The following is a 72,089-nucleotide window of genomic DNA, read 5'->3' on the forward strand; positions in this document are numbered from 1 at the left end:
TACAAGACACAACAAAAGATATTATATGATGATTAAAAGATCAATTAATCAAGAAGATATAATAATTACATATACGTACCTAACAACAAAGGTTTAAAATATACAAATTCAAAACTGACAGAATTGAAGGGAGAAATAGAGTTCTAGGATAATAGTTGCAGACTTCCATGACCACTTTTAATAATGGGTAGAACAACTAGTTAAAAGACCAACAAGGAAACAGAGGACTTAAACAATCCTATAAACTTACTAGACCTAACAGACATAAAACACTTCACCCAACAACAGAATACACATTCATCTCAAGTGCATGTAAAACATACTCCAGAATAGAGCACATGTTAGTCCACAAGTCTAAATAAATTTAAAAACAATAAAATCATACATACTCTGACCACAACAGAAGCAAGTTAAAAATAAGCAACAGAGGATATGTATTGAAAAATTTAATATTGTTAAGATGACAATAATAACCAAAATCATCTACAGATTCAATGAAATCGCTATCAAATTTCTAACAGCTTTTTTTACATAAATGGAAAGGTGATCCTAAAATTCATATGGAATTGCAAGGCATCCTGAATAAACAAAGCAGTCTTGAGAAAGAACCAAATAGGAGGAATCACACTTACTGACATCAAAGCAATGGTAATGTGGTACTGGCACAATGCTAAACACAGATTAATGGAAAATAATTGAGAGTACATAAACTCGCATTTTATGGTCAAATAATTTTTGACAATTGTGCCAAAACAATTCAATGGGGGAAAGAATAGTCTGCTACAAAGATGCTGGGACAACTGGATTAATACATGCAAAAGAATGAAGCTGACAATTTCTCCTAAGCCATATAAAAATTAACTCAAAACAGATAAAAGATTTCATTGAAAAGGTAAAACTATAAAATTTTTGGAGGAAAACATAGAGGTAAATTTTCAGGACCTTGGTGGCAATAACTAAGTATGATACCAAATGCACAAGAAAAAAAAGGGAAAAGTACATAAATTGGACTTTGTCAAAATTAAAACTTGTGTATCAAAGGACACTATCAAGAAAATGAAAAGATAGCATACAATGGAAGAAATCATTTGCAAATAGGATCCAGTATTCAGAATATAATAAACCTCTAAAACCCAAAAACAAAAAAGATAACCCAATTAAAAAATTGGCAAAGAACTTGAATAGACATTTCTCCAAAAATGATATACAAACAGCCAACAATTACATGAAAAAAATGTTCAGTGTCATTAGTAATTAGGGAAATGCAAATCAAAACAACAGTGAGATACCACTTCATACCCAAGAGGATGGCTATATTCAAAAAAGCGAATGTTGGGGAAGATATGGAGAAACTGGAACGCTCATATATTGGTGCAGCTGCTGTAAAAGACAGGTTGGCAGCTCCTCAAAAAGCTAAACATAGTCATCTATAACCCAGAATTCCACTCCTAGATACATAGTGGAGAGAACTGAAAATTGGTGTTTGAACAAAGACTTGTACACAAATATTCAAAGCAGCATTATTTACAATAGCCAGTAAGTGGAAACCACCCAAATCTTTATCAACCAAATGAACAGATAAACAAAATGTGGTATATCCATAAAAGAGCATATTATTCAGTCATAAAAAGGAATAAAGGAACTACACATGCTACAACATAGCTAAACCTTTAAACATTAAGTTGCCTGAAAGAAATGAGACATAAGGATCACACATTTTATGATTCCATTGATATGAACTGCTCTGAATAGGCAAATCCATAGAGACAGAAAGCAAATTAGTGGTTGCCAGTAGTGGGGAGTGGGGAAGGTAACAGGTATTGGCCACTTAATGGGTACAGGTTTTAGAGGTGATACACAACACTGTGAATTTATCAAAAGCCACTGTACAACTGATTCACTTTGTTATAAAGCAGAAACTAACACACCATTGTAAAGCAGTTATACTCCAATAAATATGTAAAAAAAAAAGCCACTGAACTGCGTACTTTAAAATGATTAAAATGGTGAATTTTATGTTATGTGAATGATACCTCAATTTTAAAAAAGTCTTGTTACCTGAGTCATTAAATAAATGCAGGAATGATGTCAGGCTTACCAAGTGAAGCCAGGTTCCTGCAGTTCTCCAGCATCACATCTCTGTACAGTGTTCGCTGAGAAGGGTCCAGCAGTGCCCACTCTTCCTGGGTGAACTCCACAGTCACATCCTCAAAAGTCACCAAGTCCTAAACCACCACAAACATCATGGCTTAGCCAAGGACCAACCCCACCAATGTGGACAGGGAAAGAGCCAAGGATGTGAAAGGAGTAGGAAGAGGGAATCCAAAGCAGAAGCTGTATGGGCAGGGTTCTGATCTCTGCTCTCAACTGCTCCTAGGGTCAGCCCTGAACTCTCTTCTCCTGTCTATTCATGCCCATGCCCAATGTTAAATGTACCTCTAACACACAGGTGATTTTCTTTCCCAGTGAGACTGTGACATCCTACAATCGAACTCCCTGCTATCTCAAAGGATGAGCATAGGCCTAGGACATTGCAGAAATCAGAGAAGTACTTGGTAAATGGATGAATGATGCCCTAACGGCCATCACCAATTGCCTGAGTTTAGGACACAGTCATGTCTTTCCTTAGCTTCCCCTTAAAACTCTCAGCAAAGCGGGAGGAGAGTAGGGAGGGAAGGATTGGGAGTTTGGGATTAGCCGATGCAAACTATTATATATAGGATGGATAAACAGCAAGGTCCTACTGCATAGTACAGGGAACTATATTCAATATCCTGTGATAAACCATAATGGAAAAGAATATGAAAAAAAATACACACACACACACACACACACACACACACATATATATTCTGTCACTTTGCTACACAGAAGAAATTAACATGACATTGAAAATCAACTATACTTCAATAAAATTAAAAAAACAACAACAAAAAACAAAAAACCCTCTCAGCAGAACATGGTGTAGACAGTGACCCTGGAGGAGGCTCTACATTGCAGTCAATGCTGACATATGCTGACACTGTTTGGGTTGCCCCAAACCCTCCATCAGATGCCTGAAGACCTGATTTGGCTCTGATGCTGCAGGTCACTGAAGGATAATAAGTCCAACTTCTGGTCAAAGGAATAATGATTTGGAAACAGGAATATCTGACTCACCTGTAACCAGTCTGTCAGGAAGCCATTAGCCAACCCTTCCTCCTCCGTGCATCCTTTCTGATGAGAGGCTGGGTATGGGGAAGACTGAGCTGGAGAAGAAGAAATGTCCCAAGAATCCAGGCTTGCCCCCTGTTCTCACACTCACAAATCTGGAGGCACCCCCATCTACTTGTCATTGACTGTATCCCCAACAGACACAAATGACTATTCGCACACACAGCACATACCGACACCCAAACACCCACACCCAGCTTCCACAGGAAAACCGAACAGAGGGCCTCACTCAGGGCCTCACAGAGGGCCGAACAGGGTCTCACTCAGGGCCAGAAAATAGGGCCAAGCGCCCTACCACGCTGGAGGAAAAGACTACTATTTCCATTTTGCAGATGAAGAAACTGAAGTCCCAAAGGACACCACTGTTATTATTTTTTTTAAGTTTATAGAAAGAATTAGAAGTATAATTCAAAAGCTCCCACACATTCGCCACACAGGTGACACCTCCAGAGACACTCAAACCAGCTAAGTCCCAAATCCCAAGAACCAAAGAGTCAGGCACCAATGACCTCCAGGTTCCTGGGGTAACACACCCACCTCAACTTCTCAGTCCCTTCCCTCTACCTGCTCTGTGGTGCAGGGGCCTTTAACACCTGGGCTCTGAGGGCTGACCCCCAAACTCACCACAAATGGGGGACAGAACCATGGTCGCCATCCTGTGATTCAGACAGTAAGTTTTCCTGAACAACAGGGAGCAGAAGAACGAGGATGCTCCTCCTCTTATCCCCACAGTGCACTCAGGACAGGGCTCTGGAATAAACGGGAAAGCACAAAGTGTTCACAACCAATTTCCCTCTCCAGGCTACTGAGGACAAAGCTTTCTTCGTCTGTCCACCATTTCCTCCTTCAAAATGCGTCTGCCTCTGCCCACAAGGGTGGCTACTTCTCCATCCACCTTAAAACCTCAGCTTCACTGAGTCTCAGGGCACATTCTTCCCATCCACGTGGTTGTCACAAACACATTCCCAGCTACAATCCCTCATTCACTGGAGACTCTGGTCCCTGACTCCCAATATTCTTTCAACCTCCCATCCTACCGCACTTGAATGACATCAGAGCCCAGGAGGGTGGCCCTCACAGTACTACGAGTCTGTCCTCACTCCACCTTGGCCATGCACTTCCCCAGGCACCACCCTAGGCTTTGTCATCACCGGACATTATTCTACACCTACAACAATAGTTTAGAAATTTCTCTCTCTGAAGCCAATCTCCCAAACTTTGACCTTGCTCATTCATGTTTTTCTTTCACTATATGTGTTCTCCCACGCAAAGGGCTCAGTCCACACACTCTCCCACCCTCCTGCTAGAGCCACCTCCTCTCCTCATTTTTTACTTTCCCAGCTTGGGTCTCACCATCCTTCATTTCAACAAATTTCCTCACCCCTACCTCCTAACTTCACTCTGGCCCAGCAGAACTCCAACCAGGCATGGTTCCAATCATCTGCCTGTTCCATGGCAACATCTGGGCAGACCAACCTGCACAATAGTGGTGATGTTGCCACCTCTAGAAAAACACACTCAGCAACGTGAAAAGAGCCCTCAACACCGCAGGGCAATTCTATAAGTCAATGTAACTTCCTACTCGTGAACCCTTCTCTTATCTCTTTAAATCTCACACAGCCTCACCTTTTCCCTCTATGGTTATCAGCTTCCCGAATAGCTTGAATGATCCAAGCTCCCTGGTATTCACAGCCACACTGAATCAGGGCTGACCTGTGTGACCAATAGAAAATTGTGGAGATGACTTCTGAGGGTAGACCCCTACAAGGCACTGTAGCTTCTGCTTAGTCTTCTGAACTGCTTGCTCTAAGGGAAGGCAACTGCCATGTTTCAAAGACACTCAAGCAACCCTGTGGAGAGACCTACTTGGAAAGGAACTGTCCCCTCCAACAGTCAGCACTGATGTGCCAGAATGTGAAGGAACCTCCTTGGAAGTGAACCCTTCGGCACCAGTCAAGCCTTCAGATGACTGCAGCCCCAGCTGATAACCTCCTGCAGCCTCATGAAAGTCCCAAGCCAGAACCTTCCAGCTAAGCTGCTCCTGAATTCCGGAACGACAAAAACTGTGAGAGATGGCAAATGATTATTGTTTTAGTCACTAAGGTTAGGGATGCTCTGTCATGCAGCAATACATAACAAATACACCCTCACTTTCAGCAGATGGTCCTGCACCTTACTTCTCAAAGTCATCTTCATGAGAAGGAATCTACCTTCATACCTTGCCACCAAGACTATATTCTGCACCATGGCTTCCTCCCTCTCTCGTTATAAACCAGGACCTGCCTTCTCTATAACACTTGGCTCTGCAGTTCTGTTCTGTGTTCCACTCCATCTGCCTTTTTAGGAGCTGGACACCATCGATTCTTTCTCCTTTACCCTTCCCTTCAAGCTCTCCCACTCTACCAGACTCCCTCACACCATTTAAACTCAATGAAGTGTTTTTGGTAGTAAGACAAATTTATCCTAAGGGCATAGTTTTCTTTCTAGTTACCAGCCAGTCTGTCTCCCTCATCATTTTTTTTTTCTCTCTGTCTCATTTCCTCATGTCCCACCCACTGTGAGACACAGTTTAATTTGGTTTCCACCACTACCAATTCAATCAGTAGAATCACCATTGATCTTATTCACAGGACGAAGATGTAGATTGCAACTACACTGATACCATTTCTTATCTGTCAGATCAACAAAGACACGGGGGACCACATCTTTCATTGGCAAGGCTGTAGAAAAAAGCACTCTCATATACTGTTGGGGTAGAATTCCTGTGGAAGGAAATTTGTTATCCTCAAGCAAAATGCAAAAACATTGATCATTTCCCTGTCAATCACACTACAAGGAATCTATTTGAAAGATACACAAATACTAAAAGACATGAGTGAGGTTATTCACTGTAGCATTATTTATAATATCAAAGGATTGGAAACAACACAAATTGCTATATATAGGAAATTGGTTCAGTAAACTACGGAATATCCACATAATGAAGAAGCATGAAGCCAAAAAAAGAAAGACACGATCTCTAGGTATTGATGGAGAGATTTATCTCCAATAAATTTAAATGAAAAACAAAAACAAGAACAACAAACTCAAGGTACAAAGCAATAGAAATGGTATGTTTCCTTTCTATAAGGGAACGCCTCCTCTCCCTGGAGTTACAGAATATAACGTAACTCCGTAAAACCAGTTTCTCAAGGTCTCTGTGTCCTTCCTGCATCCAAAAGATAAAAGCAATAAAGTGAGTGTGTGCAGGGAGGGGAACACTGGACACTACGGTTGAGTGTCCAGGTGAAAAACTGTTGCAGTCTTTGACTCCTGGGCCTGTGGGGTAGACAGATTAATGCCTCTGCCCCAAAGATGTCCATGCTCTACCCCTCAGAATCTGTGAATATGTGACCTTACATGGCAAAAGGGATTTTGCAGATGTAAGTAAGGTTAGGATCTGGAGATGGAAAAAATTATTCTGGAATATACATGTTGACCCAATGAAATCACAAGGGTTCTTCTTTATAAGAGGGAGGCAGGAAGGTCAGTGTCAGAGGAGATGTGAGGATGGAAGCAGAGGTCAGAGAAAAAGAGAGAGAGAGAGAGAGATTTAAAGATGTTCTCACTGGCTTTAAAGATGGAGGAAGGAGCCACAAGCCAAGGAATACAGGTGGTCTCTACAAGATGGAAAAGGAATGCAGCCCTGCCAACCCATTTAGGATTTCTAACCTCCAGAGCAAGAAAATAAATGTGTGTTACTGTAAGCCACTAAGTTTATGGTAGTTTGTTACAGCAGCCATAGGCAACTTGAACAGCCTCTCATACCAAATCTTCCCTGAGGTCTTAGTGTGAGTCCAGCAGACCCAGATAATTGCTGAAGAACTTCTCCACTCTCTGCAGGTGGAAGAAGTCTACATTCTTCCCACCAGGAACCCAATTTGCCTTTAGGAATAGTTACAGTCATGAGCTGAGGAGTGACAGGAGGGGTGGGATCCAGACACCCCCAAAGCCCCAAGAGGAAAGCAGGCTGGTAAGGTGCCCAGGACAGGTCCTGAGTACCCTCTCCAGGTCTTTTGGCAGCTGAAGTCTCCTATTAGGGGAGGCAGGGTCTCTGTTCATTTTACAGATTCAGTGACTCCTGCACCTGGAGTCAGTGTTGAGAGAGGGTCAGAGGATGGGCCACTCTATACCAGTGTTGCTCAACAGAACTTTCAGGTATGATGGAAATGTTCTATACTTCTGCTCTGTCCAACATGGCAGTTCATATTTTCTATTTCTCTGATGAAACAGAAAATCTAAACAGACTGATCACTGATTCAGGAGACTGAATCAGTATTCAAAAACCTCCCAACAAACCAAAGTCCAGGACCAAGCAGCTTCGCAGATAAATTTTACCAAACATTCCAAGAAGAGCTAATACCAATCCTTCTCAAACTCTTGCCAAAAACAGAAGACGGGGGAGTTCTTCCAAACACAGTTTACAAGGAAAGTATTACCCCGATACTGAAAACCAGACAAGGATGCCACAAAAAAAAATTACAGGTCAACATCCCTGATGAATACAGATGCAAAAACCCTCACCAAAATATTAACAAACCAAATTCAACAATAAATTAAATCATACACCATGGTGTAATCATACACCATGACCAAGTGGGATTTATTCCAGGGATACAAGGATGGTTCAAATCAATCAATGTGATATACCACATAAATAAAATAAAGAAAAAATATGATCATCTCAATAGATGCAGAAAAAGTATTTAACAAAATTCAACATCCATTTATGATAAAAACTCTCCACAAAGCAGGTACAGAGGAAACACACCTGAACATAATAAAGGCCATATATGATACGCCCACAGCTAACAACATACTCAATGCTGAAAAGCTGAAAGCTTTTCCTCTAAGATCAGGAACGAGACAAGGATGCCCACACTCTTGCCACTTTTATTCAACATAGTATTGGAAGTCTTCACCAGAGCAATTAGGCAAGAAAAAGAAATGAAAGGCATCTAAATTGGAAAGAAAAAAGTAAAACTTTTTCACTATTTGCAGATGGCATGATTTTACATATGGAAAACCCTAAAGATTTCATTAAAAAACTGTTAGAACTAATAAACGAATCCAGTAAAGTTGGAGGGTACAAAATCAATACATAAAAATCTGTTGTTTCTTTGCACTAATAATGATCTATCAGAAAAATATATTAAGAAAACAATCCATTCACAATTGCATCAAAAAGAATAAAATACCTAGGAATTTAACCAAGGGTGTGAAAGACCTATATATTGAAAACTACAAGACATGAATGAAAGAAATTGAAGAAGATACAAATAAATGGAAAGATATTCTGTGCTCATGGATTGAGAATGAATGTTGTTAAAATGTCCATACTACCGAAAGCAGTATGTAATCCCTATCAAAATTCCAATGGTATTTCTCACAGAAATAGAACAATCCTAAATTTTGTATGGAACCACAAAAACAATCCTGAGGAAGAACAAGGCTAGAGGCATCACACGCCCTGATTTATACTATATAACAAAGTTATAGTAATTAAAACAGTATGGTATTAGCACATAGCTCAATGGAACAGAACAGAGAACCCAGAAACAAACCCACTCATATACAGCCAATTAATTTATGACAAAAGAGCCAAGAATATACAATGAGGAAAGGGCAGTCTCTTCAAAGAATGCTGTTGGGAAAATTGGAGAGCCAAATGCAAATGAGTGAAACTGGACCACTATCTCACACCATACACAAAAATTAACTCAAACTGGATTAAAGACTTGAACATAAAACCTGAAACCATAAAACTCCTAGAGGAAAACAAAAGTGGTAAGCTCCTTGACATAGGTCTTGGTGATGATTTTTTGAATGTGACACCAAAAGCAATAAAAGCAAAAATAAGCAAGTGAGACTACATAAAACTAAAAAACTTCTGCACAGCAAAGGAAACCATCAACAAAATGAAAAGGCAACCTACTGAATGGGAGAAAACAATTGCAAATCACATATCTGATAAGGGATTAATGACCAAAATATACAAAGAACTCATATAACTCAATAGCAAAACAACAATCAGATTTAAAAAATGGGCAAAAGACATTTTTTCACAGATGACATACAGATGACCAACAGGTACATGAAAAGATGCTCAACATCATTAATCATCAGGGAAATGCAAATCAAAACTGCAATGAGATATCATCTCACTCCTGTTAGAATGACTACTATGAAAAAGACAAGAAATAGTGTTGGTGAGGATGTGGAGAAAAGAGAACCATTGTGCACTGTGAGGAATATAAACCAGTGCAAACACTCAGGAAAACAGTATGGAGGTTCCTCAAAATTTTAAAATAGACCTGCTATATGATCCAGCAATTCTACTTCTGGGTATTTATCAGAAGAAAACAAAAACACTATTCAAAAAGATCTCTCTCTCTCCATGTTCACTGCAGCATTATTTACAACAGCAAGATATGGGGAAACAACCTAAGGATCCATCAATGAATGAATGGATAAAGAAATTGTGGTGTATATACACTGGAATATTACTCAGCCATAAAAAAGAATGAAATCTTGTCATCTGCCACACATGGATGGACCCCGAGGGCATTATGCTAAATGAAATTAATCAGACAGAGAAAGATAAATGCCATATGATCTCTCTTATACGTACAATCTAAAGAACAACAACAACAAAAACAAGCTCATAGAGATAAAGAATAGACTGGTGGCTGCAAGAGGTGGGGGATGGGGGAAGGAGAAATGGGTGAACTGTTTTTTTTCTTTTATTAAATTTTAAATTGAATAAAAAATTTTTTAAAAAAGAAAGAAATGTTCTATACTGCTCTGTCCAACATGGTAGCTACTAGTCACACGTGGCTCCTTGAAATGTGGCTTGTAGGATTGAGAAAATGAATTTTTAATAGCATTTTTCATTGGTTTAACTGAAATTGCTACATGTGGCTAATGGCTACATGTAGCCATTAGTAGACAGTCCAGCCCTAGACATACTCAGGTCTGCCCTTCTTCTAGCATGTGGAGAAGGGGCCCTGTGAGAGGCAAAGTGAGGTGAAAAGGGGCCTGAGTGAGGGGAATGCCTGCAAGATTGCATAGCCAGCAGCTGGGAACACAGAAAGAGTTCTGTGCCACCTAACAAATGCATAAATGAATGGAAACACCAGGACATTCTCTCAGTTCTAAACTCCAAGCTCTCTTCTTTCCAACTCCACAGCCATCATCCAGGCTTAGGGAATAATCATCTCATTCCCTAAACTTCCCTAATACCTTGCCTCTTAAGTCTTCATTCGTAATCCTGAAGTCCATTTTAATCCACGTGCACAGTCCAATCATTCTTCTGCTCACACCTCTTCGGTGTCTTCCCCCTGGTCTTAGAACAGAGTCCACAATGATGTCTGACCTGACCCTGCCCGCTCACCATTTCAGTCTGGCTCACGCCCCTTATCCCTTGACCGGCTTGCCTCAGCCATCCCGTCCTATCGGGTCAGGAAGCACACCAGGCTCTCTGCTTTGGAGGCTGTCCACATGCAGCTCCCTCCACCTGGACTGCTCTGTTGAGCCCTATGACTAGCTAAATCCAGTCCCAACTTTAGCTCTTTTATAAATATCAGTTCTTCTCAGGAGGGCTTCCCTGTTAACCTCAGGTTGAGTTCTCTTGTGCCAAGCTCTCCCATCACTCTTGTCATTAATTGTTTAAAATCCAGACTCCCTATTAGAATATAAATCTCACAGAGGCAGGACAAAGTCTGTTTGGTTCTCCAGGGTCCCTATACATCTGGCCCTAGGCCTGACTCATGGAGAGGATGAGCCATCCTGGTTTGCCTAGAGTTCTAATCCTAATTTGAACCCAAAATATCCTGTGTCCTGGCAAACCTCTCAGTCCTGAATAGAAGAGCATGGTTGGTCACCATAAATTGTGCACCTCAAGAATATCTATTGCATGACAAGCAAGCATTCCCCTTAAGAGTGTCACAGGAAAGACAGAATGAAAAAGGCGCACACACACACACACACACACAATTGATAAAACCCAACAGTATAAAATTACTCAAAATGGTTCTCTGCAATATGAATCACCAGACTGTTACTTCATAAAAGTTTAGAGAAACAAAGTTAATTCTTATAGAAGCCAAGTTGTAGAGTACAATCTTTGGAAACTATTGCTCTACGCTTCAATCTGCAAGTTGTTGCTTAGTACTCCTCCAAGTGATTTTAAATATCATGAAGAAAAAAATAAAACAAACAAAAAACAAAACAAGAAACAAAACCAAACAGAAAACACTTGCAAACAGAAAATACATCTGGTTGCTGGTCAATTCAATTTTAAATTTCTGTTGCCAATATAAAGAAGTTCAAATTATTTTTCCCCCATGTACCCCTATATTTTGAATCTTTGTGAAAGATTTATAGGGTTTTAGAAGTCAAACCGAACTGGGCCTGAGGAATGTTGTTGAGTAATCCTGATATACACATAAAAAATTTACATATTTATACTTATATATAAAATTTTTAGTATTATGGAATGCAAGTAAATCTATATTTCTGTTACTTATTTATAGTTATTTACATGCTTGTTTAATGTGTATTTATTTGCACATAACTGTATTTACTTATTTACACTCACATCACCACACACCTTACTATCTTTCCCTTGCACATAATCCATCAAAGATAAATCATTTTTTTTAAGATGTCCTCACTCTTAGTGACTCCTTGTGTTTACACCTGAGCACAGGGAAGGCCTAGTAGCAGTTCTGCCAGCTGAGGCTGCTGGCACCTGTTGTTACAAGTTCCACATGGTACTCACCTGGTCACACAGAAATCCACGGGTCAGTGAGGACAGGTGAAACTTGAGGCTGGTTTCAATTCAAACTTGAACTCCAGAGATAACTTGTCTGTAGGAAAAAAAAAAGAAGAAGTGTACAAAGATTTCTTTTGAGGCCTTTTATAGGGCATAATACAGCTGCTGGATGGAAAGGCCACACCACTCACTTTTCTTTTTTGTATTTATTGTACTGACTGAACGTGTAATTGTTGGCTATGACTGGATTTTCCTGATTCCTATCCAGCCATCTGCTCTCCAAGTGGGAGAAAGCGGCTTCATGCGGTGTGCATTCATTCGCCTTGCTGAACTCATCTGGCTGGATAGTGATTTTTTTGTGACTCCAGACGCTTTTAATACGGCTTGTCACTCAGGGGCGCTAAAAGTGACTCAGCTAACCTTTAAGTTTATTCAGGGCTTTGAAGATTGTAAGACCCTAGAGCAGGGTTTCCAAACCTCGGCACTACTGATAATGCTTTGTCACGGGTGCTGTTCAGTGCGTTGTAGGATGTCCAGCAGCACCCGTGGCCTCCACACACTAGATGCCAGTAGCAGCCCTTCCCATTTGTAACAACCAAAACAATGCCTCCACACACTAATGCCAGTAGCAGCCCCTCCCATTTGTAACAACCAAAACAATGCCTCCATACGTGACTAAAAGTCCCCTAGGGGGCAAAGTCACACCGGGGAAAGGTGATGGGGAGAGGGGGAGCTCTGAGGAGGGGACGGCGGCGCCCAGAGCTAGGAGGAAACGGAGGCTATGGGTCAACCAGAGGGATAAGCCTGAGGCCCCAGGGGTCGAAACGCGGCTCGCGGGAAAGGGGGAGGAACGCCGGAGCCTGTGACGGGGGTGCCCCAGACCCATGTCCCTCCCTAGACTCCTACAGGAGCCCCGGGACTGCCCGCCGCTCACAGAGTCCTGACCCTCGCACTAAGGCCGAACGTACCACGTGAACCCAGTCCCCCGCGGAGAAAACTTTACACACAGCGCAGTGAGCCACCCCGCGACTCCTTCTTCGGCACCCCCCCGGCGCTTCCGCTTCCGGTCTCGGGCAGTAGCCAGGGGCTTCAGTTTCCGGTGCCTAGCAGCCGCGGACAGCGGGGCATTGCGGGGCTCTGGGTTAAGGCGGCGGGCGGGGCGGCGGCCTCGCACCCAAGCCTCCGACGAGGTGTTCTCGTTCGCTTAGTGAGTGCAAGGCTGGGCCGTGGGCTGGGTCAGCGCCAGCGACTGAGACCCACTCTAGGGGCGGGGCTGTGGAATGGTACCAGCTTGTGGGCGGAACCAAACTCAGAGGGCAGGGTTGTGGGCGGACACCCGTTTCTTGACGGGACTGAGGGCGGGGCTGTGGCTGGGTACCGGATCTGGGGGGCGGTGCTAGAGTCTCAGCCTGAAGGTGGGCAGAGACTAGGCCCAGGGGCGGGGATAAGGCGGGGGTGGGGCTTGGGTAGGCGGGCAGGAGAGTGGGAGAAAATCAGCTCCAGGGACGTGGATGAAGACGGGGCTTTCCGTGGATTCCCCAGGCTGTACAGGTAGACGGATGCTAAACAAACAACTCTTCTTCAAGGCTTTCCCCATGCTCGCGGAGCCTCACACAGCCCAGTTAAGCGATATGCTCATATTTAGGATTTTTTTTTTCTTGTTTTTACTGATGTTCTTAAATTTTTTTAAAAAATTGGATCATATATTCACCTTTCTCTTTAACTTGCTGTCACAAGCCGGTAGATAGGGATCTAACGCTATTTTTTAAAAATGTTTTTTTGTGGGGGAGGGGGCTAGGTCATAGATACACATATAGGGAATCTTCAAACAGTGGTAGTCAGTAGAATATTCTCACTCCCATACCGTCTCCCGGTCCTTTCTCCCAAAGATAAACATCGTTTTCTCCTCAGTCCTTCCAGGTACAGTGTGTATATGTATGTATGTGTGTATGTACGTACAGGCCCAAGAGGGATGCCCCCCAGCAGAAAATGAAGCTGGTAAATTGTCTCATTCATTTGGATCTACTGAAAAGAGATTTAAATTTATGCTGGAGAGGATGAACCAGTGATGAATTGATAGAAATAAAACAAAGAAACAAGAGAATTTTACCATTTAAAAAATCCAAAGAAAAAAGTGAGAAAGAGAATGTATTTATAAAATCTGGATCAAAAATAAAATAAAATAAAATAAAATCTGGACCAGACTCATTATGTCATAAAATGGTAAACATCTATGTAATAAAGCAATAGACACTGACTTTCGATTTATCCTAATTTATTATATAATTATATTGGGGGAGGGGAATTATGTTTTAAAATAGCAAGAGAACTACATGCTAATTTTTTCAGAGAAGAAGGTAATTAGAAAATATCAAAAGCTGAAAAATGAAAAAGCTGTATAAGGAGCTAATTTAGAAATACAGAATTACAACCAGAAAAACAAATAAGTTGTTTGTGGGAGTCAGAATAAAGACTAGGGGATGTAGCTTTTCATAAGGCTTAAGATATTATTTGAGATATATGTGTATAGACACACATACACACACAGAAACCTGAATTTTTATTCCAAAGGGATCATCAAACTCTAGGAAGAATTTATTTTAAAAAAAGTTCACTTTGCAAAAATAGATTTTAAGAACCGCAGACTTCAAGCATTAAAAAAAAAAAAAAAAAAAAGCTATAATCACCCTGGTGGAAAAAGGAATAGGCATTACATTCCACAATACATGACCAGCATTTTATGTACATTACTCCTGAGTATTTTCACGGAAACCCATAAGGAAATGCTATTATCTATCTCCATTTTACAGACGAAGAAATCAATGGAAGCATATTGCTAAAATGTTCATATTTCATTGAAATTTTCAACATATCATTTTATTTCAAAATCATTTATTGAACTTTATTTTCATTAATAAAATATCTCATTCTAGCAAATAATCAAACAGTAAGTAGAAAACAGTTTAATAAAACTACAGTTTTCTTTTGATATAGTTAAATATATCAATCACTTTATTATTTTTTTGGCTTTCTGCCTCACATCTAGGAAGGTACTTCCTATCCTAGAGGTTTACTAGAAAACTTTACTAAATATTTAAGAATCAGAAACCATGTAATGCAAGCTTCCTGAACATACACACAAAAAATCCATTATAACAAAATATTTGATGCAAAAATATTAAATTATTAATGAACTAATATCAATACAAATCATAATTAGGCAAGATTTTTCTATAGAGTAACAAATATTTACACTTTAGAAGTTTAGAAAGGTAATCTATGACACTAGTTAATGTATGTAAGAAGAATTTTTCCAGTCTCACTAAGTGCCAGGAAATCATTTGAGAAAATGCATTGCAGCATTATTAAAAATAACAGAGATGGAAACAACCTAAATGCACATTAATGGATGAAAGAATAAGGAAAATGGGGCATATACATACAATGGAATATTATTTAGCCTTAAGAAGGAAGGAAGGACTTCCCTGGCAGCCAATGGTTAAGACTCCATGCTTCCAATGGAGGGGGTGTGGGTTCGATCCCTAGTTGGGGAACTAAGATCCCACGTGCTGCACAGCGCAGCCATAAATAAATAAATAAACCGGAAGGAAATCCTGTTATATGCTACAACATGCATGAACCTTGAGGACGTAATGCTAAGTGAAGTAAGTCAATACAGAAAAACAAATATTGCATGATTCCACTTAAATGAGGTACCTAAAGTAGTCAAACATAAAAACAAATTAGAAAGGTGATTTCCAAGAGATGAGGTAAGGGGAGCTGGGGAATTATTTGGTGGGTGTACAGTTTCAGTCATGCACAATGGAGGGTGGGCAGTTTTCTGAGGATCTGTTGCACAATAGTGTGCATGTGGTTGAAAATATTGTAAAAACACTTGTAAATTGTTAGCAGGGTGAATTTTATGTTGTGTTTTTTTGTCTGCCACAATAAAATAAATTTGAGAAAATATAATACCCATCCTAATATGTAACTCAAAGAATGGAATGATCTTACTCAATCAATATGGAAAATATTAAAAGGGCATTAAACACCTAAAGAAAAAAAAGGAATAAACCCCACTTGATCATGGTGTATGATCCTTTTAATGTGCTGTTGGATTCTGTTTGCTAGTATTTTGTTGAGGATTTTTGCATCTATGTTCATCAGTGATATTGGCCTGTAGTTTTCTTTCTTAGTGACATCTTTGTCTGGTTTTAGTATCAAGGTGATGGTGGCCTCGTAGAATGAGTTTGGGAGTGTTCCTCCCTCTGCTATATTTTGGAAGAGTTTGGGAAGGATAGGTGTTAGCTCTTCTCTAAATGTTTGATAGAATTCGCCTGTGAAGCCATCTGGTCCTGGGCTTTTGTTTGTTGGAAGATTTTTAATCACAGTTTCAATTTCAGTGCTTGTGATTGGTCTGTTCATATTTTCTATTTCTTCCTGGTTCAGTCTCGGCAGGTTGTGCATTTCTAAGAATTTGTCCATTTCTTCCAGGTTGTCCATTTTATTGGCATAGAGGAGAGTGGGAGGGACAAGTTAGGAGTATGGGATTAACAGATACAAACTACTATACATAAAATAGATAAGCAACAAGGATTTACTATATAGCACAGGTAACTGTATTCAGTATTTTTAATAACCTGTAACAGAATATAATCTGCAAAAAATCCCTGAATTACTATGCTGTATGCCCCAAACTAACATAATATTTTAAATCAATTATACTTCATTGAACAAATTAAAAAATCATTTAGTATATGCTTTGTGTCTTTGGTTTTGGTGGACTTCAAATTTTGGTAAATATGGTTTAGTTAAGTGCACATAATCATACAGCACTGATAACTATAAAGAAGGTGTTAGTGTACAGAGCATCTGTCAATGTTTAAACAATAATGAAACTGAAGAAACACTCTTGAAACAGTTTTTTAAAATTTTATACATGGTTAATTTTGTCAACCTCATACAATCTCAGTAAAATGTCTGGTGTGTGACACTTCTCTTTGCTTTTTTTAGACTCTATTCTGTAGTGGTGTGATAACACTGCTTCATTTTTTCCTTTTTTTTCCCCCGGCTTTACCGAGGTATGATTGAAAAATAAAAATTAAACATATTTAGGTTGCACAGCATGAAGGTTTTTTTTTATGATGTACAAAAATGCTGATTTAATATACTTATTAAGTGACTACCACAATCATGTTAACACATCCATCCCTTCACATAATTTCCATTTGAGTGTGTGTGTGTGTGTTTGTGTGTGGTGAGAACACTTAAGATCTACTCTCTTAGCAGATTTCAAGTATGTAGTAAAATATTGTTAAATATAGTCACCATGCCATACATGAGATCCCCAGAACTTATTCTTACAGCTCTCACAACTGAGAGCTATCTTACAACTGACAGGTTGTACTGTTTGACCAACATCTCACCACTTCCACCACCCCAGCCCCTATAAGCACAGTTCTATTCCCTGGTTCTATGAATTTGATTTTCTTAGCTTCCATGCATAAGTGAGATCATACAGTATTTGACTTTCTATGTTTGGCATACTTCAATAAGCATAATGTCCTTCAGGTCCATCCTTGTGGTCACAAATAGCAGGATCTCTTGCTTTTTATGGCTGAAGAATATTCCTTTTTGTGTGTGCATATTATAAATATTTTGTAAGTATATACATACACCACATTTTCTGTATTCTTTCATCTGTTGACAGGCACTTTAGTTGTTCCCGTACCTTTTCTATTGTGAATAATACTGCAATAAACGTGTGTATGTATATACCTAATCAAGATGTTGATTTCACTAACTTTGTGTATATACCCAGAGATGGAACTACCGGATCATATGGTAATTCTATTTTAATCACTATTAGTATTAACTTTTTGAGGATACTCCATACCATTTCCATCATGGCTGTACCAATATTCATTAGCATCAAGCATGTACAAAGGTTCCCTTTTCTCCGCATCCTCATCTACGCTTGATGGCTTTTGTTTTTTGATAATAGTTGTCCTAACAAACATGTAGTGATAGCTCGTGGTTTTGATTTGTTGATGATTACTGATGTTGAGCATCTTTCATATACCTGGTGGTCTTGTTCTCCTGATCATAAACTCTCTTATTTACAGTTGAGAAGTTTATCACCAGGGGAGGTTCCACACCAGTTCAAGATACAGCCTCTTATGTCTAGTTAACAGTTTTTCATGTCAATCCTTCCTGATTAAGGGATTGCAATTCTCTTACTTCTGCTATAAGAAGGTAATTCAGGTTCATTATTTTGGCATGCCACACTTGATTTAATTGAGAAAAATGTGATATAAAGTAATTAAATGCCTCTGGGACTTTTCTTATATGTAAATTGGGATAATAATTGATCCTACCTAACAGGACTATTCTAAGAAAGTTTTTTTTTAAATTATTTGAATTGCTTAAATCAGTGGATCTCAGTTCCAGTTGATCAATACATTTACGCGTGGTTATTCTAAAACACATGGATACCCTGGACTCAACTGAGAACCAATTTCAGGATCTTTACACATAAGTTTCTAGCCGCTCCGTGGCATGTGGGATCTTCCCGGACCGGGGCACGAATCCGTGTTCCCTGCATCGGCAAGCGGACTCTCAACCACTGCGCCACCAGGGAAGCCCTGAGGTGTATTTTTTAAAAATGTTTTCATTTTCCTGAGTACGAATGAACACCAAGACTCTAACTTTATGTCCTCTTTTGTGATTGAGTAGGCTGATTATAAGTATGGATGAGGAAGTGAACAGTTAAAGTCAAATCCAGGAATACGGTGAACAGAGAGATCTACCCTGAAGTGTAATGTGTCACTTCTCTCTCTGACCTTTGCCTGTGATCTCAGCCACCTACCCTTCCTATGATCGATTCAGCAAATGCTACCTACTGCCCTCCCCTGTGTCTTCCAGAAAACTCTAAAGGGAAGGGCATGGCAAGCAGGGAGTCTCTGCCAGGACTAACCAGGAGCTGACATGACTGTTTGGGGTGGCAGGGGGAGGGCTGCCCAGATCCTCTGTGTCTGGAGTCAATCTGTCCAGACTGACTGGCTGCAAATCTGACTTCAACACCTTCCAACTCATGTCCTGGTACAAGTTACAGAAAATGCTGTGCTTCTTTCCTCTTATTTGAATAATAATGATGTGTGTCCACTTAAAATTTGGGAGAGATTATGCAGATGAAATCAAACAAGATACATAAAACTAATACCTAGAGCCTGGCACTTAGGAAGCCCTCAATAACAGGACATGATGTAATAGTTAATATCAACCTCTTCCTCCTCATCCTCATCACTGCTTCCATGATCATTTGAAGTGCTTAGGGGGAAATTTAGGGACACATTTGCTGCTACTGTTGGGGAGATGCCAGCCAGAGCCATAACCAGTGACAGGGGAAGCACAACACTGAATGAGAGTTCTCACACCCCAACCAGAACCAAATACATAAACTTCCTAGGGCTCTATTTCAAAATTTTGCATATTGGTGCCCTCTTGTCTTTCTATCCCAAATGTCATGTTTGAATTCTGAGTAAGAAATAATGCTCCCAATGGTCTTCTTCAGTCACCATCTCCCCTCAGCACTTACTGGGCTGGGCTGCATCTCTGCTGGAGCATGACCAAGGAGCACAGAGATTCACTGCCCCTCTCCTGCCTGCTGTGTGATGAAGTCTCAGGGTCCGTCCTCAGGTCTGGCAGGAAGACAAGCTCAGGCTGGGACCTTCTGATGCCAGTGCCCACAAATGGAGGAGACACAGGTGTGGAGCCACAGTGTTAGAACTGGCAAACTGAAGGGCAGGAGGCACTGGCCAGTTATTTACAATGGTATGACCTTAGGGCTCAATGCACCAAGTTCATAATTAGCCAGATCGTCCATGTTGCCCCAATCTCTGGAGACTTGCTAATATTAATGGAACAAGAAAAGGAGGAAAGTGAATATCCTGGGAAGGATCTGTGTCTCTCTTCTCCTCAGGAGGAAGTTCTCCTGTACTCTTTGTTTCTTACTTCCAAGTGTAAGATCTTAACATAAAATTCAGACTTTTTTTTCAAATTTAACCACTCAATGTGTGATTTTTATATATGTAAATCCCCTGTATTAATCATGAAATCTATGCAGCATTAGGTTTTCTATACCAAGAATGAGATACCCTTTCTATTTTCTCAGTTAATATTTGTTTCTTATTTTCATTTCCTTGGCCCTTGCTTGGGTTGCCATTTAATATGGTGGAGATTTACAGGTTTCTTCTGCTAATTTGTGTTTTCATTTCTAAGCTTTTTGTCTAATTGAATTACATTGGCATATTAGAAAACTATCAATATTTACTTATTATTTGGTAACTGATACTTTACTTAAATACTGAGAAGGCCTCCCAGAAGTGACTTCCCAACATTTCTTCCACATTCTCGTTACTGGAAGTGAGTCTTTATGTATATCTCATACTCAGTGGGAGGGAAATACACAAAGCAATAAAAACCAGGAGTTGGGATCAGTGAGAGCATCTCAGATACTGCCCACCACACAGGCCTCATCCTCTATAAGGATTTTGTGCTCCAAGCAATTCAGGACTCAAGTCCTGCCCATCTGCATTCATGCATATCCCCAACCACCATGATCTCAACAAAAATTCCCTGGACACAAACTAGAATATAGGTAGAACTTCCTCTCCACTGGGTACTTCTGCACATCCCACTCTACTGCTTCAGGTCATGCAGTCTCAAGTAGACCTCCTGGTTTCTGATGCACTAGGAGAGCCCCTCCATCAACATCAGGACAATCTGCAGCCATTCCATGGACAAATTTAACATAAGTTCCCAGTATTTCTGACTTTTTCTAACTAGAGGGGAATCAACTCACTCAAGAATATATTTCCTTCAGATTTCTTTGTGTTCTCAGATCTTGAAGACTTTAATAACATATTAGACACCTCAGTGTGGGATCTGACACCATGAAGACAATTCTCCCACCTTACACCTGTTAGACTGGCTATTACCCAAAAGCCAAAGAAAACAAATGCTGGCAATGATGTGTAGAAAAGGTGAATCCAGAGGCACTGTTGATGGGAATGTATATCCACTGTGGACAACCGTATGGAAATTCCTCAAAAATTTTAAATAGAACTGACATATGATACAGCAATTGAACTTCTGGGTATGTATGTTGAAAGGCGATGACAAAACTATCTCGAAGAGATAACTGCATTGCATGTTCATTACAGCATCTTCCACAACAGAAAAAGATGGAAACAACCTAGTGGCCATTGATGAATGAAGGGATAAAGAAATGTGATATACTAATAGTACATACAATGCAATATTATTCAGCCGGGGGAAAGAAGGAAATCCTGCCATTTGCTACAATATGGATGAAACTTGAAGGCATTATACTAAGTGAAATAAATCAGACAAACAAGTACTGTGTTATCTCTCTTACATGAGGAATCTAAAAATATTGAACTCATCAAAGCAGAGTAGATGGTGGTTGCCTGGGGCTGAGGGGTGATGGGAATGGGGAGATGTTGGTTAGAGTTGTAAGATGAAACAGATTCCAACGATGTAATGTACATCATGGTGGCAATAGGTAACACCATGGTGTTTTGTACTTGAAACTTACTGTGGGAGTGAAGTTAATGTTCACACCCTAACAACAACAAAAACAAAATGCTAGTTATGTGAGGTGAAGGATGGGTAACTAACCTTCTTTTGGTAAACATGTCACAATAGATACATGTATCAGAACAGCACATTGTACACCTTAAACTTACACAATGTTATATGTCAATTATGTCTCAATAACGCTGGGAAAAAACACAAAAAACGCTACTCTATTTTTTTTTTTTTTTTTTTTTTTTTTTTTTTTTTTTTGTGGTATGCGGGCCTCTCACTGTTGTGGCCTCTCCCGTTGCGGAGCACAGGCTCCGGACGCGCAGGCTCAGCAGCCATGGCTCACGGGCCCAGCCGCTCCGCGGCATATGGGATCCTCCCAGACCGGGGCACGAACCCGTATCCCCTGCATCGGCAGGCGGACTCTCAACCACTGCGCCACCAGGGAGGCCCAACGCTACTCTATTTTTGTTGGGAAACAGGTGCATCTACCTCTAGAAGAATGTCTGTAGTTATATTCACCACTGTTCCAGAAGAATTAATGGAATGGGATAACAGCCAGAAAAGAGGACATGAAATGGTTTGTTCGGAAAAAGCTGTCCTGAATGACAAGGTGAAATGTAAGTCTAAATTATCCCATTTTATAGTCATTAGGCAACATTTTAAAACTAAATCATTTTCACATTGTTTTTTAATCATTTAAATTCACCCAATCTTGTCTTGCAAGTGCATTTATTACCATTTTACCAATAGTGAACATATGGAAAGGCATTTCATGAATTCGTAGAAAATCTAAGATTAATACTCAAGTGTGTATATTCTATTATAATATTTTCAGATTTAAAAATCCCTATGTTCATTTATCTTTGAAATTTTTATTTATTTTTATTTTTATTTTTTTAGCCTCTGCACATATCTTTCTTTTTTTTGTAACATCTTTATTGGAGTATAATTGCTTTACATTGTTGTGTTAGTTTCTGCTGTTTAACAAAGTGAATCAGCTATACATATACATATATCCCAATATCCTCTGTCTCTTGCATCTCCCTCCCACCCTCCCTATCTCACCCCTCTAGGTGGTCACAAAGCACCGAACTGATCTCCCTGTGCTATGCGGCTGCTTCCCACTAGCTATCTATTTTACATTTGGTAGTGTATATATGTCCATGCCACTCTCTCACTTCGTCCCAGCTTACACTTCCCCCTCCCTGTGTCCTCAGAAAGAGAATTACCATATGACCCAGCAATGCCGCTTACTGGGCATATACCCTGAGAAAGCCGTAATTCAAAAAGACTCATGTACCACAATGTTCATTGCAGCACTATTTACAATAGCCAGGACGTGGAAGCAATCTTTGAAAAATTTAAGAAGGTGCTATGTGAAAATAAGAGCTAGTAAATTCAGCAGAACATACTGGAAATTAAACCATGCACACAGAAAAAAGCAACATTCCTTTGGCCCTTTCCAAGGTTTCTTGGCTATATTTTAAGCTGGCATAAATGGATATAAAATATAATATTTTAAGATATATATTTATATAATATTTTAGAAATATTAATAATTTTAATGAGCAATATCTTTTCCCACTAAATAATTGTAATTCTCTTCTATCACGTGCATTCCCTTCTTTAATATCTAAGTTTGCCATAAATGCAGTACTTGTTTATCCTCAGTTGGAAAATGCAAAGCAATAAAGCTAGTTATGGAAAGCTTTCAGAAAGCCAAGATAACTATCACAAAAATGATGTGTGACATCTCTAAGGAATATTGGAAAACCATCTTGTAGAAAACAAAAGGAGCCCAAAGACTGAGTTACCCTAACTGAAGACAGTGAAGCATGGTGAAGTGCTAATAACCAGGCTGATACTAGTTAAAGGAAAGACCTCCCCATTCTGACAACATGATCCTTTGCAATCCTATAGTAATGTAAAAGAAGATAAATTTATTGTGATGCTTGGGTGATTTAATGGTCCTCAGGCATCATTAGATCCACAATGCAATAGGAAAAATAATACCAATGCCTATTTTCCAGTTGCATACCCATGCCTAAGACGTATTATTGACAACCACCCATCTTACCTGTGCACATTTTGTAATCATGCAATTGCAGGCACCTCACAACATACTTTTATAACTTGTGCTACAGTATCAGTCAAGATTCAGTCAAAAAAAAAAAGAAGCCAATTAGTTATTTTAATGAAGAACATTTAATATAGAGAGTTAGTTAAAGCATTATTGAGAGGCTGAAAGGCAAGAAAGAACAAAGTGGTAACATAGTAATCATAACTGAAGAAAGAAGCTACTCCACCAAGGGCTTGAGGGGTATAAAGGGATCAGTTGAGCTTTTACGGCACTAAGGCTTTTACAGACCACTGTTGAAAATATGTACGATGACCACAAGATGGAACATAGAGCAGTGATTTCAAGCACTCCACCCCAAAGCAAAGCCCATGCGTATGATGTAGAGAAGCTATGTGAAGAAAATAATCAGAAATAATGGGGAAGGGCTTCCCTGGTGGTGCAGTGGTTGAGAGTCCGCCTGCCGATGCAGGGGACATGGGTTCGTGCCCCGGTCCGGGAAGATCACACATGCCGCGGAGCGGCTAGGCCCGTGAGCCATGGCTGCTGAGCCTGCGCATCCGGAGCCTGTGCTCCGCAACGGGAGAGGCCACAGCAGTGAGAGGCCCGCGTACCGTAAAAAAAGAAAAAAAAAAAAGAAAGAAATAATGGGGAAAACACATTGCCTGTTACTATAGTAGGCTCTTCATATCTTCCCCCTTTGACCTCTGATCTCTTTCAGATCTTGGGCGTTTGTCCATGAGCAGTTAGGACACAAGGCATGCAGGTCACCTTTGAGTGAAAGATCTAACTGGGATCAGTAGTTCTCAACCTTGGCCACACACTAGAACCACCTGAGTGGTTTTTTAAATCCTCATGCTCAGACCACACCCAAGTCCAGTTAGATCAGAATATCTGGTGGTGAGACCCAGTGGTCAGTATTTTTAAGCTTCCCAGATGATTTCGATAAAAGCCAAGGTTGAGAAGCAGTGATATGCATCCTCACACATAGCTGTATTCACAGATTGAAAAATAGAATTTATTATGGAGAATACATAAGAGCTGTGGAAAACTTGTAAATTTTCAATATATTAAAGGGAAATTAGTCATTTTTGAGGATGCTGGGGCTACCAAAGATAAACTATAGAATTTCCATAGATGTAACGAAATTCAGTCAAGGAGTAATTATGACACCCAAAGGATCCTAGAATTCTCCCCCAGTCACATTAAACCATAAAGAGAAGCAATATCCAGGTGTTAAGCTAGGAGAGGCATGAAGGTCATAAGAGCTACAAAAATGATGTGATGAGAGAGGTAGAATTTTCAGGTCTAGATGTTAATTTTGCTACATTTGCTAACCCACACTCCAAATGGATGACACAGATACTAAGATTAGAAAGTTTTGCTGAGGAACCTCCACATGGCCTTTTTGATGTCTCTGTTCCTCAGACTGTAGATGAAGGGGTTCAGCATGGGAGTGACCACAGTGTACACTACCGAGGCCACTGTATCCTTCCTGGGAGATTGTGAGATGGCTGAGCTGAGGTACACACCAAGGCTTGTTCCATAAAATATGCAAACAACTGCCAGGTGAGAGCCACAGGTGGAGAAGGCTTTATACATTCGACCTGATGAGGGGACTCTTAGAATGGACAAAAGAATTTTATAGTAAGAGAAAAAGATCCCTGAGAAAAGGAGAAAAGCATAGGTGGCACCAAAAAAATACAGGACTATGTTATTGGTGAGAGTGTCAGAACAGGCAAGCTTGAGGAGTTGAGAAGGGTCACAGAAGAAATTAGAAATTTCCAGATTCTTAAAGCAGGCAACTTGTAACACAATCAAATTGTGCACCTGGGAGTCCAAAAAGCTAACAAAAAATGACACCAAAACTAAAAAGCAACAGAGGCGTGGGTTCATGATGATCTGGTAGCGCAGTGGGTGACAGATGGCCACAAACCTGTCATAAGCCATTGCAGTCAGAAGCATACCATCCATACACACAAAAAGGATAAAAAAAGACATCTGTGTCAGGCAGGCTTCATAGGAGATGACTCTGCTATGAGTTTGGATGTTCACAATCACCTTGGGGACAGTGGTGGAGATGAAACTGATGTCAACCAAGGACAGGTTGGAGAGGAAGAAGTACATGGGGGTGTGAAGGTGGGGGTCAGAGGTAACAGCCAGGATGATGAGCAGGTTCCCCAATATGGTGACCAGGTACAAGGACAGGAACAGGATAAAGAGCAAAGGCTGCAGTTCTGGATCATCTGAGAGGCCTGTGAGGAAGAATTCTGAAACACCTGTTACATTTCCAGTTCTCTGTAGCTTGGACACCTTTGGAAAAAGAAAAGACGGCTGGAAAAAAAAGGAAACAAGTAAATGGGCATGCGGCACTGTGTCCATATTTTGGATTCAAGCAATTCATTTCTAAGATCATACACCTCAGCACCTTCAGCAATATTTCTCAGTGTGACAAATTCTATCTGCTTAGAACTGTTTCCTCATCGGTTTCTGTGTTTTTCACCTCTGTCTGTTCACTCTTTCTTTATAAAACTTCACTGAAAAGTGAACGGGAACAAGAACATTAGAGGTAATACATTCATGATCTCAGTTAAATACAACCTACTTTAGAAATAATACAGAATGCGAAATTCCCTTCCCTCTTTATGAAAAAATATAATTTGAATTTAAGAAATTAAGCCATAAAAAGAAATTAAGCCATAGATATATAAATCTTATTTTACTCAAATAAAATTCTAGATATTTCTTTTATTTAGAATATTTATAAGTCTCTATGAAATGAGGGAGTGTGTCATCTGGATTCTAAATTTAAAATGAAGGTCCATAATCAGAAAACATTTTTATGTGATATTCAGAGTTTTATCATTGGTTTCTCTGTCTTCCTTCCTTCATGAAATAAGTAATTACTCAAATGTCAGGGTTGTGTTTTAAAAGTTATTAAGTATATACTTCATATCTTTGACTTTGGTGGACTTCAAATTTTGATCAGTGTGGTTTATTTAAGTACACATGATCAATCATACAGCATTGGTGACTTGGAATGTGGTGTTACTGTATAGAGCATTGTGAATGATTAAACGGTAATGAAATTTAAGAAACCCTCTTGAAATTTTTTGTTTTATACAAGGTTATTTGTTTCAACCCAATACCATGTTGGTAAAATGTCTGATGTGTGAGACCACTTTACTTTTTGTGGACTCTATTCTGTGCTGGGATAGTACTAGTAGGATAATACTACTTCATTGTTTTCCTTTTTTTCAATTTATTGAAGTATGATTGACAAAATTGTATATATTTGGGTTATGCAACATGAAGGGTTTTAAAAGATGTTCAAAATGATGATTTAATACACATAGATATTGGGAATGATTACCAAAATCAAGTTAATTAACATGTCTGTCACCTCACATAGTTTCTACTTGTGTGTGTGTGTAGTAACAGTTAAGCAGATCTCTCTTAGCAGATTTCAAAACTACAATACAGAATTATTAACAAGTCATCAGGCTGTATATTAGATCCCCAGAACTTATTCATTTTATAACTGAAAGTTTGTACCCTTTGACCAACATCTCCCCACTTTCTCTACCACCTCCTCCTCACAACTACAGTTCTAATCTGTGGTTTTCAGAATTTGATTTTCTTAGCTTGCAAACATAAGTGAGATCATACAGTATCTGACTATGTCTGGTGTATGTATTTCAATAAGCATAATATTCTCCAGGTCCATCCAAGTTGTCACAAATGGCAGGATTTCCTTCTTTTTATGGCTGAATAATATCCCTTTGTTAATATATACACGCCACAGTTTCTTTCAAGAAAATGAAGAGTACAAGAGTTCCGTTAAACTCCACATCCTCATCAACATTTGTTATGTTTTTTTTCAATAATAGCCATCCTAACAGATGTAAGGTGATATTTGATTTAGGTTTTGACTTGTGTTTCCTGATACTAACTGATGTTGAGCACTTTTTCATATACCTGGTGGTCTTGTTCTCATCATAAACCCTCCTATTTATGGAGGGTTTAGGAGTTCAGCACCAGGGAAGGTCCCACAGCCAGGTCTGAACCCAGCCTTCTGATGTAGATGCAGTAGATTTTTATGTCAATTCTTCCTGATACAGGGATTGCAATTCCTTGTCTTCTCCTACCTGAAGATAACTCAGTTTAATTATTTTGGCATGTCACACTACGACTTAATCTAGAATTATTCAAAATAAGTACTGTAAACACAGTTGGGCAGTTTCCTTATCTATGAAATTATGATAATAATTGAAACTACCTAGTAGGAGTATTGGAAGAATTTTTTAAATTATTAATATTGCTTAGACCAATGGTTTTCATCTCCAGTTTATTGGTAATTTACGTGTGCTTATTTTAAAACTCACAGGTACCCTGGTCTCAGCCTAGGACCTATTTCAGGATCTCTACATGTGCATTTCTTGGTCACCCTAATGTCAAGCTGGACTTGATAAATACCACTTAGAATATGGCCTAACACTTATAAAGATTTCCATTAATATTACCTATTATTAGTCGCATCAATAACCAACACCTATTTTTAAATATAAACATTTAATAATATTTCCTTCAGATCTCAGCTTTTATAGAGATTTGAATATTTACTCATAAAAAGGGACTTTCTTGGTATCTAGCTCAATCCCATTCCTCTATATAACTGTCCCCCAAAAGCAACCATTGTCATGAAGTTGATGGGTATATTTCCCTGTCAGTGCTTCTGTAATGTCAATATTCATTTATGTATCTAAACTGCATTCTTAAAGTCTTCCCTAAACAGAATATTACACATATTTCCTCTGAAATGTGCTTGTTTACCACAACTTTGTGGTTAAGTCTCTTTGTGAAGTACATACAATTACTTCAAACATTTACCCAATGCACATTATTGCATAAGGGAAAACATCATTTACTTTATAAATTTATATTTATACATATAAATATAAATTTAACAAATTTATATTTCACATATATTTAAAATGTAACAATATAATATAATGTATTTTCACTATCTATTAAATAAATATTTAATTTACATTACATCTTTTATAGTATATTATTATTTATATCACTTTCTTCTTACAACAATCCTATGAAAATTCTGTACCTCGCTCATATGGTATCATACAAATGAGAATTTGTATATAATATAAGAGTGGTGGCTAGTTGTGCAGTTTCTAAGAATTGATGCATGTTCAGTTTTACTAATGTTGTCTGTATTTGTTTCAATGCAAATATCATTTTCTATCAACCACATTATCACTTGTTAAGATATCATTTGAAAATATTCCTGAGGTCTATCTTGTGACAATGTCATGATATCTGCACATGACATTTTCATCTTATATAGGAAATTGTTTCAACCTTAGATTTCAAAACTGGACTGCACAACATGACTATTTATAGAAAATCCTATAATCCATCATATTAGTGCCATTCTGGCCCCTGTGAACTACTGGTGCATTCCTGTAATTCACAGATAGACTCACTGAACCAAAGAGGATGAATCAATTCTTCTACCTTCATTTCACATTCTGAGCCAACAAACTAGGTTAGAAAAGAAACGCTATTTAGCTACAGTGGAGATGACTGAGAACTGGTGCAGGAATAAGCAAATCAAGGATTGAGTCCTGGATTTTTCACCCCATGTATGTGGAGTGTGTATAAATTTCTCCCCCTCTCTATGCTTCTCTACCTTCCTGGAAAAAAGGTCTAATAGCCAGCACTACACCATGTGTGGCACTTAAGGGATGTTTGTAACTTATAAATATTGGGTCATTTTTATAAAGAATGTCAATCATTATTGGGATAGTATGTTTACTAATTAAATATAATCCCCCAAATTTAATAATGTTTTATGGATTATATGGCAGAAAAGATTGAAGTCTTTCCTGGCTCAGGGCACTGGAGCATGGAAAGATATGAAATCCTAAAATGTGTCTCAGCCCATGCATTAAGATGTGTCGTTCCCTCCATTTCTGACTCTTTTTTCCCCATACTTATGAAAATTTCTGCAATGGCTTTTCAATGATTGAATCCTGCATATGCTATTAAATGAAAAGAAAATATGTCCCTTAGAAAGTCCATGACATAGACAGAGACAAGCACTATTTTATCTTCTCTCTATTCCTATGCGACATTCTGAAATAGATGAAAACACCAGCATGAATGGTCCACTGTGTGGAAGCTATATTGCCCACACGGTTTATTCAAGACTTAACTGTTTTCTTTTTTTTTTTAATCCTTGGTGGCTCTTCTGTGCCAACAAGGTGTAGGCTCTGGGGAATCAGAAATAAATGAGCCTCAGTCATTTCTTTTCATCCATGAAGAATGTACTTGTATAAGATAAAAAAAAATGTCCTGGTAGGGAAACCATAACATCAGATCAACAGATATTTAAATCTAATGACACGATCATTAGCTTTATCATTATTAGTAACAAAATATCAAAAATGTATTTTGTCCTTTCTTTATGCATCCATCACATAGCTATTGCATAGAGGGCAACCATTATTTTTTTAGTACTGATTCAGTGGGTATGAATCAATGAGGAATCAACTCAGTTGACAATACTAAGTCTCATGGATTCTAAGAAATTGTCCCATAACACACTAAGAATTAGTGGAGCATACACAATTCAAAATTAAGTTTTGTTTTTGTTTTTTTAAACATCTTTATTGGACTATAATTTCTTTACAATGGTGTGTTTAGTTTCTGCCAGAGCCCCCAAATCAGCTGCTCCAAAATTAAGTTTTTATTCTCTAAGTTCCATGCCCTAAGTGTCATTGTTTTCAGACTTTCTGAAAGTTTTAAGCAGAGGTACAGCAGTCTAACCACAGACGCATCTTGGGTAGATTTTTTAAACTGTTTTCATTTTCCTGCATAGGAATGAATCTTAAGACTCTGATTTTATGTCTCCTTTCATGATTGAGTCAGACGATTATAAGTACAGAGGAGAAAGTGGACAGGTGACGTGAAATCCAGGAACAGGGTCAACAGAGAGATCTACCCTGAAATGTCAGGTGCCAATTATTTCTATGACCTCACCTGTGTTCTTAGACATCCCTCCTATAGTTGATGCAGCAAGTGCTACCTACTACCCTCCCCTGTGTCCCCCAGAAAACTCCAAATAGGAAGGGCAAAGTGAGCAGGGAATCTCTACCAGGACTGACAGGAAAGTAACATGACTGTTTGGGGTGGCAGGGGGAAAACTGCCCAGATGCCCTGTGTCTGGACTCAGTCTGCCCAGAATGACTGGCTTCAACACTTTCTAACTCATGACCTGGTACCTGTTACATAAAATGCTGTGCTTCTTTCCTCTTACTATAATAATACTTAGGTGTGCACTTATAATTTGGGAGAAATTATGCAGATGTAATCAAAGAAGAAACATAAAAGTCATATCTCAGAGCCTGACACTTAGGAAGCCTTCAATAACATAACATAACATAACATAACATAACATAACATAACATAACATAACATCATAACTGATGTTATGGTTCATGTCATCCTCCTCATCCTCATCCTCATCGCCACTTTCATAACTATTTGAAGTGCTTAAGGGGAAGTTTACAGAGACCCATTTGCTGCTACAGTTGGGGAGATGCCAGCCAGAACCAGAACCAGTGAGGGTGGAAGCAGATCTCTGAATGAGAGTTCTCACACCCCAACCAGAACAAAGAACGTAAGCTTCAAAAGGCTTTATTCCAAAACTGTTTGTATTCGTGCCCTCTCATCTTTCTATACCAAATATCACATTTGTCCTCTGGAGGAGGAAATCCCAACCAGAACCAAGAACATAAATGTCACAGGGATCTAATCTGAAATTTGTATACTGGTGTCCCCCCATCTCTCTGTCCCAACTGCCATGTTTGTCTTGTTGAGGAAAAAATCATGCCCCAACACTCCCTTCATCCATCACTTTCTCCCTCAGCACTTACTGGGCTGGGCTGCATCTCTGCTGGAGCATGACCAAGGAGCACAGGTTCACTGCCCCTCTCCTGCCTGCTGTGTGATCAAGTCTCAGGGTGTGCCCTCAGGAATGGCAGGAAGACAGACTCAGGCTGGGACCTTCTGATGCAGCTTCCTACAAAGGATGGAGACACAGGTGGGGAGCCACAATGTTAGAACTGGCCAATTAATGAGCTGAAGACACTGGCCAATTATTTACAATGGTATGACCTTAGAGCTCAATGTCCAAAGCTCATAATTAGCCAGTTGGTCCACATTGTCCCAATCTCTGGAGACTTGCTAATATTAACGGAACAGAAAAAGGATAAAAGTGAATGTCCTGGGAAGGATCTAGGACCCTCTTCCCCTCAAGAGGAAATTCACCTGTACTCTTGCTTCTTACTTCTAACTTGCAGGATTCTAACATAAAACTCAGACTTTTTTTTCTCGATTTAACCACTCAATGTGTGGTTTTGTTATCTACAAATCCATTGTATCAATCATGAAATCTATGCAGCGCTAGGTCTATACCAAGGATGTGATACTTTCCATTTTCACAGTTAATATTCGTCTCTAAGGATAACTTATTATTTTCATTTCCTTACCCTTGCTCAGCTGGCATTAGATATGGTAGAGATTACTGGGTTGGACATTTTTCTTTCCTTCTTTTTGTGTGTGTGCTAATTTGAATGAATCTTCATTTCTAAGTTTTTTCTGTAAATGAATTACATTGGCATATTAGAAAACTATTGACTTTTACTTATTCTTTAATACCTGATACTTTAATTAAATATTTCAGTGGGCCTCCCAGAAGGTTGCAGTCAAGATCAGCCAGGGCTGCAGGCATCTCAAAACTGGATCAGCAGATGTCCACTTTCAAGCACACTCACGAGGCTGTTGGTAGGATTCACCTGTTCACAGAATATTGTACAGAGAATTCTTTCAGTTCCTTGACACATGGCCTCCTGGTTGGGCAGTTGGTTTTTATCAATATGAGCCATCAAGAATGCAAGAGAGAGGTAGCAAGAAGAAAGCCAGATTTTTTTTTACTCTATTCTCAGCAGGGACTTCCCAACCTTTCTTCCACATTCTCATTGTTGGAAGTGGGTCTCTATGTACATCTCACCCTCAATGGCAGTAAGATACACAAAGCAATGAAAACCAGGAGTTGGGATCAGTGAGAGTATCTCAGATACTGCCCACCACACAGGGCTCATCCTCTATAAGGACTATGTGCTCCAAGCAATTCAAGACTCAGGCCCTGTCCATCTACTTTTCAGCATATCCCCAAATTAGTCACACCACCATGATCTCAACAAAAATTCCCTGGACACAAACTAGCATATGGGTAGAAATTTCTCTCCATTGGGTACAGCATTTCGTACGACAGACCTCACTCTACTGCTTCAGGTCATGCAGTCTCAAGTAGACACCCTTGTTTCTGATGCACTAGGAGAGCCCCTCCATCAACACCAGGCCAATCTACAGCTATTCCATGGCCAAACGTAAAAAATGTTCCCAGGGAACATGATTTCTTTTAAGTAGAGATGAATCAACTCACTCCAGAATATATATTTTCGTTAGATTTCATTGTGGTCTTAGATCTTGAAGACTTTAATAAATAAAATGTGCTTGGGCTCACCTGTTTTTTTCTACATATGTTTTTGTTTCTAAATATGTTTATGTTTCTACATATGTTTATGTTCCAACAAGGAAAAGTGATAACATTCCAAAGTGATAACATTATTGCCATGTTCTTTGCAGCATCATCCACAACAGCAAAAAATGGAAACAACCTAGTTTCCATTAATGAATGAATGGATAAATAAATGTGATAAACTAATAGTACATACAATAGAATATTATTCAGCCATGGGAAAGAAGGAAATCCTGCCACTTGCTACAATATGGGTAAAATTTGAGGACATCATGCTAATTGAAATAAGTCAGACGGAGAAAGACAACTAATGTATGATCTACATTATATGTGGAATGTTTAAAATATTGAACTCATAGAAACAGAGAGTAGAATGATGGTTGTCCATAGCTGAGGGGTGATAGAAATGGGGAGATGTTGGTTAGAGTTACAAGATGAATAAGTTCCTGATGTAATACACATTATGGTGATAATAGGTAACACTATGGTCTTGTGTATAATAAGATTCAGTCATGCAGTGAATATGATTTACAAAGAATCCAAGACACCCACCAGTCTCATTAAAGAAACACCAAAAAAAGCAATATTTCAGGTTCTAAGCAAGGAGAGAAGTGAAGGCCATAGAGCTACAAAAATGAGGTGGTGAGAAAGGTAGAAGTTGCAGGTGTACATGTATAGTTTTACTGAATTTTCCAACCTACACTCCAAATGGATGGCCGAGGTACTGAGATTAATTTGTTTTGCTGAGTAACCTCGACATGGCACTCTTTTTTTTCGGTACGCGGGCCTCTCACTGTTGTGGCCTCTCCCATTGCGGAGCACAGGCTCTGGACGCGCAGGCTCAGTGGCCATGGCCCACGGGCCCAGCCGCTCCGTGGCATGTGGGATCCTCCCGGACCGGGGCACGAACCCGTGTCCCCTGCATCGGCAGGCGGACTCTCAATCACTGCGCCACCAGGGAAGCCCCACATGGCACTCTTGATGTCATTGTTCCTAAGACTATAGATGAAGGGTTTCAGTATGGGGGTGACCACAGTGTACACCACTGAGGGCACTGCATCCTTCCTGGGAGATTGTGAGATGGCTGAGCTGGAGTACACCCCAAGTCAGGTTCCATAAAATAAGCAAACAAGTGACAGGTGAGAACCACAGGTGGAAAAGTCTTTATACTTACCTTCTGATGAGGGGACTGAGAATAGAGGAAAGAATTTTAAAGTAAGAGAAAAATATCTCCGAGAAGGGAAAATCCAGAGGTGGCAACAATAAAATACAGGACTATGTTATTAGTGAAAGTGTCAGAACAGGCTAGCTTGAGGAGTTGAGGGTCACAGAAGAAATTAAAAATTTCCACATCCTTGAAGCAGATAAGTTGTAATGCAATCAAATTGTGCACTTGGGAGTCCAAAAGGCTAACAAAAATAGACACCGAAATGAAGATGCAACAGAGGCTTGGGTTCATGATGATCTGGTAGTGCAGTGGGTGACAGATGGCCTCACACCAGTCCTAAGCCATAGCAGTCAGAAGCATACTATCCATACATCCAAAAAGGATAAAAATAGGCATCTGTGTCAGGCAGCCCACAAAGGAGATGACTCTGCTGTGGGTTTGGATGTTGACAATTATCTTGGGGATGGTGGGGGAGAAGAAACGAATGTCAACCAAGGACAGGTTGGAGAGGAAGAAGTACATGGGGGGGGGTGGAGGTGGGAATCAGAGGTAACAGCCAGGGTGATGAGCAGGTTCCCCAACATCATGACCAGGTACATGGACAGGAACAGTCCAACAAGGAAAGCTGCAGTTCTGGATCATCTGGTAATCCCATGAGGAAGAATTCTGAGACACATGTTAGATTTTGTGGTTCTATGTAGCTTGTACAACTTTTGAAAAAGAAAAGAGGTTTGGAAGAAAGGAAACAAGTAAATAGCATGTAACATTGTGTCCATATTTTTGATTAAAGTGACTCATAAGCAAAGTATTCACATTTGGGGTCATATACCTTGTTACCTCTAGAAATATTTCTCAGCACGACAAATTCTATCTGCTTAGAACTGTTTCCTCATTGGTTTTTATGCTATTCACCTCTTGCTATACACAGCTACTTTATAAAACCCAACTTAAGGGTAAAAAGGGAGGAAGAACATTAGAGATAATACATCCACGATCTCAGTAAGATACAGCCTACTTCTTTAGAAAAAAATATAAACCTTTAAGAAAAAATATAGTTAGAATTTAAATATATTATGGCATAGTTATATAAACAATATTCAGATACAATTCTAAACATTTCTTTCATTTAGAATATTTACAAACACTCTATGAAACTCAGGACTGTGTCATCTACATTCTAATTTAAAGATGAATGTTAATAATCAGAAAACATTTTTATGTGATCTTCAGAGTTGTATCATTCTTTGGTTTTTCTATCTTCCCTCTTTCATGAAATAAGTGATTACTCAAATATCAGGGTTGTGTGTTTTTTTTTTAACATCTTTATTGGAGTATAATTGCTTTACAATGGTGTGTTAATTTCTGCTTTATAACAAAATGAATCAGTTATACATATACATATGTCCCCATATCTCTTCCCTCTTGCATCTCCCTCCCTCCCACCCTCCCTATCCCACCCCTCTAGGTGGTCACAGAGCACCAAGCTGATCTCCCTGTTGTATGCAGCTGCTTCCCACAAGCTATCTATTTTACGTTTGGTAGTGTATATATGTCCATGCCACTCTCTCACTTTGTCCCAGCTTACCCTTCCCCCTCCCCGTATCCTGAAGTCCATTCTCTAGTAGGTCTGCATCTTTATTCCCGTCTTGCCCCTAGGTTCTTCATGACCATTCTTTTTTTTTTCTTAGATTCCATATATATATGTTAGCATACAGTATTTGTTTTTCTCTTTCTCACTAACTTCATTCTGTATGACAGACTCTAGGTCCATCCACCTCACTACAAATAACTCAATTTCGTTTCTGTTTATGGCTGAGTAATATTCCATTGTATATATATGCCACATCTTCTCTATCCATTCATCTGTCGATGGACACTTAGGTTGCTTCCATGTCCTGACTATAGTAAATTGAGCCACAATGAACATTTTGGTACGTGACTCTTTTTGAATTATGGTTTTCTCAGGGTATGTGCCCAGTAGTGGGATTGCTGGGTCATATGGTAGTTCTATTTTTAGTTTTTTTAGGAAGCTCCATACTGTTCTCCATAGTGGCTGTATCAATTTACATTCCCACCAACAGCGCAAGAGGGTTCCCTTTTCTCCACACCCTCTCCAGCATTTATTGTTTGTAGATTTTTTGATGATGGCCATTCTGACCAGTGTGAGATGATATCGCATTGTAGTTTTGATTTGCATTTCTCTAATGATTAATGATGTTGAGCATTCTTTCATGTGTTTGTTGGCAATCTGTATATCTTCTTTGGAGAAATGTCTATTTAGGTCTTCTGCCCATTTTGGGATTGGGTTGTTTGTTTTTTAGTTATTGAGCTGCATGAGCTGCTTGTAAATTTTGGAGATTAATCCTTTGTCAGTTGCTTCACTTGCAAGTATTTTCTCCCATTCTGATGGTTGTCTTTTCATCTTGTTTATGGTTTCCTTTGCTGTGCAAAAGCTTTTAAGTTTCATTAGGTCCCATTTGTTTATTTTTGTTTTTATTTCCATTACTCTAGGAGGTGGGTCAAAAAAGATCTTGCTGCAATTTATGTCAAATAGTGTTCTGCCTATCTTTTCCTCTAAGAGTTTGATAGTGTCTGGCCTTATATTTAGATCTTTAATCCATTTTGAGTTTATTTTTGTGTATGGTCTTAGGGAGTGTTCTAATTTCATTCTTTTACATGCAGCTGCCCAGTTTTCCCAGCACCACTTATTGAAGAGGCTGCCTTTTCTCCACTGTATATTCTGGCCTCCTTTTTCATAGATTAGGTGACCATAGGTGCGTGGGTTTATCTCTTGACTTTCTATCTGTTCCATTACCTATATTTTTGTTTTTGTGTCAGTACCATACTGCCTTGATTACCGTAGCTTTGTAGTATAGTCTGAAGTCAGGTAGCCTGATTCCTCCAGCTCCGTTTCTCTGTCTCAAGATTGCTTTGGCAATTTGGGGTCTTTTGTGTTTCCATACAAATTGTGAAAATTTTTTTGTTCTAATTCTGTGAAAAATGCCATTGATAATTTGATAGGGATTGCATTGAATCTTTAGATTGCTTTGGGTAGTATAGTCACTTTCACAATATTGATTCTTCCAATCCAAGAACATGGTATATCTCTCCATCTGTTTGTGTCCTCTTTTATTTCTTTCATCAGTATCTTATTGTTTTCTGCGTATAGGTCTTTTGCCTCCTTAGTTAGGTTTATTCTTAGGTATTTTATTCTTTTTCTAGTGATGGTAAATGGGATTGTTTCCTTAATTTCTCTTTCTGATCTTTTGTTGTTAGTGTATAGGACTGCAAGAGATTTCTGTGTATTAACTTTGTATCCTGCAACTTTACCAAATTCATTGATTAGTTCTGGTAGTTTTCTGGTATAATCTTTAGGATCTTCTATGTAAAGAATCATGTCATCTGCAAACAGTGACAGTTTTACTTCCTCTATTCCAAGTTGGATTCCTTCTATGTCTTTTTATTCTCTGATTTCCATGGCTAGAACTTCCAAAACTATTTTGAATAATAGTGGTGAGAGTGTGCACCCTTGTCTTGTTCCTGATCTTAGAGGAAATGCTTTCAATTTTTCACCATTGAGAATGATGTTTTCTGTGGGTTTGTCATATATAGCCTTTATTACGTTGAGGGAGTTTCCTCTATGCCCACTTTCTGGAGAGTTTTTAATCATAAATCAGTGATGAATTTTGTCAAAAGCTTTTTTCTGCATCTATTGAGATAATCATATGGTTTTTATTCTTCAGTTTGTTAATATGGTGTATCACATTGATTGATTTGCATATATTGAAGAATCCTTGCATCCCTGGGATAAATCCCACTTGATCATGGTGTGTGATCCCTTTCATGTGCTGTTGGATTCTGTTTACTAGTATTTTGTTGAGGATTTTTGCATCTATGTTCATCACTGATATTGGCCTGTAGTTCTCTTTTTTGTGATATCTCTCTCTGGTTTTGGTGTCAGGGTGATGGTGGCCTCATAGAGGGCTTGGGAGTTTTCCTTCCTCTGCAATTTTTTGGAAGAGTTTGGGAAGGATAGGTGTTAGCTCTTCTCTAAATGTTTGATAGAATTCACCTCTGAAGCCACCTGGTCCTGGATTTTTGTTTGTTGGGAGATTTTTTTTTTTTTTTTTATGTTGGGGTAGGAGTTTATTAATTAATTTATTTATTTTTGCCGTGTTGGGTCTTCGTTTCTGTGCGAGGGCTTTCTCTAGTCGTGGCGAGTGGGGGCCACTCTTCATCGCGGTGCGCGGGCCTCTCACTGTCGCGGCCTCTCTTGTTGCGGAGCACAGGCTCCAGATGCGCAGGCTCAGTAGTTGTGGCTCACGGGCCCAGTTGCTCCGCGGCATGTGGGATCTTCCCAGACCAGGGCTCGAACCCGTGTCCCCTGCATTAGCAGGCAGATTCTCAACCACTGCGCCACCAGGGAAGCCCCTGTTGGGAGATTTTTAATCACAGTTTCAATCTCATTACTTGTGACCAGTCTGTTCATATTTTCTATTTCTTCCTGGTTCAGTCTTGGGAGACTGTGTCTTTTTAAGAATTTGTTCATTTCTTCCAATTTGTCCATTTTATTGGCATACATGTGCTTGTAGTAGTCTCTTATGATCCTTTGTATTTCTGTGGTGTCAGTTGTAACTTCTCCTTTTTCATGTCTAATTTTACTGATTTGAGCCCTCTCCCTTTTTTCTTGATGAGTCTAGCTAAAGTTTTATCAATTTTGCTTATCTTTTCAAAGAACCAGCATTTAGTTTCATTGATCTTTGCTACTGTGTTCTTTGTCTCTATTTCATTTATTTCTGCTGTGACCTTTATGATTTTTTTCCTTCTATTAACTTTGAGTTTTGTTTGTTCTTCTTTCTCTAGTTGCTTTAGGTGTAATGTTAGGTTATTTGAGATTTTTCTTGTTTCTTGAGATAAGATTGTATTGCTATAAAGTTCCCTCTTAGAACTGCTTTTGCTGTATTCCATTGGTTTTGGGTGGTTGTGTTTTCATTGCCATTTGTTTCTAGGGTTTTTTATTTTTCTTCAGTGATCCATTGGTTGTTTAGTACCATATTGTTTACCCTCCATGTGTTTGTGTCTTTTTACAGTTTTTTTTCTTGTAATTGATTTCTAATCTCATAGTGTTGTGGTCAGAAAAGACACTTGATGTGATTTGAATTTTCTTAAATTTACTGAGGCTTGATTTGTGACCCAAGATGTGGTCTATCCTGGAGAATGTTCCATGTGCACTTGAGAAGAAAGTGTATTCTGCCACTCTCCAATGGAATGTCCTATAAATATCAAGTAATTCTATCTAGTCTAATGTGTCATTTAGGGCTTGTGTTTGCTTATTAATTTTCTGTCTGAATGATCTGTCCATTGTTGTAAGTGGGGTTTTAAAGTCTCCCACTATTACTGTGTTCTTGTTGATTTCCCCTTTTATGGCTGTTAGCATTCACTTTATGTATTGACATGCTCCTATTTTGTGTTCATAAATATTTAAAATTGTTGTACCTTCTTGGACTGATCTGTTGATCATTATGTTGTGTCCTTTCTTGTCTCTTGTATCAGTCTTTATTTTAAAGTCTGTTTTGTCAGATATGAGTTTTGCTACAATAGCTTTATTTTGATTTCCATTTGCATGGAATATCTTTTTACTTCCCATCACATCCAGTGTGTATATGTCCCTAGGTCTGAAGTGGGTCTCTTGTAGACAGTATATATACAGGTCTTGTTTTTGTATCCATTCAGCCAGTCTGTGTCTTTTGGATGGCACATTTAATCCATTTATATTTAAGGTAATTATTGATATGTATGTTCCTGTTGTCATCTTCTTAAATGTTTTGGGTCTGTTTTTGTAGGTCTTTTTTCTTCCTTTCCTCCTCCGTTCTCTGCTCTTGTGTTTCTTGCCTAGATAATTTACTTTGCCAATTGTTGTAAAACTGCTTTGGTGGTGCTGAATTCTCTTAGCTTTTGCTTGTCTGTAAATCTTTTGATTTCTCTGTCGAATCTGGATAAGAACCTTGCTGGGTAGAGTATTCTTGGTTATAGTTTTTCCCTTCCATCACTTCAAATATATCCAGCCACTCCCTTCTGACCTGCAGTATTTTTACTGAAAAATCAGCTGATAACTTTATGGGGATTCCCTTGTATGTTATTTGTTGTCTTTCCCTTGCTGCTTTTAATACTTTTTCTTTGTATTTAATTTTTGCTAGTTTGATTAATATGTGTCTCAGTGCATAGAGAATGGACTTGAGGACATGGAGAATGGGAAAGGTAAGCTGTGATGAAATGAGAGAGTGGAATGGACATATATACACTACCAAATGTAAAATAGAGAGGTAGTGAGAAGCAGCTGCATAGCACAGGGAGATCAGCTTGGTGCTTTGTGACCACCTAGAGGGGCGGGATAGGGAGGATGGGAGGGAGAAGCAAGAGGGAGGAGATATGGGGATATATATATATATAGATAGATATTCACTTTGTTATAAAGCAGAAACTAACAGACCATTGTAAAGCAATTATACTCCAATAAAGATGTTAAAAACTCATTATGTGTCTCAGTGTGTTTCTTCTTCGGTTTATCTTGTATGGGACTCTCTGTGCTTCCTGGTCTTGGGTGACTATTTTCTTTCCCATGTTAGGGAAATTTTTGCCTATGATCTCTTCAAATATTTTCTCAGACCCTTTCTCTTTTCCTTCTTGTTCTGTGACCCTTATAATCCGAATGTTGGTGTGTTTAATGTTGTTCCAGATGTCTCTGAGACTGTCTTAATTTCCTTTCATTCTTTTTTCTTTATTCTGCTCCTTGGCAGTTATTTCCACCATTCTATCTTCCAGTTCACGTATCTTTTCTTCTGCCTCAATTATTTTGCTATTGATTCCTTCTGGTGTATTTTTCATTTCAGTTATTGTCTTATTCATCTCTTTTTGTTTGTTATTTAATTCTTCTAGGTCTTTTTAAAACTTTTCTTGTATCTTCTCATTCTGTGCCTCCATTCTATTTTTGAGATCTTGGGTCATTTTTCTTGTCATTACTCTGAATTCTTTTTCAGACAGATTGCTTAACTCCTTTTCATTTAGTTGTTCTTATAGTATTTTATCTTGCTCCTTCATCTGCAACATGTTTTTTGTCATCGCTTTTTGTCAAACTTACTGTGTTTTTGGTCTCCTTTCCGCATGATGCAGGATTGCAGTTCTTCTTGCTTCTGGTGTCTGCCCTGTGTAGGTGAGGTTGATCCAGAGGCTTGTGCCATTATCCCCTTGATAGGACATTTGTTTGGTGTTGTGATCAGAGCCTGCCCTAGATACTGAGCAGTGCCTCCCCTTTGCTACATGGTTGTCACTGCCCTGTCAGGCTCAGGGTCTGCTCCCTAGTTGTTGGAGCAGAGACCCCCAAATCTGTTTCTTAGCTGTGTTTCTGATCTGCAGTGTGAGGTAGCCAGGATTGGAGCACTCCCACTGGGAGGGAAGACACTTAGTTTTCCTCTTTTGGAGCTGTTCACCTGTGAATGTGCTCTGTTGTGTCCCCTTTCACCTGTTCTGTGGGCTCACAAAATATACGGTTGTTGGCATTGCTCTCAGTCCCACCTTAACTGAGGGCACGCTGGCAATTTGTCCTGGTGACTCTCAGGCATTTTTTTCACCTGGCCACCAGTGCAGATCCACTGAGGTCAGGTCCCAGTAGTAGTTGTGCACCTGGACCCACTGTGGGAGCTATGGTGGCAGCTCAGACTCTGGCCTGGCCCAACTCCCATGTATATGTGCCCACAAATCCCACAGCCACTAAAGCCAGACCTGTCCCAGCTGCAACAGCACGTGTTGTCCTTTTGGATGTTTTGCAGGTGCTGAATTAAGGAAGCCATCAGCAGAGGTGTAACTCTGCAGTTCACACAGCCACGAGGAGAGATTCACCTCTTCTTCCTTAGTCACACAGCCCCTGGCTCTCAGCTGTGGTTTCAGCCCCTCCTCTGGGAAAATTTCCTAGTGGGGGGAGCTTTCTGCAACCTCCCAAGACTGCAGGGCAGGTCCCGACACCCACTGGTGGATTTCCTAGTAGCAAGAATTTCTGCATTCTCCCAGGATGGCGGGGCAGATCCTGGCACCTGCTCACAGATTTCCTAGTTGGGGGAGTTATCTGCACCTCCCAGGACAGTGGGGGCAGGTCCTGGCACCCACCAGCAGATTTCTCAGTAGCAAGAGTTATCTGCGCCCTCCCGGGACAGCAGGGCATGTCCCAGTACCCACTGGCAGATTTTCTAGTAGTGAGAGGTTTCTGAGCATTCCCAGGACAGTGGGGGCAAGTCCTGGCACCTGCTGATGGATTTCCTAGTGGGATGAGTTATCCACGCCCTCCAGGGACAGCAGGGGGCTTCAGCAGGCACTGACAGATGTCCTGGTTGTGGAAGCTATCCGCACCCTCCTGGGACAGCAGGGCAGGTACCGAAATCTGCTACTGGCAGATTTCCTAGTAGCAAGGGCAGGGGAGGGTCCTGGGGTCTGCTGGCAGAATTGCTAGTGGCTGGATCTGCATGTGCCCTTCCGAGTCAGTGGGGACATGTCCTGTGACCCGCTGGCATAATTTCTAGTTTTGGGAGCTGTCTGCGCCCTTCCAGGTCAGCAGGGGTAGGGCCTGGCATCTGCCCAAGGGTCTGGAAGAGGTGGCCAGTGCCTGCCTCAAGAGTCCAAGATGGCGGCGGTGACTTGCACCTGCCCCTAGAGCTCCTCTAGGTGGTGTCCTGTTGCCTGGGAGCTCTCACAGAGATAGAAGTTCTTATGGTTGTCCCACCCCTTTCCTTGTGCACCTCCTAATAGTGGTGTCTTGCATCTCTGGCAAGCCCAGTCTTCTTCCTAGTACACCCTCAGTTGCCACAGCCTGACCTCTTCAGGCTGTTTCTGTACCTAAGCCTGGTCCTCTCCCTGGGACTGAGCTTCAGAGCCTGAGCTTCAGCACCCAACCTCACCCTCACTGACAGATGGCTGTGCCGACCCTCTGTGCAGGTTATTCTTTGTTTTGGCTTCCACAAATTGGTTGCTGTTCTCGCCTTTTAGACTCCAAAACTCCCCTTGTGTCCAGTCTAATTTCTCCACTGGTGAGGAGCCTTCCCAAGGTGCAGGAAATTTTCTTCCTTCACAGCTCCCTCCCCAGGGTACAGGCCCCATGCTGATTCTTTCTTTTTCTTATTCCCTTTGTCCTACCTGGTTACATGGAAGTTTTCTTGTCTTTTCGGACATCTGAGGTCTTCTGTCGGTGCTCAGTAGCTGTTCTGTGTGAATCATTGCACTTGTAGATGTTTTTTTAATGTTTCTGTGAAGGACAGTGAACTCTGCTTCATACTCCTCCGCCATCTTGGTCGCATCTCTATCCATTCATTATTGATGGATACATTGGTTGTTTTTATCTTTTGGCTGTTGTGATTAATGCCATTATGAATATTGGTGTGCAGGAATTTGTCTGAATTCCTGCTTTCAATTCTTTGGGGCATATACCTAGGCAGAATTGATGAATCCTGAAAGTCTACCTTTAAAAGCATGCCAAATGATCAGACATTTGGGTAAACACTGTCCTAGGACATTGAAGAACAAATCCTGGAAAGTCCCAATGACCCCTATTCTTCACTTTAGTAGTCTTGAAGAGGTAAACCGTTAGGATGTCAGATCAGTGGATCTGGAAAATTTTGACAGGTGTTTTGCATCTTGGTGTGTCATAAGTTAATTGCTCAAATCTTTACTGAGTGATTTAGGCCAAGTATTGGCTGATCATGCCCCCCTGCAGTCGTCTCCCTCACCCTGTCTTTAAAAACCTTTCCCTGAAGGCCAGCAGGGAGGTCTGGGTCTTCTGAGTATTAGCTGCCCATACTCTTCTCTTGGTCTTGAAGTACACGCTGCACTCTCCTTCACCACCACTTGAGGTCAGTAGATTGACTTTACTGAATGCAGGAAAGAGGACCCAAGTTTTGTTCAGTAGCAGGATGGCCACTCTGAACATCCTTCCCTGCAGCATGCAGAATCTTTGGGAAGTATAAATTGGTGTCAGGCAGGGGCTAAGTTGGACAGTGTATGAGACAAATAGACCATCTGTTTCCTGTCTCTCCCCCAGAGTTTGATCTCTTAGGACTGGGCAGAGAGAAGAGGGAATTGAATATCTTGAATTGTGGAGATTGTATCTTTCTCTGAGTCAGTGCCCTCAAAATGGCAGGACCTTCAATTGGGATAATTGATGCCTGTTGGGACAGGAATAAAGCCAAGCCCTGTGGTCTTGGAGACAATTGCAGAGACACTGACAGGGATGAAATGCAAATTCAGATGAGCCACAGGTGAGGCCATAATGCTCAGAAACATGGAATGCCATCTGTTTCATGGATAGAAAATAAGGACAGTGTAACTGGGTGACTGCCTTGCAGAAGAGGTGAACAGTTTACCAACTTATTTCTTCTCTCTGTCTCCTTTTACATCTTACCAATTTAAGAGCTTTGCAGGAACACTGCGATTCTCCATGTAGCTCCCTCGGTAAAACCATATAAATTCAAATTGTGGTAGTTTTAAAACATGGCTCCCAAATTCTTTGTTATTCCTCTCATGAGACTGGAGCCCATGTCCCCTGTCTTGACTCAACTTGTAATGCTAAGTATGAGTTGTAGTTGAAACTACTTACTATCTCTGAAAACTTTAAGTTATCCAAACGATTGAAATGTCAGTTTCCTAGTTTTAAAATGGGGCCAATAATAATTATAATTTTCGGGGCTTCCCTGGTGGCGCAGTGGTTGGGAGTCCGCCTGCCGATGCAGGGGACGCGGGTTCGTGCCCCGGTCCGGGGGGATTCCACGTGCTGTGGAGCGGCTGGGCCCGTGAGCCATAGCTGCTAGCAGCTGGGCCCGTGAGCCATGGCCACTGAGCCTGCGCGTCCGGAGCCTGAGCTCCGCAATGGGAGAGGCCACAACAGTGAGAGGCCCGCGTACTGCAAAAAAAAAAAAACAAAGAAAAAGAAAAAGAAAAAAAAGAAGAAAAATTACAATTTTCCATAACATTTTTAAAATCAAATATCCCAGCTATTTATTTTCACATGCTACCACATTGAATGGCACAGGTATAGATCCCCCCCCTTTTTTTTTATCTCTGTCAGCTCGATACAACTTAATTTTGATTTCATGCAAGCCGTTTCTCCAGGGACTAGGGGTGGGGAAAATGGGGAGCTATTAGTAAAAAGGCACAAACTTCCAGTTAGAAGATGAATAAATTCTGGAGATCTAACTACAGTCAGCATGGTGACTATAGTTAACAATACTATATTATACACTTGAAAGTTGCTAAGAGAGTAGATCTTAAATGTTCTCACCACATATTAAAAAAAGTTAATTATGTGAGGTGATGGAGGTGTTAACTAACCCTATTGTGGTAATCATTTTGCAATATATACATGTAGTAAATCATCACATTGTACACCTTAAACTTACACAATAAGTCAATTACATCTTGACCAAGCCAGAAAAAATAATTTTTAAACTGATTATAACTCAGGTAAAAGGAGGAATTTTCATAGTATTTTTTATTCTGGCAAGAGCAATGTTTCCAAAATACAAATTTGACCAAATCACCCCACCACCACGTGGGTCAACAAGTCACATCACTGGCTTCCAGTGGCTCTTGAGAGGGAAGTCAATTTAGTTACCATGGCCCATAGGATCCGGCATGAAATTCAGGCTCTTCACTCAGAAGAGAGTTCTTTTTCATTTTTCTGGAATGCGTTTTCATTCTTTCCACCACGAACTCCACTCATATTCATCATTTACTTCTATGCTGTGCCTGACTCTCCCATCACCTACTTCCTAGTCACCTGCAATTTTCCTTTCTTGCACGTATTGCAGTTGAAATATTAAAGTACTTTAAGGATTTCTTAAATTCATATATTCCCCCTCCATCATCCCAAGTATAAACTTCATGTAGCCAAATATGTCTCTTTTTGTTCACCATCATATTCCCATGATCTTGCAAATTAGGTGCTCAATAAATATTCACTAACTAATAAATGAAACGAGGCTTAAAGCTGTCAAATAAAATACAAAAGAAAATAATTGATAACTAATGTCATGAGTAGAGCTGTAAAATGTGATATAAAATATTAAATACATTTGTCTGTATTGCCAAAGTAAAAATTGCACCAGAAAAAGTAAAATAGCAAAGAAGATTTTCTTTAAGACTACTGCAAAAGAGGAGAGAGACTGAACTGCTGGAATATAAGGCAGGAGGGATTTTGGTGCTGGGTGAACTAGTGCAAAAGTACTGGAGGATTTTGGTGGGGAAAGTTGATCAATGGGTTGTGTCAAGCACATGGAGTTATTTCTCAGTTTGCAAATGTTTTTCTCTATCACTAAGCAATCTGTATTTGCTAATTGACGCCCATAGAAGTTAGGCTCTTACCCTCCTACAGACAATGGGAAATAGGAGTGCTATCTTCTTTTATGTTTACATTTTAAAAAGATGGGTCCCAAGTCATTGAGAGAGGCATTTCCTTGGTTGTAAAACTGGCAAGAGGATGGGAGAGAATGTACATATATGTCAAAGGGCAGAGAAAAAACTTACAGCTGCAAGTTTTCTAAATTAAATGTTCTAAGAAAAGAGAAGTCAGTGGTCTAAGATCAGGAAGAAACCTGTCTAAAATTTACTCAAGCTGAGGGGAACATTGAGGCAGTCTTGGTCAGTATATTAAAGAACAATACACCATGGGCCACCAATGCTTATTCCAGGAATTTAAATATGCTTCAACTTTAGGAGGTCTATTTACATTAATTTATTGCATAAATATATCAAAATAAAAGATGGCAAGTTTGATAAGAATCAAAACGTATTTGTTAATTTCTTTTTTTTTGCAAAACACATTTTTTTAACATCTTTATTGAAGCATACTTGCTTTACAATGTTGTTATTTGCTGCTGTATAACAAAATGAATCAGCTATATGTATACATATATCCCCATATCTCCTCCCTCTTGCGTCTCTCTCCCACCCTCCCTAATCCACCCCTCTAGGTGGACACAAAGCACCGAGTTGATCTCCCTGTGCTATGTGGCTGCTTCCCACTAGCTATCTATTTTACATTTGGTAGTGTATATATGTCCATGCCACTCTCTCACTTCGTCCCAGCTTACCCTTCCCCCTCCAGTTATTGTTGCACATGGTAATGTGTATATGTGTGTGTATGTGTGTGTGTGTGAGATGTGCAGACACTCAAGCTAGAAAAATAAAGATATATCTTTAAAATAATAAACAATCTTGATTTTTAAATGAGAGGTAATGTTCAATTGAACGTGGAAACATTAAGAAATGGCAATTAATGGACATCATATAGCAAATATTGCTCCTATAAACCACAGTATTTAATATTGTTTTTTTTTTTTTTTTTTTTTTTTTTTTTTTTTTTTGTGGTACGCGGGCCTCTCACTGTTGTGGCCTCTCCCGTTGTGGAGCACAGGCTCCGGATGCGCAGGCTCAGCAGCCATGGCTCACGGGCCCAGCCGCTCCGCGGCATATGGGATCCTCCCAGACCGGGGCACGAACCCGTATCCCCTGCATCGGCAGGCGGATTCTCAACCACTGCGCCACCAGGGAGGCCCTTTAATATTGTTTTGATAATTCAAACAAATGCATGATATGAAAAAGAAAGGGGGCATAAGCATTAAAGTCAAAAAACAAATGTATTATCACTTGTAGATCAGATTTTGGAAGCAGAGAGCTCTCAACTCTCTGAAGATCTAGCCTTGTGATGGTCTTTCATCATCCATTCCAACAAATCCCCTAGGGCAGTTATTTTCTAATTTTAGCCACACATAGAATCCACCTGAATGTCTTATTAAACACAGATTGCTGGGCCTGACCCTGAAATTTCTGACTTAATAGATCTGGGATGAAGGCCAAAATGTGCATGTCTAACAAGCTCCCAGGTGATGCTGAAGCTTCAGGTCTGCAGACAACCCCAGCAGAAACACTGTTTTTGTTTGTGTCCCTGGGACTCTGTTTAATAAAAGTTTTCCCTTCACGGCTTACATCTCCTCTCTTCTATCCCACCCCCAGCCTTTACTAGAATGCACTGGCTCTTTCAGATAGCATTATGGAAAACCCTGGCTGCCTTGGCTCTTTTCCCACTGTGGCTTTTCCTCCAGAAAGGGAGATTATCCAAGAAGGGAATTCATACCGTATCTCTGGGAAGCCCAAGATGCTTTGCCTTGGGGACACTGAAAGCTTATTTCAAAAGTTTCCAGGACTTCATTGGCTGAATTCTCAGACTGCCTCATTAAATAAATTGTTCTGTTGTCATTCTACTCTTTAAACAATTAAGCTCCCTTGGGCTAGAAGGAGAATAACAGAAAAGAAACTTTCTGTCATTGCTGTTTCCCTGAAGATAGCTGCGAAGAAAGACAAATTTCTTTCTTCCAATTATCCCTTCTTTACCTGGTATGCTCAAACATTTGCAGTCCAGATCATTCCCCTGGAGTTTACAAAGCCTTCTTTATGAAGAAGTCTGCCAGGTGTCCTTAATATACTGCCATAATTCTTGCTTCTCCTTCACAGGATTTAATTTCAAAGTTAGAAGTTTTTCCCTGAGCGATGTGTTAGTGTTATAAGTTGCCCTGTAGACTTGACTCAGGAAATCCTATTGTAACAAAAATAAAATGCATGAGAAATGTCCCTATTTCAAGAAAGGGAATGCAGCCGTTAGTGATATCGCTACTGGAAAATCAAGCATTTTGAAGAATGGAAATATCCCTTAGAATGTATTTGGCACATGAGATCACCGCAGACCTCAGGGAAGGCAATTGTGATGGAGGTAGAAAGTCTCCAGATGAGTTGGTTGAGGAGAGAATGAGCAGTGTGGAAATGGAAGTAGCAAGAATAGACCAAATTCTTTCAAAGTTTGGAGCAATACCCAAAAGGAAGTATGGGTCTTTGAGTTTTATTTTAATTGAAAGAAATGGGAGTGTGGAACATTGGATATTATAACATTGCATGCGGACACTGGAATATAAAGGATTAAGAAAGGAAGTGATAGTGTAAGTTCCCCCCAAAAGTTAGAAAGGGATAGAATCCAAAACTCAGGTGAAGGTTTTAAAGATGCAGTCATTAATAAAATAATTGTACAAATAATTATGTAATTACAATGGTGTTTCCTCATGGTCAGAACAAGCAAAACAGTTGGGCTAGACAGATGGTAGGCACTAGTGTGCAAAGTTTCAGCTCCGGGCAATGTGACGTTTATGTCCTTGGTTCTGGTGGGGTCCAAGAACTCTCATTCAGAGTTCTGCTTTCCTCCCACATTAGTTCTAGTTCCCATGGGCATTACCCCCATGATAGCAGGAAGCAGTTCTCTCTAAACTGTCCCCTAAGTACTCCAAAATCATGAAGTGAGGATGTGGATGAGGCTAAGACAGTAAACATGGTATCATGATTCTTCATTGAGGATTTCCTAGGTTCCGGGCTCTGAGCTAAGTGTTCTATGTAGCTTGCTCCATTTCAACTGCGTAATCCCCACCAAGAAAGAGGAATGAACAGTATTGTCACTTCACAGATGAATAAGGGATCACAGCATTTAAATATAACTTGTATTAGGTCATGGGGTAAAATAGGAGTGAATTCACGTTTGAATCCAGGCATCCAGCCTCCAGACACAGGGCAGTTAGCCAGAATTCTCTCTTGTCATTTTATTTGCCTGGTCACTTCAGGCAGAGACCCCATGTACACTGCCCTCTGTCCTTTTAGGGGTTCCCGGTAGACCTCAGTGGATGGTAAGGGGTACCCTTGCTGCATTGACTCTAGGAAGGAGAGCTGAGATCAAGGGAGGACTCATAGAGGATCAGCAGATTGTAACGTAGCACAGATCTCTCTCTTGCTCCTGCCCCTAGATTTTGCTTCAGCTTTCCATCCACGTCCTCCTTTATTCTTTTTTTTTTTTCGGTATGTGGGCCTCTCACTGTTGTGGCCTCTCCCATTGCGGAGCACAGGCTCCGGACGCACAGGCTCAACGGCCATGGCTCACGGGCTCAGCCGCTCCGCGGCATGCGGGATCTTCCCAGACCGGGGCACGAACCCGTGTCCCCTGCATTGGCAGGCGGACTCCCAACCACTGTGCCACCAAGGAAGCCCTCTCCTTTATTCTTGTACTTTAGTCCTTCTCAATCTCTAAAGGAGACATAAAGGCAGAGTGTTGGGTTCCATTCTTAGTTAGGAAACGGAAATCAGTTAAAAGATGTTTCTTAGCTGTGCTTTTAGTTAAGACCACCATACTTCTGAAGTACTTCTGTTGTACTTTATGAAGTGCATGGAAACAAAGTGAAGATATTTAGTGTATGGGCATCAGAGACTGATAATTTAATTTTGTCTCCTCTATTTATTATCTCGAGTGATATGGGGCAAGCTCTTTGTATCTCTGAACGTCAGTGTTGTCATCTGAGTCAATCCCTAGTTGATACAACTGCTTTGTTGTAAGAATTAAACAGTATAGTGGAAACTACATATTTAATTACATATGTAATGAATGTACACAGGGCACAATAAATTTCAGATACTATTAACAGGCTAGCTTCGTACTATTTGATTAAAATAAATTGTCATCTAAAGTATGAATGTCTCTGGATCTGAGGAGCTATTTTATTTTGTCCTTATCCAAGTAGATACTGAGTGTTTGGAGGGAAATAGACTGAGTCTCATTCATTCCTGATTCCTCAGAGCCTATACTTCTTTGGCACAGAGTAGGCCACACAAACAAACAAAACTCTGTTAAAAAAATTAAATAGACCCTTAGTTCACATAAATGCAGAGTAGGCAATACTCTTTCCACCCACTGGGTACTTTTCTTTTCTTTCTTTGTTTGTTTATTTGTTTATTTTTGGTTGCACTGGATCTTCGTTGCTGGGCGCGGGCTTTCTCTAGTTGCAGCAAGCGGGGGTGGCTACTCTTTGTTGTGGTACACAGCCTTCTCATTGTGGTGGCTTCTCTTGCTGTGCAGCACAGGCTCTAGGCACGTGGGCTTCAGCAGTTGTGGCACATGGGCTCAGAAGTTGTGGCTCGCAGGCTGTAGAGCATAGGCTCAGTAGTTGTGGCCCACGGGCTTAGTTGCTCCGCAGGATGTGGGATCTTCCCGGACCAGAACTCGAACCCGTGTACCCTGAATTGGCAGGAGGATTCTTAACCACTGTGCCACCAGGGAAGCCCCGATTGGGTACTTTTCTGCCTGTACTTTCATCCTTCCAGCAATATCCCATCAGACTAGAGACAAGATACAGTGGGGCTTGGGTGTTTTTATGGCATGGGCTTTCTATGAACCTATTATTTTCCTTTTATAAGACACACGTCATTCAATTATCAAAAGTTGTGGAGATTTGGATGAAATCATGTCATTTGCAACAATAAGGATGGACCTTGAGGGTATTATGCTAAGGGAAATAAGCCAGAAACAGAAAAACAAATACTGTACAATCTCATATGTGGAATCTAAAAAACAAATGAACAAACAAAACAGAAACAGACTTTTAAATACAGAGAGCAAACTGGTGGCTGCCAGAGGGGAGGGTGGTGGGGAAAAGAGCAAAAAAGGTGAAGAGGATTAAGAGGTACAAACTTCCAGGTACAAAATAAGTCAAAGGGATGTAATATACAGCATAAGGAATATAGTCAATAACACTAATAATTTTTGTGGTGACAGATGATTACTAGACTTATCATGGTGATCATTTCATAATGGGTTTGATTGTCAAATCACTATGTTGTACACCTGAAAGTAACCTAATATCATATGTCAACTAACTTCAATTTTTTAAAATAAATAAATAAATTTATTTATTTATTTATGGCTGCATTCAGTCTTCGTTGCTGGGCACGGGCTTTCTCTAGTTGCAGTGAGCAGGGGCTTCTCTTTGTTGCGGAGCACAGGCTCTAGGAGCACAGGCTTCAGTAGTTGTGGCATGTGGGCTCAGTAACTGTGGCTCGTGGGCTCTAGAGCGCAGGCTCAGTAGTTGTGGCACACAGGCTTAGTTGCTCTGCAGAATGTGGTATCTTCCTGGACCAGGGCTCAAACCCGTGTCCCCTGCATTGGTAGGCGGATTCTTAACTACTGCGCCACCAGGAAAGTGCCCAATATATTTTTTTAATGTATTAAGGGAAAACAAGACAGAACAAAAATATAAGAATTACTGCAGGCAGACGTTCACCTTCAAATCAGAAGCATAATCAATACATAAAATTAAACCTTGCAATTCATTTCTTAAAGTAAATAATAAAAAGATGATTCATGTGTGTGTGGCACATGGTACATGTTTAACAAATGTTAAGTATATGAAGTTATTACTATTTGGAAGTGTACTTTGAATTGGAAAATGGACCTAAAGACTGTCAGTGTTTGTTGCTGTGCAACAGAAAAAAATACTATTCCCACAAATTCCTCTTTTGAGTACAGTTGACCCTTGAACACGGGTTTGAATTGTGCAGGTCCACTTACACACAGACCATAGTACTATGTGATTGGTTGGTTGAATCTGCGAATACAGAATCACTTACATGAAGGGTCAACTGTAGTAATACATGGATTTTCTATTGCTCCACGTTGGTGCCCCTAACTGCAGCATTGTTCAAGGGTCAACTGTAGTAACACATGGTGGTTACACGTGTGAATTCTGAGGCCAGGCAGATTTTAGCTGCCAGTTGTGTGACCTTGGGCAAACTCCTTAGTTTCTCTGCCTCAATTTCCCCATCTGTGAAATGTGGATAATAACAGCATCTATCTCAAAGTGTTTTGTGTGTGTGTGTGTGAGAAGAGAAAATGCATTAGAGCTATAAAGTGCTTCAAACAGTGCCTGACACAGAGCTCAATAAACCTTAACTAGTTCAGTTGAATCAAACTAATAATATTTATATAATGCTAACAACAATCCATATGTTTTCACTCAAAGTAAAGCAATGTTGGTCTCATACTTTATTGACTGGATTCTTTCCTTCCCTTGTAACCACACTCCTTCCATAATATAAGGAGCCCATATGCTGTGGATGGTTAAAAAGATATCTGGTGCTTGCCTAGAAGATGCTAAGTGAAGGTTACATGAAAATGCTCTCAGCCCCAGCTGACCCTAATAGTTCCCTGTCCAACCACACACAAGCCTGATTGTCCTAACTGGTTCTTCAGAATTCTTTGATCTCTGGAGGCAGTATAGTATAGTAATAAAAACCATGGTTTCTGGATTCAGACATAGTTCCCCTATGTACTAACTATACAACGCTGGCCAATTATTTGAGCTCATTTCTGCTATTTCACTATGGTGTGTTAGGTGGATAATAAGTATCTGCTTCATAAGGTTTTTGTGATGATCAAATACGTTAATATATAGAAATATCTTAAATATTAAGATAGTAAATGACACAGAGTGAAACTCATGAAATGTTGAATATTATTTTCTCTTACTTCTCTCTTATGATGTCATAAAACCAAATAAGCCCCTTCTCTTCAAAGCCCTCTCTAAATCTGTCTTCTAAACTCCTTCATGGTCTAAAAACTTGGGACAGAAAAGATGTGGTCCCACCGCAGCCACTGCAGTAGCACTTCCTATGTGCACCTTTGATGCTACTGAATGGCTTTGATTTAATTTATGGCTAGTGCTGATACTGTATCTGTCCTAGACTAAACACAAAAACTGTTTCTTGTCCCTTGTCTATTTTTTAACACCTTCAGATTTAAAAAAAATATATTAGCCTTGAAATATATTTTATGATTGAGAAAGGTAACAGAAAAGCAGGTAATTTAGAGCTTCTCTGGATAAGCTGGCCTCACAGAGGGAGGTGCTGGGTTTAGAATTCTTATCATATTTCACAAAACAATGTGTATGATGAATTGCAGGACAGATCTGATCAGAACACTGTGTCCTATATACCCTATTAGCAGAAAGCACAGGTAAATGTATTTATTCAACAAATGTTTGAGTCATTATGAAGTGTCAGTCACTTTAAAGGAAGGAATCCAGGACTAGTCATAAATTTTACTTTAACTACTGAGGAGATATGGATGTCATTTATAAGGGTAAAACAGGGTCAATAAGGGTAGCTTGCTAAAGAAGAGTTCTATTTTGGACATGTTATTTTTAAGTTGCCTATTAGATGTCCAAACATATATTTGGAACCCGAAGGAGAGGTCTCAACCATGGATTTAAATTTGAGAGTTGTTAGCCTATATGTGTGTATCAATTAGCTATTGCTATAATATGCTGCAAAACAAATAACTACAAAAACCTCAGAAGCAAACAAATAACTACAAAACCCTCAGAAACAAGCACTTATTGAGCTCACAAATCTGTGGGTTGGCTGATCTTCACTGGGCTATTTAGCTCCTCTTGGATGGTTCACTCATGTCCTGTAGTAATGCCAGAGGTGCTAAAGTTAACAAGCACAACTGCACCAGCACGTTTTAAGCCTCTGTTCACATTTTGCTGGCTAACATTCCATTGGCCAAAACATGTCACATGACAAAGGGCTTGAATACACAAGGAGAGAAGAAATGGGGCCATTAATTTTCTACAACGTGGGAGTGAAGGCCATGGTACTTAGACCATGAGAAGCAACCACTGAAGGAACGAAAGGATAGATCTATTAAGAGTGTTCACTATTGAGCATTCAAAAATTGTAGGCAAATATATAGAGATCCCTGGCTTTAATCAATGGACACTCAGGACTCTTGCTGTTCCCTAGGTGATGAAAATTAAGGCATTCCAGCAAATTAGGGCTCAGGGTTTCCCTTGGAACCACTGATACCAAACCTCAGTAGAGATGGAGGCTGCCATAGAAATAGACAAGTAGTATACTGGGCTTTCTCAATCTTAGCACTACAGCGTTTGGGGCCAGGTAATTCTTTGTTTGGGGGACTATCCTGTGCATTGCTGCATTCCTGGTCTCTACTCACCAGATACCAGAACACACACACACCACACTACCACCCGTTGTGACATCCAAAAATGTCTCCAGACACTGCCAAATGTCACCTGGTGGGTAAAATTGCCCCTGGTTGAGAACCACTGCTGTATACACTGGCCTATTTAAGAGTCTTATCTTGCCAGAGGCAACAGACATGTATCACTAGACTCTCAACCCCACATTTACAGTCTCTCAACAGGAGTGTAATACCCTATTCCTAAATTGGATTCCAGGTATGGGCTTACAGGAGCTTTGAGAACCTTCACAAAATATAGTCACAATTATATGTGCTTGCATCATTCATTATGGAAGTTCTGGTCAATATGCTTCATCAGATTCTCAGAGTATTAGTGACTTAGAACCACTGCTATTAAGTTTTACTCAGGATAATGTGTCCAAAATTTTGAGAAAAATAATTTATCTGAAGGTTCAGGCAGTGTCACAGGTCCCTTGGTTCTTAAACCTTTGTACACATAATTTTCACCAAATACTCCAATGTCAAAATTCTTGGAGCACACAAGGGACATTCCTGCCTCGAGCCATTTGTTCCTGTTGTTTGATCTACCTGTACTTCCCTTCCTTAATATCTACCTCGTTCCCTTTCTCACATCCATCGTGATTTAGTTCAAATCTCCATTTCTCAATTTTGGAATCACCCAATGTAAAATTGTAACCTCCCAGTCTTCTCTATCCCCCTTAGTATATTTTTCCTTAAAGCTTTCATTGTTTACTTCTTGACTAATTTCACTAGAATGTAAACTCCATGTGGGCCATGATATTTGTTTGATTTGCTCACATGTATCCTGAGCAGCAGTTAAGAGTACCTAGATATACAGGCACTTGGTTTTGTTTTGTTTTTTCTGCTTATATTTCTATCCTAAGAATTGGTCTCTCTCTTCAATGACAGAAAATTCTTAGACATTACTCTTGAAATGTTTCTATGTCATTCTCATCCTTCTTTCTTCTGGGAAACCTAGTAGACACATTATCTATTGCATCTCTTGATATATCTTCCAGGTCTCATACTGTTCTATATTTTATATCTTTGTATTTCTGTCTTCAAATTAATCATTTTCTCTTCAACCTTGTAACTCTAGAGTTTGCAAAGAAAAAAGATTCTATCTTTTAATTTCAATAATCATCTTTAAAGTTTAAAATTCCTAATTTACTCTGTTCATATCTTCCTATTTTTGCTTCATTTTTACAATGCTTCATCTTTTTCACTTAAAAAAATAAGCTGGAATTCAAATTACAAGAAATACATTTGCTGTTCACAATGGAATTTAACTAGAAACCAATAACTGAAAGACAATAGGACAATTTCCAAACACATGGAAAGTAACCAGCACCCTTCTAAATAGTTCATGTGTCAGAAAGGAAGTCTGAAAGGGAAAATTTTAAAATACACAGAATTAGATGAAAATAAAATTATAACATATAAAAATATGTGGAATGCAACCAAAGCAGTGTCAACATGGATATTTATAGCACTGAATGCTTTTACTAGAAGAGACATCTCAAGTCAATGATCTAAACTCCCATCTCAAAAAAAAAACAAAAACCGGCTTCCCTGGTGGCGCAGTGGTTGAGAGTCCGCCTGCCGATGCAGGGGACATGGGTTCGTGCCCCGGTCCGGGAAGATCCCACATGCCGCGCGGAGGGGCTAGGCCCGTGAGCCATGGCCGCTGAGCCTGCGCGTCCGGAGCCTGTGCTCTGCAACGGGAGAGGCCACAACAGTGAGAGGCCCGCGTACTGCAAAAAAAGACCAAAACAAACAAAAAAAAAAACCTAGAAAAAAGAAGAGCAAAAAACCAAAAACAAGCAGAAGGAAGGGAATAAATAAGAGCAGAAATCAACAAAATTGAAAACAGGAAAACAGAGAAACTCAATGAAAGAAAAAGCTGTTTTTAAAAAAAAAATCAGTAACACACAACCACAATTAAATAGATAACCTGAATAGTCCTACAACCATTAAAGGCATTGAATTAGTAATTTTAAAACTCCCCCACAAAGAAATCTCCAACCCTAGATAATTTCACTGGAAAAATTTGCCAAATATTTAAAGAAGATTAGCACCAATTTTACACAATCAATAAAAGGAGAGGGAACACTTTCCAACTCACTTTGTGAAGGCAGTAATGCCTTGATATAAAAACCATTCACAGGACTTCCCTGGTGGCACAACAGTTAAGAATCTGCCTGCCAATGCAGGGGACACAGGTTCGATCCCTGGTACGGGAAGATCCCACGTGCCACGGAGCAACTAAGCCCCTGTGCCACAACTACTGAGCCTGTGCTCTAGAGCCCATGAGCCACAACTACAGAGCCTGTGTGCCACAACTACTGAAGCCTGCACACCTAGAGCCCATGCTCTGCAACAAAGAGAAGCCACTGCAGTGAGAAGCACACACACTGCAAAAAAGAGCAGCTCCCGCTCACTGCAACTAGAGAAAGCCCACGCAGCAACAAAGACCCAATGTAGCCAAAAACAAATAAATAAAATTAAATTAAAAAATAAATATAAAAACCCGTCAGGGACTTCCCTGGCGGTCCAGTGGTTAAGACTCTGCGCTTCCCACAATAGCCCGGAGCTGGAAACAACCTAAGTGTCCATCATCGGATGAATGGATAAAGAAGATGTGGCACATATATACAATGGAATATTACTCAGCCATAAAAAGAAACGAAACTGAGCTATTTGTAATGAGGTGGATAGACCTAGAGTCCGTCATACAGAGTGAAGTAAGTCAGAAAGAGAAAGACAAATACCGTATGCTAACACATATATATGGAATTAAAAAAAAAAAAAATGTCATGAAGAACCTAGGGGTAAAACGGGAATAAAGACACAGACCTACTTGAGAATGGACTTGAGGATATGGGGAAGGGGAAGGGTAAGCTGTGACAAAGGGAAAGAGAGGCATGGACATATATACACTACCAAACGTAAGGTAGATAGATAGTGGGAAGCAGCCGCAGAGCACAGGGAGATCAGCTCGGTGCTTTGTGACCGCCTGGAGGGGTGGGATGGGGAGGGTGGGAGGGAGGGAGATGCATGAGGGAGGGGATGTGGGAACAGATGTATATGTATGACTGATTCACTTTGTTATAAAGCAGAAACTAAAAAAAAAAAAAAAAAAAAAGACTCTGCGCTTCCAATGCAGGGGCTGTGGGTTCAATCCCTGATCAGGGAACTAAGATCCGACATGATGCATGGCGTAGCCAAAAAAAAAAAAAAAAGGCAAAGAAAGAACAAAAAAGAAAACTATAGACCAACATATTTCATGAACTTAGACACAAAAATCCTCAAAAAAATGTTAAGCTGAATCCAGCAACGTGTAAAAGGAATTCCACATCACAACTGGAGACACATTCCAGATGTGCATGTTTGGTCCATTACATGAAAATCAATGGAATCCATCATATCAACAGGCTATGGTCATAGATAAGCAACAGGATTTACTGTACAGCACAGTGAACTATACTCAATATCTTGTAATAATCTATATATGGATAACTGAATCACTTTGCTATATACCTGAAACTATCACAACATTGGAAATCAACTATACTTAAAATAAAAAAACAAAAAACCAACCAAACAAAAAAACAGGCCATGATCATATCAATTGGTGCAGAAAAGACATGACAAACCCCAAAACTTATTCATGATATTCAGGGTTTGTTTTTTAACATCTCTGCAAACTAGGAAGAGGGTAACTTAATCTGATGAAGAGCATCTCCAAAAAATCTATCACTAACATCTCAGCAATGAAAACAAACATGGCTACACACAAGAACTTGGATGAATCTGAAGGGGATTATGCTGAGTGACAAGTCTATCTCAGAAGGTTATATAATGTATGATTCCATTCATATAACATTCTTGAAGTAAAATTATAGAAACGAAGAACAGATTAGTGGCTGTCAGGGCTAGTGATGGAGAGGTTTGGGTGTGACTTCAAAGAAGTAGCCTAAGAGAGAGTTCTTTTGTGGTAATGGAACAGTTCTGTATTATTATTATTTTATTAAAATTATTATTATTATTGTTTTTTGTGGTACGCGGGCCTCTCACTGTTGTGGCCTCTCCCGTTGTGGAGCACAGGCTCCGGACGCGCAGGCTCAGAGGCCATGGCTCATGGGCCTAGCTGCTCCGTGACATGTGGGATCTTCCCAGACCAGGGCACGAACCCGTGTCCCCTGCTTCGGCAGGCAGACTCCCAACCACTGCGTCACCAGCGAGGCCCCAGTTCTGTATCTTGATTGTGGTTAGTGGTTCCATTAATCTACACAAGTGCTAAAACTGCAAACACATACACACACACACACACACGTATTTAAAATTGGTGAAATCTGAATAAGTTCTGTGGATTTCCACTGGAAGAAACTGGGTGATGAATACATGGGACTTCCATATACATTTTTTTTACAAAAATATGAACTTGTAATTATTACATAATAAAGAGTTTAACACACACACATACACACACACACACACCCAAACTAAGGACCAGAAAGCTTAAAATGACTTTTTTCGAAGGTCACAGAAGTGAACTTGAATAGTGAAGACTAGAAATCAGGTGTCTTGATTCCAGTCCAGTTTTCTTTCCATTCCAACAAGGAAACCATACGGCCTTATGATAACAGGCACATAAAGGTGATCCTCTGCATATATCTCAAATGCATTGCAAATGATAATGTTAATAGTAGAATATTCTGATTGGATGGTTATATAAGCAAATTGGACACAGCAGAAGGCAGGCACTGATACAAGCGACTATCGCAAATAGCTAGGGAAATAAGAGAAAGTTAAACTCAAATTCAGTAGAAGGAATAAGACCAAAAATTAAAGAATTAGAAGCATAATAAACTGAGAGTTGGTTCTTCAAAAAAAACTTAACATATCAAGATCCCTACCAAGATGAAGAAAAAGAAAGGGACCACATAAACTACCAAGATCAGGAGTGAAAAGGGGGATATAATTACAGCTTTCAGACATTAAAAAGAAATTATAGGATATTATGAATAACTTTATGCCAACAAATTTGGAAAGTTATGGAATGGACAGATACAATTTAGCAAAACTAACACAAAAACAAATAAAAAATTTTAATAATCTTTTTTCTATTTATACGTTTGGTGTAATTCATGAGTGAAACTATCTTACAAAAGCTTCCTATGAAGAAAACCCAAAACTAGATTCCCAGGTGAACTTTTCCAAACATATAAAAAATAGATAGTAGATAGTTTAAATTTCATATAAAGTCTTTCAAAACAATTTCCAACTTCTTTTTGAAGCAGCATAAACCTGATACAAAGCATACAAGTATATTAACATAAAAGAAATTACAAGACAAGCCTCATTAACACAGACACAGAAATAAGTTTTTTTTAAATAACATTTTGAATCTAGCAAAATGAAAAGGCTAATAAGCTAATATATACTATTTCCAAGTATGGTTTATTCCAGGAATACATCTTGTTTTACCATTTGAAAATCAAGGAATGTAGTAATTCACGACATTAAGAGACCAAAGGAGTTTTTAAACACTCTGACATAGACAGAAAAGGCACTAGATAAAATTCAATATCATTGATGATTAAAAATAAAACTCTTTTGACAATCGAGGAATAGAATTCTTTTCATTTAAAAAAGTTATCTATGAAAAACTTACAGCTATTATTATACTTAATGGTAAAATATGGAATACTTTCCCCTAACATCAGGAACAGGGCAAAGATGTTCATTTTTACCATTTCTATTTATCACTATAAAGCAATGAGGCAAGACAAATAAAAGGTAAAGTTTAGAAATCAAGTAAGAATTTTTTTTTATTGGCACTGACAGGATTGTATACACAGAAAATCCAAAACAATTCATAAACTATTTGAATAAATAATTGAATTTATAAATGTCATGGATAAAAGATCAATGTACAAAAATAATTACAATCCTATGTGCTAGCCCCCAAAATTGAAAAATAAATAAAAATATTTACAAAGGAAAACATACCACATACCTAGAAATAAATTAAACAAAGTTACTTCAAGACCTCTACAATTAAAACTACAAAACACTGTTAAGAGGAATTAAAGATGACCTAGATAAATGGATAATTATACTATGTTCATCAATTAGAAGACTCAGTATTGTAAAGCTGTCAATTTTATTCAGGTTATTCTCTAAAGTCAATGCAATTCCAAGCAAAGTCCCAGAAGATTTGTGAAAATTGGTAAGATCTAAAATTAATATAGAATCAAATCAGGAATAGAAAAGGAAGACAATCCTGATGAATAAAAAAGTTGGAAGGCTCTTGTTACCGGATATCCAAAAATACTGCAAAGCCAAGTAAAGATTGAGAAACCATCTTAGCAATCTAAAGAGATGGTAACAGACAGAATCGAACCTTTCTGAAAGGATTTCTAGAACTACTTAGCCTTGGCTGACAGTTCCCAGACTTCATAGTTCCCTCCCATTGCTAAGACCAGAATGAGCATATTGTGCTAGCTGATGTTATTATTACCTCTATTTCTACACCCTACCTGTCCCCTGCTGCCTCCTTCCCTTCACCATATACATCACAATTGCCAGGACCCTATGATTCAGTTAGGACTGACTCCACTCTCTTTTTCTGGAGGAGTATGGGAGCCAGTCCTAAACAAACCAGAGAATTACATTCCTCTGGCCATAGTGATTCGATAACATTTGACAAGTGAGCCAATCAGATTCAACTGTAATAATCATATTGGAATTGTTCAGAAAGACAATCACTCTCTTCTCCCTGAGACTTCAACCCAGAAAGAAAGCAGCATGGATCTTCTGAGGGCCACTGTGAAGAAAAAGAGCCAACAAGGAAGAATAGCTAATGCAGAAAGATGCACAGACAAGACATGGAAACAGAATTCATCCAGATAACATCTTTTTAGCTCCAGGACCCAGCCACCTCTGAAGTTACTTATACCCAAGGATTTTTCAGTAATCAAACCAATAAATTCCCTTTATAGTTTACAAAAATGAAAAGCATGAAGACATGTCAGAGACTGGGAAAAATTATCTGCAATACACACACACATATAGATATATAATACAGATAATTTACAAGTATTATAACATGTTTTACATATATGTATGTAACTAGATATAGACAGAGATACACATATGTTAAAAAAGGACAAGTAGGGTTTCCCTGGTAGCGCAGTGGTTGAGAGTCCGCCTGCCGATGAAGGGGACACAGGTTCGTGTCCCGGTCCAGGAAGATCCCACATGTCACGGAGGGGCTGGGCCCGTGAGCCATGGCCACTGGGCCTGCGCGTCTGGAGCCTGTGCTCCGCAACAGGAGAGGCCACAACAGTGAGAGGCCCATGTACCGCAAAAGAAAAAAAAAAAAAAAAAAAGGACAAGTAACCACAGGAAACCCTTCAAATAAAAAAGGAACCAAAAATGAGTGAAATGCTTCAACAGGTACCCTCATATAAGAAGATATCCAGGAGGTTCTCTGGTGGCCTAGTGGTTAGGATTCTGAGCTTTCACTGCCGTGACCTGGGTTCAATCCCTGGTCAGGGAACTGAGACCCTGCAAGCCGTGTGGCACAGCCAAAAAAAAAAAAAAAAAAGGTATCCAAATAGCCAACAAGCACATAAAAAAGTATTCACCATTATTAACATATCAGGTAAATGCAAATTAAAACCAAAAACAAGATATTAGCATATCCTGTGTTGAATGGCTAAATTAGAAAGTGCTGACCAGGTATGTGGAACAATTGGGACTTTCATGCATTGCTTTTAGGAGTACGTGTGGAATCAAACTTTCTGGAAAACTGGAATACCTACCAAAACTAAACATAAAGTCTATCCTATGATTCAGTAATTTCATTCCTATATACATAGCATATACCAAGAGAAATAAGTTCATAAGTCTGCCAAAGGAGAAATTAAAAGGCAAATTAGACGTTATGTTGATAAAAGAAGCCAAATGCATAACTGTGCGTACTGTATTTTAACATTTACATGAACATCAAGAGCAAGCAAACCTAATAAATTATAATAAAAGCCAAAATTGCAGTTACCTCTATGGAGCAATTATTGAGACGGCAGATGAATGACCTTTCTGGAATCCTGGAAATGTTCTATGTTTATCAGGGTATATACAATGTGAAATTTCATCAAGCTGTACACTTAAGATTAGCAAACTTCATACATATTACTGTATGTATGCCTTAACAAAGCAGTAAAAGATGATAAAGGGGAAGTGGTACAGCTATAATTTTTGAGGTAAATGGGAAATAAAATGGAAGGAAAAAGTGTAGCTAAATGTACCTGAAGAAGCATAAACCAAATAGCTTTCATCTTCTCAAATAAAAAAGGAGTACACTCTTCCCCATTTGAAGGTGTTAAATATAAACTTTCCTCCACTAAAATGGGATGACACCCTGTCTGATGCTTACTTCAATTATACCTGGTCTTCCTCATTGTCCACAGCTCTTCTTCTTGTCTTGAGATCACAGGGAACTTGCACAGATGTGTCTTTTCCCCTTGAGCAGAGTGACATGATGGGGCTGGACTATGCAGATGACAACAATCCTGCTCCAAACTGGGGCCAACTCTATACAGTCAGTTGATGTGCCAGAGGGGCTGTAATATTGTAAGGTCGGATCTTAACAGACAGCACCACGAAACAGAAGAAAGCTTCAAGTGAGCTTTATTAGGGGGCGCTCCCGGGCGAGGTTCACTGGTCCGAGAGAAAGGGGACAGAGAAGTTGGACCCGGGCGAGGGTTGGGCAAGATTTTATAGGGGAAGGAGGGAAAGGGGTGTGGTGAATCTGGGAGGGCACAGGGTATTCCTTATTTGGTGGTCTCTTCGGGTATCGTGGCAATATCTGGTGCCAGTTACATCAGTCTTGGGACCGCTAGTCCCGCCCCTCGAAAGGCGGGAAGACTGGGCCGGGTGGAAAGCCCCCAGGTCAGTTCCTGGAACTGGGTGGTCCGGAATGTCTCCAGGTCAGTTTCTGGAACTGGGTGGTCCAGAGAGTTTCGGTCTGATGCAACCTGTGAATCTGATTGCGTTCCCCTGCCTCAGGCCAGTTGGCCTTACATCCCGACATCTTTGGTGTAATGGGGCGGCGTTCTGATCTCTGGCTACTTCATGCTGAATGGGGGCGTTGAAAGGGGAGTCGGGCGACCAGAGGTCCGAGGCTTAGGGGAGACCAGTGGGGGGTTCTGTAGGAAGCAAGGTGTAAGGACCGAGGAGCATTTGGTTTGTGGCCACCCGAGAGACTTCCTCCATGCGCCTGCGAAGGAACCTAAGACAACAGGGGGCAAACATGAGCAAGATACAGATGAGAATTAAGGGGCCTAAGATTGGTGTTAGCCAGGTATAGAGGGTGGATCGCCACCAATCGGGAATTGGGGAGGCGGACTGTTGGTGTTTGCATTGGAGTTCTTCTCTTAAGCGATGGAGGGCGTTTACAGCAGCATTCTTCCTGTAGGAAGAGGCAGGTACCTCCTTTGTCGGCCGTCAGGAGATCCAGGGCTCGTCGATTCTGGAGAGCGACTCGGGCTATGGAGGTGATTTGGCGCTGGAGAGAGGAGATGGAGGCGGCGGAGGTTTCAATGGCTAGCTGGAGTTTATGTTCTAAGTCGCGGGATGTTGAAACACTATGTGTTAGAGCTCCCCGCCGAGGCCTGCAGCGACCAGGGAGGAGGCGAGAGAAATGCCTGCGACCAGAGGAAGAAAGATAGTTCTTTTCCGTCGGGTAAAGGGCAGCGTGATTAGCGAGGAAAATTCGGCTTGGCTATACAGTGTGAATTCTGGGATGAGAGTAACGGGGATACATGGGAAGGGGGAGGAAGAATTGATCTCTTTTGTGAGGGAACCATTGCACCACAAAAACATGCCTGGTGATGCTTCAATTAATGTGTTTACCGTGAGGGATGGTTGCAAAGAAACCCAGTATCAGCTAGATTTGGGCGACTGCCATAGATTTTTTGAATCAAGGAATATGGGGAATTGTAGGTGGAACTCCTGGATGAGGGAGGGGCCCAGGAGGGAGAGAGAGACTTGTGGCCTAGGAGGTCGACCAGCCGGTGGTAGGAAAACATGGTTAGTGGGTGGGCCAGAGTCAGTTTGAGTGTTTGTTTGGTCAGTTCGGCTGCTGCTGCTAGGGCCCGAAGGCATGGTTGCCATCCACGAATGGTTGGGTCTAGCTGTTTGGAGAGGTAAGCCACGGGGCGGTAGGAAGGCCCTACAGGCTGGGCAAGGAGTCCAGGGGCTATTCCAGCCCGTTCATCCACAAAAAGGTGAAAAGGTCGGTTTGGGTTGGGCAGAGAAAGGGGAGGAGAAGATATCAGAGCGTTACAGAGGGTGAGAAAGGCCTGTCGGATGGCGGAAGGAGAGGTGAGGGGTCCTTGAGGGGTTTCTTTAGCGGCTAAATATAAGGGTTTAGCGAGGAGAGCAAAGTTAGGGATCCAGTGTCGGAAAAATCCTATAAGGCCCAAAAAGGAGAGAATTTGTTCTACTGTTTCCGGAGGCTGGAGTTCACGGATAGTCTGTGTGCGGTCGGCTGTTAGACCTTTTGTGGTAGGGGTAAGGTGGAGCCCCAGGTAGGTTACAGAAGATACAGATAACTGAGCCTTGGCTGGGGAGACCCAATAACCGCGAGAGCCAGGATAATTGAGGAGATCTGCAGTATGTTGTCTTGAGAGGCTGAGAGATGGGCTACAAAGCAGGAGGTCATCTACATATTGAAGGAGTGTGCTGGGGGTAAGGGAGCAGGAAGTGAGGTCCCGTGCCAGTGCCTGACCGAAGAGGTGAGGACTGTCGCGGAAGCCTTGGGGAAGAACTGTCCAGGTGAGCTGACTGGAAGTATGAGTATCCGGATCCGTCCAGGTAAAGGCGAAGAGGAAATAGGAGTCGGGATGTAGGGGGATAGTGAAAAAGGTATCTTTGAGATCCAGAACCGTAAAGTGGGTTGTGGATGGGGGGATATGGGAGAGAAAGGTGTATGGGTTTGGTACTACTGGGTGGAGAGGAATTATGGCCTCATTGATTGGTCGGAGGTCCTGGACCAGGCGATAATCCCCAGAGGCCTTGCGGACAGGCAGGATGGGGGTGTTGCAGGGAGAGTCAGTGGGGATAAGGAGTCCCTGGTTTAGGAGTCTGGTGATAATAGGTTGTAGGCCCCTAAGGTGAGTCTCAGAGATGGGAAATTGGGGCCTTGATGGAAATTTGGAGGGGTCCTTTAGGCAGATGAGGACGGGGGAATGGTGTGTTGCTATTATGGGCTTAGAAGTATCCCAGACTTGGGGATTGATTGGGTTCGGTGTGATTGGAAGAGGGGGATAGGAGGGGGAGGGTTCTAGAGACAGGCCGAGAAGAGGAAGCAGGAGTTGGGAGGAGGGGACCTTAGGGTCAAGTCTAACCAGCTGGAGGGAGGCCCCTAAGTGGAAAAGGACATCTCGGCCTAGCAAGGGAACTGGGCAGGATGGTATGACTAAGAAGGAATGAGTAAAAGGGAGTCCTTCGATATGACATGGGAGTGGACCGGTCTGGAGTGGGAAGGATGGTTTGCCATCAATACCCATGACCGAGATCTGGGAAGGAGAAACTGGCCCAGAATAAGTAGGCAGGACTGAATAGGTAGCCCCCGTGTCCACCAGAAATGAAATGGACTTACCCACTACCTGTAGCATTACCCTGGGCTCAGCAAGTGTGATGGGGGTCTTTGAGTCCGGGCACCGTCAGTCGTCAGCCAATCCCAGCAGTTCGAGTGGTAATGCCGTTGGGTCAGCCTGCTCCCCGCGTGGAGATGCTGAGGGAGGGCCAGTCGTAGAGCAGTCACTCTTCCAGTGGCCTGTTAGCCCGCAGCTGGGACAGGGCTTAGAAGGAGGTCGGGGATTGGGACATTGGTGAGCCCAGTGGCCTTCTTTTCTGCATTTGAAGCAGGCCCCCAGTGGGGTTGCCTTTTGCAGACCCCGTGGATGCTGTGATCCATGGGAGATGGCTGGCCTTAGGGCAGCTACAAGAGCTTGGATTTGGGGGGCCACCTTCTTGTGCATCCGAGCCTGTCGGCTGGATTCTGCCAAATCCTCACGGCCATTGTAGACTTTAAAGGCCATCTTTACCAGATCTCGAATAGGGGTTTGAGGGCCGTCTTCTGCCCGTTTTAATTTCTTTTGGATGTCCGGGGCTGATTGGGTGATAAAATGGGTGGCTAGGACCACTGCCCCTGCTGGGGTGTCGGGATCCAGCCGGGTGTAGAGAGTTAAGGCCTCTGTAAGGCGATTGAGAAAGATAGCTGGATTTTCGTTAGGTTCTTGGGTTATCTCTTTTAGTTTTTCAAAATTGACTACCTTATGAGCGGCAGCCTGCATGACAGCCAGGAGGCATTGGATCATGAGGTCGCGTTTACGACGGCCATTTTGGCCATCCTGATAAGTCCAGCCTGGATCGGTGCCAGGTACAGCAGGCAGTTGCTCCGACAGGCATGGAGTTGTCAGTAAGGTGAACCTGATCTGCATGGTTTCGGGCAGCAGTTTGAATTCTTTTCCTCTCGTCAGGGGTCAGAGTAGAAGATAGGATCACAAAGATATCGTGCCAGGTTAGATCGTAAGCTTGAGAGATGTAGCGAAATTCTTTGATGTAGCTGGAAGAGTCAGCAGAAAAGGAGCCTAATCTCATGAACTCTAACTAATCCTTCCGCTCCTGCTACCTCCCTCAGAGGGCAGGGGAGATTTGGATCTTGGGAGTCGTGAGAGCGAGTATGTGCACTAATTGGCGAGGCAAGGGGCATGGGAAGAGAAACCGTTGAGGGAGGCGGGGAAGCGGTTGGATGGGCCAGAGCGGGTTCGGGAGGAGGAGGGACCACTTCAGGGTTGGGTGGAGGTTGGAGAGGAGCTCTGGAGGGGGGAGAGGCGAGAGATTAGGGTGGGTCGGCTAGTGGAGAGGGGTCATCGTCAAAGGAAATTAGGGGCTTGGATGTAGGAGATGTCTGTCTGACAAGAAGGATCTGGGAAGTGGAACAATTGACGCAGAGGGAGGGGCGGGAGCGTAAATACCAGAAGGCCTGAACATAGGGGACCTCGGACCATTTGCCTGTCCTGCGGCAGTAATTATCTAGATCACGGAGGATGTTAAAATCGAAAGTCCCTTCAGGAGGCCATTTGGATTGATTGTCTAGAGGATATTGTGGCCAGGTCACAGTGGAATAGAAAATAAGCCGTCGGCGACGGAGATCTTGGGAGAAACCGAGGGCTGTAAAATTGGCTAGGAGACACCCCAGGGGCGTCTTAGAATCTGGTTTCAATTGTGAGGTTCCCATGACCCCCAGTCTGTCCCTGAGTGAATGGACAGGGAGAGAGGCGTCCCTGGTCTCAGTCTCCAATTCACGGAAGGTTGGAGGGCGGTCAGGCAATTGGGATGTCTCCACAATCACCCGAGGCCCGGTGGGTCGGAGAGTGGTCAGGCAATTGGGACGTCTCCACAGTTGCCCGAGGCCCGGAGAGCGGACGGAGGAGTCCCTGACGCGGCCGCGATTAGGGACAGGGAGTCCGGCGGGCAGGGACTCTGGGGTTCGGAGGGAACAAGGGAGGGGGACTTACCCCGTTTTCTGCCGGATTGGGTGGGTGAGTAGAGGTTCCCTGGTTGTCTCCTGGGGGAGGGGAGGAGCAGCCCGCACGGTAACCCGTGGGGCTTGGTACCCCTCCCAGGTTTCTGCACCAAATGTAAGGTCGGATCTTAACAGACAACACCATGAAACAGAGGAAAGCTTCAAGTGAGCTTTATTAGGGGGCGCTCCCGGGCGAGGTTCACTGGTCCAAGAGAAAGGGGACAGAGAAGTTGCACCCGGGCGAGGGTTGGGCAAGATTTTATAGGGGAAGGAGGGAAAGGGGTGTGGTGAATCTGGGAGGGCATAGGGTATTCCTTATTTGGTGGTCTCTTCGGGTATCGTGGCAATATCTGGTGCCAGTTACATCAGTCTTGGGACCGCTAGTCCCGCCCCTCGAAAGGCGGGAAGACTGGGCCGGGTGGAAAGCCCCCAGGTCAGTTTCTGGAACTGGGTGGTCCAGAGAGTTTTGGTCTGATGCAACCTGTGAATCTGATTGCGTTCCCCTGCCTCGGGCCAGTTGGCCTTACAAATATCAGCAAAATTACAATGCAAGAACTTGCCAGAAAAAATCCAAGAAGCTGTGTACGGCCATGATGGAGGAATTTATGGAAATGTCTATGGAGCTGCTGCCTCTGAGATAACTGAAGTCACGCATTTAATGTTCCCTTTTGAGCCAGTACTGATCAGTGGATTCAATAATTAGGAAAATGAGCTGGAAACTGGAGCTTACCAGGACCTATGCATGTGTCTTCCTGTCTCATGGCCCCGCTAAACTCAGAATAATGCTTCTTCCCTCTGCCTTCCAATTTTCACATAAACTCTTATTTTAGACAACTCTAACCAGGAACTGGATAAGGAAGTAATTCTGGGAAATGTAGTCCCAGCCATGTTCAAAGTAACACAACATAAGCCAGCCCAACCAACTTCTAGCTTTCCTGTCACAAGGTCTCTTTTATAAAAATTCAAAACAGTGGGTCCAACTCCCAGTCATGAGCAAGGACAAAGAACAAAATACAAAAATATAACAGATGAGACTCTTCTTTCAAAACCTTTGTACTTATTAATTTCCACTGGATTACCTATTAGACAGGAAAAGCTTTTAATAGTAAAAACTGATAATCTTTTAGTAGAAAAAAAAGGGGGGGGGGTTTCCCTGGTGGCGCAGTGGTTGAGAGTCCGCCTGCCAATGCAGGGGACACGGGTTTGTGCCCCGGTCCGGGAGGATCCCACATGCCACGGAGCGGCTGGGCCCGTGAGCCATGGCCACTGAGCCTGTGCGTCCAGAGCCTGTGCTCCGCAACGGGAGAGGCCACAACAGTGAGAGGCCTGTGTACCGCAAAACAACAAAAAAACAAAGGGGTGGGGGAATATTGGGTAGGCAATTTCCAGTTTCTGCCATAATAGATCAAAATGAAATTACCATTTACAAAAGAAATTACAAATACCAAAGTGTTGCTACCACAATGACTGCATACTTAGAGAACAATGAGAGTTAATTAGAAACTAATAATAATAAAAAAGACCACTCATGCCTGCATACGAAAAAATACACTTCAACTCCCCGATGGGTCCAAAAAATTCTGTAATGGAAATAACATTTACATCCAAACCAAAACAAAAGCACCTCATAAAACATACGCAGCTACAGCTGAAAGGTATTAGGGGAAATTTATCACCTTAAACATTCATCAGAAAATTAAAACTGGAAATCAACGAGCCAGCAGTAGTCCACTTTAAGGATGAGGCGCCGATCTTTGCTTCTAGTATGAATTTTCTTAGAACACAGCAAGTGACGTTCATGAAGGTGTTACCACATGATTTACATACACAGGGTTTCTCTTAGTTGTGAGTTCTCAAGTCTTCAAAAAGATGAGTGACAATTTCTTACATTCACAGGGTGTCTCCACAGTGTGAGATCTTGCGTGCTAAGATCTGAAAAAGGCTTGCAGACATTTCCTTATTCCTTACTTTATATGTTTCCTCTAGTGTGAGTTTTCAAATGTCTTCGAAAGTAAGCGGGACAAACAAAGGCTTTCCCACATTCCTTACATTCATAGGGCTTCTCACCAGTGTGGCTTCTTACGTGTCTTCGAAAGGATGAAGGACAACTGAATGCTTTCCCACATTCCAGACATTCAAAGGGTTTCTCTCCAGTGTGCATCCTTGTGTGGACAGTAAGGTATGAAGAATGGCGAAAGGCTTTCCCACATTCCTTACATTCATAGGGTTTCTCCCCAGTGTGCGTTCTCATGTGGATCCTAAGGGCTGAAGGGTAAATGAAGGCTTTTCCACATTTCTTACATTCATAAGGTTTCTCTCCAGTGTGAGTTCTTATATGTACCGTAAGGTGGGAGGAACTAATAAAGGCTTTCCCACATTCCTTACATTCATAAGGCTTCTCTCCACTGTGAGTTCTTAAGTGTTCGGTGAGGGATGAGGAACGACTAAAGGCCTTCCCACATTCCTTACATTCGTACTGCACCTTGCCAGTGTGATCTCTCACATGTGCTCTAAAGGATGAGGGACAACTGAAGGCTTTTCCACATTCCTTACATTCGTAGGGTTTCTCTCTACTTTGATTTTTCACATGTGTATTCAGGGAAGTGGGAAGATAGAAGGCTTTTCCACATTCCAGACATTCATAGGGTTTCTCCCCAGTGTGTTTTCTCATATGGATACTTAAGGAGGATGGACAATTGTAGGCTTTCCCGCATTCCTTACATTTATAGGGTTTCTCTCCCGTATGTGTTCTGACGTGTACAGTGAGCTTTGAGGACTCACTGAAGGCTTTCCCACACTCTTTACATTCATAAGGCTTCTCTCCAGTATGGATTCTTATATGTATTATAAGGTGAGAAGAAGAACTGAAGGCCTTCCCACACTCCTTACATTCATACGGCTTATCTCCACTGTGAATTCTTTTGTGTTTGGAGAGTGAGGAGGAACAACTAAAGGCTTTCCCACACTCCTTACATTCATAAGGCTTATCTCCACTGTGAATTCTTTTGTGCTCTGTAAGGGATGAAGAACAGCTAAAGGTTTTCCCACATTCC

The 72,089-nt window shown here is 40.8% G+C and overlaps 1 protein-coding gene and 1 pseudogene across 2 annotated transcripts; both read right to left on the minus strand.

The window, feature by feature from the left end:
* Window positions 1–25,088: 25,088 nt before the first annotated feature.
* On the minus strand, window positions 25,089–26,083 carry LOC307051140 (olfactory receptor 7E24-like; the record flags this gene model as incomplete). Its single annotated transcript, XM_079701484.1, is given in 2 exon segments — window positions 25,089–26,011; window positions 26,014–26,083. Coding segments are annotated over 2 exon segments (993 nt in total).
* Window positions 26,084–31,793: 5,710 nt separating this feature from the next.
* On the minus strand, window positions 31,794–35,165 carry LOC307051141 (olfactory receptor 7E178-like; annotated as a pseudogene). Its single transcript has 2 exons — window positions 34,312–35,165; window positions 31,794–31,821 (listed from the first exon to the last, which is right to left on the minus strand). The product of its transcript is annotated as an olfactory receptor 7E178-like (transcript).
* Window positions 35,166–72,089: the final 36,924 nt, after the last annotated feature.

This window comes from Hyperoodon ampullatus (assembly GCF_949752795.1).
Source record: "Hyperoodon ampullatus genome assembly, chromosome: 4".
NCBI classification, from domain to species: domain Eukaryota; kingdom Metazoa; phylum Chordata; class Mammalia; order Artiodactyla; family Ziphiidae; genus Hyperoodon; species Hyperoodon ampullatus.